This window comes from Cannabis sativa, chromosome 8 (genome assembly GCF_029168945.1).
Source record: "Cannabis sativa cultivar Pink pepper isolate KNU-18-1 chromosome 8, ASM2916894v1, whole genome shotgun sequence".
NCBI lineage: Eukaryota > Viridiplantae > Streptophyta > Magnoliopsida > Rosales > Cannabaceae > Cannabis > Cannabis sativa.
The window spans coordinates 14073365-14126058 of NC_083608.1; the positions used below are offsets into that span (position 1 = coordinate 14073365).

At 31.8% G+C, this 52694-nt stretch overlaps 2 protein-coding genes across 4 annotated transcripts; both read right to left on the reverse strand.

Moving 5' to 3' along the window:
• Window positions 1–9850: 9850 nt before the first annotated feature.
• Window positions 9851–27483, reverse strand: LOC115701242 (MAP3K epsilon protein kinase 1). Its single transcript, XM_030628989.2, has 24 exons — window positions 27127–27483; window positions 26647–26781; window positions 25867–25887; window positions 25504–25577; window positions 25325–25415; window positions 25168–25251; window positions 24934–25035; window positions 20158–20289; window positions 19844–19915; window positions 19317–19423; window positions 18128–18242; window positions 17632–18018; window positions 16594–16923; window positions 16469–16513; window positions 16062–16241; window positions 15864–15947; window positions 15170–15261; window positions 14864–14947; window positions 12946–13745; window positions 12357–12742; window positions 12139–12273; window positions 11056–11462; window positions 10651–10765; window positions 9851–10513 (listed from the first exon to the last, which is right to left on the reverse strand). Exons 1-24 carry the CDS (start codon window positions 27184–27186, stop codon window positions 10337–10339), a joined length of 4215 nt encoding a protein of 1404 aa, XP_030484849.1. The 5' UTR covers window positions 27187–27483; the 3' UTR covers window positions 9851–10336.
• A 1174-nt stretch (window positions 27484–28657) lies between these two features.
• On the reverse strand, window positions 28658–38646 carry LOC115706568 (uncharacterized). Of its 3 annotated transcripts, XM_061102414.1 has the most exons (7): window positions 38485–38646; window positions 37998–38305; window positions 37765–37914; window positions 37506–37636; window positions 37155–37263; window positions 36991–37030; window positions 36482–36709 (listed from the first exon to the last, which is right to left on the reverse strand). In XM_061102414.1, exons 3-7 carry the CDS (start codon window positions 37844–37846, stop codon window positions 36661–36663), a joined length of 411 nt encoding a protein of 136 aa, XP_060958397.1. In that variant the 5' UTR covers window positions 37847–37914; window positions 37998–38305; window positions 38485–38646; the 3' UTR covers window positions 36482–36660. The 3 variants fall into 3 exon arrangements, with proteins under 3 accessions (XP_060958398.1, XP_060958397.1, XP_060958396.1); XM_061102415.1 differs by lacking the exon at window positions 36482–36709 and adding an exon at window positions 28658–28862 and having other exon boundaries at window positions 37765–38305; XM_061102413.1 differs by having other exon boundaries at window positions 37765–38305.
• Between the last annotated feature and the right edge of the window lie 14048 nt (window positions 38647–52694).

Here is a 52694-nt window from a genome sequence, read left to right on the forward strand (position 1 = left end):
ATACCAATTTAAGCACAATTCCTTCAAGTCATACAAGGTAAATAACACATTCCTATGCTATTTACAAATCACACTTTTCCAAGTTGATATTCATGCATCATTCAAGCAATTCCGCTAACCCTATTTTTTCCAAAATCAAGATTAGCTACTACTTACTAATGGTGATCAAGCAAAAGTAAGAAATTGCACAATAAACACTCTTGAATGAACAAAACCAATTTACTAAACATAGCAACAAAATATTAAATCACAATTTTCAGCCAACAAAATAATTCTAGTAAAAAGAAAAATTAGTTCATACTAAATTGTGCAAAAATTACAAAGTTGAAAAAGAGAGAAAGATAGAAATAAAACCCATTTGGAGTTGCCACAAGACTCTAAGTTTCTCCTCCTATTTCCTCTTCTTCTTCCTCTTGATTTTTGCCAATCTCAAAATAAAAATGCTAAATTAAAACCCTAAATAAAACTCTCTCTCTCTCTTTTTCTTTTTTTTCTTTTTCTTTTTTTCTTCATTTTCCTTTTCTTTTTCTTGCTTTGAGTGGCGTCCCTGGAGTAGCACACTGCCGCCCCTCCTTCTTTTTTCAATCACCCACACCTCCTTTCTCATTCACATATATGCATTTATATCATATATCACAATTATCTTCACAACCATTTTCACCTAAGCCCAATTACAAAAGAAAACAAAGAATCATGTTCAGCCTAATTTTCTCTCATATATAATACATGCCTTTATTTCATTTTTTTTTTTTCTTTTTCAATTAAAAAAGCATTTGTCCAATAAAAATGATAATTTTGGGCCTTTATGAATCTACAACCATTATACACACTAGTGGGCTTTAATAAGTACATTGACTTTTATGAAACACCTTTCATAATTTTTTTTAAAATTTTGATAGCTAGCCCAAAATATACAATTAAGCTCTTACAAAAATAAACAATATTGAGAATAATATTTTTAAAATGGGAAACTAAATAAAATTGATAAAATATTACAAAAATTAACCAAAACTAATTTATAAAAACTAAAACTAATATTTATGCAAAACTAAATAAAACCAAATAAAAGTCACTAAAATAAACTAAAAATACTTGAGAACAAAGCTAATTTAATGCTCAAAAAGATATAAATAACTCTATTTTCATAGAGTTATCATTTACACATAGAAAATATTTAAATTATATTCATTTAATAATCTTGAGCCATTGTTAGATTTTTATTGCATAGTTTCTTATCGATGTGATAAGATTATATTATCATGCATTTACAAAATGTGTAAATTTATGTATTTCTTATTATACACGTGTGACTCATTCTTAGAATTGAATTAAGTTCATAAGTATTGAACTTGAACCTGAAGTTTATTGAACCTGAAGTTCAATGTCATATAGTATATATGGGTTTAAATAAATATTGATTCATTGTGATATATTGAAATCCCTACAGGTGTATTAATATTATTAGATATCACAATTTTTAAAAATTCTCTCGATCAGAGGGAGAGAAGCAGTTGGGATCGATGATAATTTTTTAAAAAAATGATCCTTGCACAAAGTATATAAGAACAATATAGTTCAAAATGATATATACCAACTGCAAATCAATATTATTCAAAGTTGAGTTAGAATGAGTTGAAAACGCCTAAAGCGTAAATGAACAATATAGAAATTATTAGTAAATGTTCATTTGATTTGCCCTGAAGTTGTTAAATCTAGAGGTACTCATGGAGATACCTTAATGTTATAAAGTATTAAAATGATAACCGTGATGAAAACGGTACTTGAAGAGACTCCCGAAAGAAGTTAGACATAACACATTTGATCATAATTGAATCTCTGAAGTGATTCTAAATAGGTACCTATAAATGATAAACATATTTGAAAATATGTAATTTAAAGAGATCTCTATAAGTTATGTCAATATGGGAGGAAATTATCATTTATTGAAATTTTTGTCGACAATAAATATTAAATGTGTGCATATGCAATAAACTAACATGAGATAGCAAGGATCATGGTATTAGATTTGTCGAGAATCATCGACATATATTTTGTTTTTGGCCAAAATATTATGACGCAGTCCAGGCAAGTTTACTCACATAAAGTGAAGTAAGACCTGTAGGGTGTGGAAATAAATATTTCTAGAGATTTTTACACTAGATACTAAATTTGGCCCTTTTTTTACATTTTTATTCCAGTTAGCTTTTTTAAACTTTTTTATATTTTATGTTTTTCATTTTTATATTTAAAAAAGTTCTTTAATTACAAATTTACCTTTTTGATGATGTCATTCTTCTTCCTCCTCCATTTTCTTTCTCTGTTACATGTTATTTCTCTCTTTCTCTCACTCTTTTTTTTTTTTTTTCATTTTTTGTTCATTATTATTTCTATGTTCATCATCTACAATTAGATTTTTAAAATCGTCAAACTTCTGTCCTAACCCACTCATTTCCAACTTTATTTTTCAGTCACGAATCCCTCTCTTCCATAAACTCTCTCTTCTTTTTTTTTTCTTCATTTCTCAATTATTTTTATTTTGTTGTGTATAAATGGAACTACTAGGTCAGGTTTGATGTCCTCTGCTCCTAAAAAAATCTCTAAGAAACTTAAGAAAACTCCTTTAAAGTCCACTAATCTGAAGGTTGAAGGTGAACCTAAAATGGGTATGAAATGTATTGCAAATAAAAGAATGTCTAATATCTCTGATGTTCCAGAGGCTTCTGGTTATATTAAAATACCACTTCCATCTAAGGTTGAAGCTTGTAAAGCAAAGACAATGAAGTCTTCGAAATCTGTTAAGGGTATAAGGCTTCGATGGTTTTTTTTTAATTTTTTTTTAGTTTTTTTCTTGTTGTTTCTTTTTTACGTTTTTAGTAGTGTGTTTTAATTTTTTTTTTCTTCCTAATGTTTTAGGTTGTATCTGATTCTGATTTCGAGGATGAAGTTCTTGATTTGGATTTGAAAAAAGATACTAGTTACCAATAGGTTTTTTAACTGTTAACAACTATTTAGCATATCTAACCTTATTCAAATCTGGATTCAACATGTCATCTCTCACTCTCTCATCAAGCTTATCAAACTTTCACACTCGTCTTCGCACAATCACCATATGTAGCCTCTCTTCATCACGCAAAGCCTCTTCTCAAGCCACCATTGTCGTTCAATTGATGCTTGTAAGGTCTTCTTCTTCTTCTTCTTCTTCTTCTTCTTCTTCTTCTTGCTAAAATTATAAAAATAAAGTTTAGATTTAATAGTTTTTATAAGAGTTTGTTGTTTATTTGCTTATTTATTACTGAATTTTCTATTTTTCTTACAGATTTTAGGAATTTTGTTCTTATTATTCTGTAAGTTGAGTTCTCATATATATACATATAAAAGTACACTTGCTAAGTGTTTGGTGAAATGCCTAAGAGAATTCTTCACTAGCTTAAAGGAATAGGGCATATTCAAATGTGATTTTATTTCAACTTTAAGTTAGCATTTTCGTGGTATTGTTTAGATATTACTTTTGTTGATCTATATTTTATCTTTTTTATGAATTAGAAATCGTATCTAAATATTTTAATGGTTACGTTGATTTAACGTTGTTTATAAGTTGTTTTATAGTTGTTTCATCTTTTTATTTTTTTTATTGTTGTTATTTCACCAAGTCATCCATTGAAGAGGTTTTTCAGGAAAAAATGTGAGATAATGATGATGAGGTTACAACTTTAAAGATTAATGTATTAGTTTTTGTTGTCTTTATCTAGTTTCAAATACTTGTTTTATTATGTTTATATTTTTTTGATGTATTTAGTTAGAAGAATTGCTCAACCTTAAATGATCTATGTGTCTCATTTTTTTTTTCTATTTCTAATTAATTATTTTTTAGCTTTAATTTAGTTATTATACGATTCTTATTCTAAGATTATTTAGTTTTTTAAAAAAAAAACTAGATCATTAGGTTAAGTCTTACATTTATCAATTGTATTTGAGTTTTAATTAGAATTGTTTTAGTTGCATATATATTAAATTTTATAAATTATGTTATTTTTTAGTTGTTATATTGTTGTTTTAATGTTGTTCATCAGTACATGATATACTTGCAGTATTGTATAACTAGTAATCGTATTTTATTTGGTTCATTATTTTATTATTTTTGTCATCCTAATATTTTTAGGTGCGTGATAAGACCTCTGACGTTGTTGACAAGTTGAAGCTTCCAAAGAAAAATATTGTCAAGGTTTATAATTTGTTTTTTTGATTTGTCTTGTTTGAAATGTTCTCTGATTGTGGTTCATTCATTTAAAAAAGAAATCATACCAGAAAGTTATTTTATAGTTTGTTTAATGTTGTTTTAACTGCTGCAGGACTTGATTTCTAGTGATGATGAACTTCAAAGTTGATTAGAATAGACTTATTGTTCATTTCTATTCCTTTGGTATAATGAAGTCATGAGTTGCAAACATTGAAAGTATACAAGAAAATGTTTCAAAGTCTTTTAAGAAAGTTGAAGCTACTGTACATGAATTAATAATTGAGCTATTTGGTTTTGGTTGTATGTGCTGAAGAGCAATATTTTTTAAGAAACTTTGTTTTTATAATTTTTTAAATATTTTTCTATTTAATTTCACATGTATCTTGCATAGGATATTGAAAATTATAATTTTTTTTATTTGTTTATATTTTTTAGTACAATGAGAAACAACTATTATTATATTTTTAATTTCTACATCAAGTATTGGTATAATATTTTTTTTTTAAAAAATAATAATAGTTGTTAGTAGCTTTTTAAAATTGTTAGCAACCATTTAACAACGATATAAAAACATAAAAACAACTGTATATATAATTTAAAGAATCTACAAATTTTAATAACTGAAACTCAACGTACAAACAACGTGAAAGCAACATGCTCAAAAAGCAACAAAATCAAACAACGTATTTACAACTTTAAAATAACGGTAAAATAACGAACAATGTTATTACTAAATATAAGTAATTTTTCTTCATATTTACATTCTCTTCCTATCAATCCCCCCACTTTATTGAAAATCAATATAATGTGTGATCTCTTATTATTTTACATGTCTTAATGTAAGAGATAAGATACATTTTTGTTTTGACATGTAAAATTCTATTTTTTTACTTGTTGAACAACTAGTGTAGTGTATAGTAATTCATAACAAATTTTAAAATAACACGAAAATAACTTGATTTTATGTAATATTTTCATGTTGCAAAAACAACAAAAAAAAAACTTCACAATAATATGAAAACAACTTAATTATTCTTTTGTAGATATTGTGTAGTTTTTGTTGCTTTCGACCAAAACAATATCGATTGATGAACAAATAATTATAGCAAACACACAAAACAACTACTAATGTTGTTATTGCATCAGTATGCATAAATTTTGCTACATATTTGCAATATCTTCTTGTCACATTCAGTTATATTTGTGTTATTATTGTATTGCCTGTACATTTAACTTTTAATTTTGGGAAGATGAAAAAACAACGTAAATAAAACTTAAAAACAACGTAAACACAACATATTTTTATATTGAAATTTTAACACACACTCACTGTTCTTTTTATATTTCCCAGAAATTAAATGCAGTAGCAGTTTTCTTCCAGATTTTCGAAAATCATAAAAAATAGTAAAAATATATGTAAATCAACCAAACAACAACAAATAATTATCATAATAATTAAGAAAACACACTAAACAACATCAATTTTTTTATTCAAAAAAAATCAGATTTGTTTTTTTTTTAAAGAAAACCCAAAATGTGTGGGTATATGAAAATCCAAGGAGATCTCCCTCAATCGTTGATATTCAATGATTTCATTAGATCTCCTCCTCGATTGTTGATCCTTTCTCGTCGGCTTCATGGAGATCTCCCTACGGTGATGCGACTACCATGGCAGAATATCGAAGAAAAGCTTATCGCCGGCGTTAATGGAGATCAACCCAAAGTTCCTAGTGGGCATTCATGGAGGAGATCACAAAAAACTTTTACATCTTTGGTGGCTGTTAATTTCAGATCTCCATCACTTGATTGTTTGGGTGGAGTGTTGCCTCCAATGAAGAACAACTCACTTTATTTTGCTCTTTTAAGAAGGAGAAGTTTTTTGGGGAAGAAGACTCCCGTATTTTTGAAAAAAAAAACTTTAGTTTTTCTAATTTGGTTTATTTTTTCTTATAGTAATAAAAATGTAAAATTTGACCCTAATAAGGTTATATATGAAAAAATCCCATATTTCTAATGAAAAATTTGCATATATGTATTTGTACATAATGAATTGTTGTACAAAGTTTGCATAGACATGAGATTGATTGAAGTAAGGCTTAAATATTGAGAAAATATAATCATGATTTGATTATAGCCTGGAATATTTTATGAGGATTTATAAGCGTCACATAAATGTTGCAACAAAAGATTATTTATTTGGAGCTCCTAATATAGTGAGAATTTGAAATAAGCCTTACCTAAAAATTCTAGAAGAATTTAATACATGTCTTAAGTGATATAAATTCTAAGTCGCGCGCACTATATGACAAAGATCTTTGTATGAAATAAAGACATGTAAGTAAATTATTGTTTGAAAAATACGTATGGTTGTCTATGCAGTATAAATACGTAAATTATATGTTGTGATAGACTCTTGAAGAGTTTTTGATTAATTGAAGAACAAACTTTTATTTCTTTTGTATTTCGAGAAATATTAATATATAAAGTTTGTTCATTAGTATTGAAGTCCTGAAGTACTTCATATGTATCAAGAATTATAGATATATGATCATTTGATATGGAAATTAAGATCATACAACAAGATGGAACAAATATATGGTCTTGGAGTACCATCATTGTCACAAATGAAAATTTATAGTAGCATTAATGTGTTATGTTCATATCTACTTGAAATTTTAAATTTTAGTATGAACAAAGTTGTGTACACACATGAATGATACAATTAGTTGGATAAAGATTAATGTTCCACGAACCCCTCATCTATAATTTAGAAGTCCATACATACTTTAGAAGAGTTATAGAAAATATATGATCAAAGATTGTATATGGTGATATTTTAAAAGTGATAACAATAATCTTATGAGATCTATTATCATCAAAAGAATTATGGATCATATGTGCATGAGGGGGAGACATATTCATGTTGCACTCTTTTTCCCTTAGTTCAGGTTTTGTCCCACTGGGTTTTCCTGGCAAGGTTTTTAACGAGGCAACTTGCAAATAATTATGAATATGAAATATACATTGTACTCTTTTTCCTAGCTCAGATTTTGTCCCACTGGGTTTTTCTGGCAAGGTTTTTAACGAGGCAACTATAAATCATGTTAACATACTTGCATTTTATGAAGCAAGTAGAAAATGTGTGTGAGTGAGATCATTGACATAGCATATTCGGGAAACATATGGATTGCACTCTATAAAGAAGTATCAACACAAACAGTTCTCTATGAAGATAATACTGATTGTATCGCTCAACTAAAAGGAGGGTACATTGAAGGAGATAGAGTTAGAACACATTTCACCAAATTCTTCTTTATACGCTTCAAGAAAATGCATATTGGTGTTCAACATATTCAATCAAGTGTCAATCTTACAAACTTATTCACAAAGTTATTACCAACATCAACATTTGAGAAGACGGCAGACAAGATCGAAATTCGTCGATTAGAAGATCTCCACAAATGCCTAAATGAGGGGGAGGGAGTTAGTTTACACTATACTCTTTTTCCTTTGACCAAGTTTTCAGCAAGATTTTTAATAAGGCAACTATTATGGACATCCAAGGGGGAGTGTTATAAATATTAATAATTATGTGGATGTCCAAATCTTTTATTTATTACCATTAATTGTAATTAACATTCCTCTTTTTCTTAGTTTCCTTTTTTCTTAGTTTCTTAATATCTCACTCTTGTATTTGTATAAATAGGGGTTCACCCCATTGGAATAAACAACTCAGAAATTCTCATATTCACTTTCTCTTTCTCTCTTCATCTTCTTCTTCTTTCTTCTCATCTACTTTATATTATTTTATATTATTTTATAACACAATGCAATTATTTATTTTATTTCTTGATGATTAACTTTTTTTTTTATGAGATTAAAAATAAAAAGCTTTTTTGATTAATAAATGTATTAATAAGTGGCAAAATAATAATTAAAAATTGTAGAATTTAAGACTCAATAAATAAACCACTCTGTGAGTTGAGGGATGAATTTATTAAACATTTATTTCTGTCTAGTGATGTGGCGGTACACTTGCGGCGATACTCGCCTTAGGGAATCTACCCTGTGTGTGATACTGGTATTCGTGTTTGGGACTGGGTGAAATTCATTTGGGATCTTAGAAATAGGGGGATTAGAGTTGAGGACATCTTTCTTTATGCTTCGATTGTTGTTGACACTATATGGAGGGTGCACAATGAAAGGGTTCACCATAATTCTCCCCCTGATGTGCTGAAATGTATTGATCATATTTGTATTTCTTTTGCAGAGTTACATGCTTCTCTCTTGCCTAATCCTGCGCCGATCTTGAGGGAGCCTGGACTCCACCTCCTCAGGATTGGATAAAAATGAATTGTGATGTTAGAGTGGGCTTAGAGAGTATGTGCACAGCTGATGTAGCTGGGAATCACCTTGGTAGGGTGATGTGGGTTCACACGTCTCAGATGCATTGTGCGGAGAAGCTGCGGCTTGCTGTTTGGCAGTTTCGTTGGATTTAGATTTAGGTTATAAGTATGTTATTGTGGAGAGTGACTCGAGACTAACTATTAATGCTCTCAATGGGAATGAGTTCCTGCTAAGTAGGATTATAATCCTGCTAACTTAATTTAGCACAAATAATAAAATTTTACTATAAGTGAATAAATAAACGTAATTTATTAATTACGAAAATTTATTTGAAATATATGAATATAATATAAGTTATTTGTGAAATAAAAATATTTTCAAGTTTGGTAATCCTGAAGACTCAATAAATGGATAAATAAACTTAATTTGATAATTACAGAAATTTATTTAAAATATGTGAATTTAATATAAGTTATTTGTGAGATAAAAATATTTTTAGGTAGAACTTGTTGACACATCATAAAGGTGCTAGACAACACCATAATACCTCATAGCAATGCTACAATTTCAAGTTTGATGAAATATTATCAAAGATTGGCAAAAATATAAAATTTGGATCCATACAATCAGGGCTGGCCTTGAGTTGAAATAAGCCATAGGCAAAAAAAAAATTTGGCATTTACGATAAAGATAAATGGTATTTTTAAAAATTATTAAAAATATATATATTTTTTTAAGAGGAAATTAGACTCTATATCCTTTTTATATTGTACTCTTTTTATATTGTACTTTTACTCCTTTTTTTAAACATTGTACCAATTTTGCCCCTTTCACTTCAAGATATTCTCCATGTGACTCCCTTATGTCATGACATTTTGGGTACAATACATATAAAAAGAGGATGTTTCAATTAAAAAATATTAGAGGTAAATTTGGTTAATATATTAATAAAAGAGGCATTTTTCAACTTACCCCTTTTTTAAAAGATATTTTTTTTATTTGAACCCCTAAAATGAGTGAGCCCTAGGCACGGACCTAGCTCACCTATACTTAGGACTGGCCCTAGGCACGAGCCTAACCCGCCTATGCCTAGGGTCGGCCTTACCTACAATACTAGTACCAATCAAATGTTTAATGGAATTCGGAAAGTGCTGCGCATTTAGTGCAGAATGGGTTAGTTTGTACCTAAAATTGAGTCTAAAATAAAAAAATCCACACTACTTAGCGTAAATTAGAAAAATTAGAAACAAAATAGTGCATAATAAATTAGATAAACACCCTAATTTAGCACATTTTCATTAAAAATCATTAAGAAGAAATATATGATAGGACCACCTTCTAGTACATTTGATCCATGCCTACTATAGATACATATACCACACAAAAATCATATATGATGCCACCAATAGGTTTAATTGTCTATCAAAGTTCTTGGCCAATGGGGGAAAATAATAACCAAATAAAACAAAATAAAGAGGGAGGGAGAGAGAGAGAGAGAGAGGAGACAAAACAGTGAACTGAAACAACCAACACAACTCACTCAAGCAAACGACAGAGCAAGACCACCCAGATGTGTTTTTTTCCTTTTCTTTCTTTTCCTTCATTTTAGGGGAAATGGAAAAAACAGACCAAAAACAGAGAAAAACAAATAAACAAAAAGGACTATAAGCTCTATACCCAAAAAAGACACTTATATTTTTAACCTATGCAATCGAATGTACAATAAATCTAAAAGATCATTGTGCCCTGGATTTACAAGACGGTGTTAATATGAAGTGCTTTCAAAAGAGACGTCGCCATTTGCTTCACCAAAACCTGGCCACCAGAGCGTTGTCCATCTCTGCGTTCTTCTATTAAATTCTGAAGCTTTTGGGGCAAATCATTCTCAACGATCAATTGCTTTGGTCGGGGATGATGCTCGTAAACAGCCTACAATCACAAATAAAATGAGCATTGATAATTAGAATCGAAAGCAAAACAATATCCATACTTCATTAGCTTTGTTTGTTTAGAAACTAAATATATAACGCAAAAAAGGCTTTGAGAAAGAAGTTAAAAAAAAATACCTTTATCAGTTTCAGAAGATTCAAACGAGGTATAGCATCCTGATGGTCTAACCTTGCAATGAGCAAGGGTGTCAAGCCATTAACAGCTAATGTGGTATTAATACGAGATGATTTTCTGCAACCAAAAAACACAATGTCGTTACTTAAAAGTTTAAATCATCAGAGGGGTGGTAAAATATGAACGATCTAATCCCTTGTGCAAACAAAAAGCAAAAGGGACCGCTCAATTTTGTGAAGATAAAATAGATGTGCTTTATTCTAAATGCAAAAAAAAAAAAATCTTTCTCCAGAGTCTGTCTTCAAATCCCAAGATATATACTTAACCAGTAATCATAATCAAGTTAAAATTAATAGGCCATGCCATATTCCAACTCTAATAGACAGGAAGGGCATAAAGTCACGTACGTGATAATTTTCAAGAATGGATCCAATATGTGGACGAAATGTTGTTCTGGACAGGACTGGAAAAACTTCACTAGCTTTTGAACTGCATCCTTCTTCAGTAATGCTTGCTCCACTTTTCGATTGTCATTGTCGAGAGCTAAACAAACAGCAATTGAATCCAATGCAGTCACAGACCAGAACTCATCCTCAAGGAGACTTAAATACACATCCAATCCACCATGGGCTCTTAATTGCTCCCTAGAATTACGGGATGCATGAGCCATGTCACATAATAGAGGCAAAGCATATCTTTTCAAGGGAGAATCAGACTCAATAAATTGCATCAAATGTGGAATTATTCCATTTTCAGCTGCCTGCTCCTGTCTCCTCTTGTTTATCTTACACAAGTTGAATAATGCATTGAGGACCTTCATTAAAAAAAGAAAAGAAGAGAGGTTAATTCAGACTATTGAAAGGTGGATCCACTTCCAGAATATACATTAGCAGAGGGTGGGAAAAAGTAAGTGAAATTTAAAATAAACCATACAGAATGGAAACGAGAGGTCAAATGAGAAGTAAAGACTCCAAATTTACAATAAATTTAGAAATATTTATTGTTTAATGTTAGTTTGCTAGTGTGTTTGTCTCTCCTAGATTTACTTTTTTTCTAAATTATCTTATCAGGGGAGATGAAGGAATTTGCCATATGTGACCAGTATGAATTTCTTTATCCAAGTTGGCGTTTTGAATGTAGTGTTTCACGAATGCACATATAAAAAAAATTATGATCATATTTTGCTAGAGGGTAACAATAAAGGAGAGTAAGTCAAAATGTATCAGCACTGTATGCTGTCATCGAACATCTGAGTGCCAAATATATGATCCTATTAGCTCTTCTTGATGGAAAATCACTATTATCAACTAAAAGCAATATAAAGAATGCAAGACACCAACAGCTAAACCATGAAATGTAATAGCATGAATGAAAAAGGTCCACTCAATAAGATCAAGAACACTACTCAATATATTAGATATTAACTACTATGACTGCAGCTTAGAGTAGTAACCATATACTGTAAATGAAACATAGACAAGGATAACCACCTCATAATGTATTTGAGATACAAGAGATCCTTCTTTTAATTCAAGATTTGGAATCAAATACTTAATTGCATCTGCACGCTGAAGATTCTCTAAGCAGTTTGGATCAGTTGACAAATGGTTGATGCACTTTAATATCTGAAAAGTCCGATTTCAGCTTGATTAGAGACAGTTTAAAACATTGCAATAGACAAGATGAGCAAAATCACTTTGGAATGTACCTTCAAAAGAATTGGGGGCTCAACTCTATTGAACATCTGAAAGAGACGACTGAGCAGGCTTTGGCTGCACATGTAAGATTTTACTGTCGTATCTGCTTGTGCAAACTCAAGCAGAAGATCTGCAACCTTTTCTAGATAATCCCTAGCAACATCGGCATTTAATGTTGACACCATGTGGGAAAGTAATCCAGATGACGTTGCACTCCCCGGCCTAGCATTTAGAACACCTGACCCAGACAGTACACCAGATGCAGTCTGAGATGCAGTTCCAGATGTTGATGCACCTTCATCAGATGATATCGGTCCAATCTTTTTATTTACTGTTTTATAAGAAACTCTGGTAGTGGAATCATAATTTCCACTTTCTCTTCCACGTTGAGAGACATCTGTAGAAAGTAAATATCATTTATTATAATGTCATCATTAATATTCCACACAACATACTGACACTTAGATAAGTGTAGACTAAACAGCAGTTAAGATAGATCTGCAACTATGCATGTACACAGGTGCAAAAACAACCCCACAATCAACTGTTTAGTGTAGTTCATTTAAAATTAAATATTTAGCAGCTCAATCAAAAAAATACCTGCAAATTCAGCCATCAAAAAATCCAGTTCACCATTTGCCTTCTTGTCGTGTGCATGTAAGAGAGGTAATATGCTTTCATGCCTTTCCAGTCCTGAGAAGTGGCGTACATAATCAAGCTGACCAGAGAAATGTCTTGAAGGGGGTTCCTTATCCAGTAAGCTTAGCAGAGGCCGAACTTGCTCGGGTTGAGTTGCTCCTACTGTGGGAAACCCATTTACTGCACCTTCTGTCAACTTTGAAGGCCTATCTGCTGCTCTTGATGGATCAATTTTCCACCGCTCTAAATTTTCTCTCTCTTTATTAATCACCAAAGAAGATTCCTTAGTACCTATATTTGATGCTTTTTCTGAAGATGTTTGTTCAGATAATTTTGAAGGAGTTGAAACATCTGCTGCTACATTGCTAGAATGGGGTCTACCAGTATCCATCTGAGGATATCGCATATCAGAGTGATTGCCATCTACCCTTTGAGAAAGTGAAACGGAAGCACGTGAAGCTTCTGATACTACAGTTGAAACATGATGATCAGTTGGAGATGGAGCCTCACTCTGAGAAAAAGCGGGATGGCTAGCATCTAATTGACCAGATCGTGGCCGTTGAACTGGTCCCTCGAGTGGAAAGCCACCCCCAGCAGAAATAGAAGCTAGACGAGTAGCCTCGTTTAAACTATGAAGAGTGTTTATAAGCCTCAAAAGTATTCCATTCTTTGCAGCTATACGACAAAAATCATTTCTAGGTGTAGAGCGCTGAAGCTTAAAGACTTGCCACATGCCATCAATAGCTAGATGAACCATTTCCCTGTATGTGAAGATACTAATGAGCAAATTTCAAACTGAAACTATAAAGTATTGAACAACGTACACAAATGCACATAATAAAGTATTGGATTTATTTATTATTATTACTATGATTATATTTTATTTTTGAATTGTATTGAAAGTAAGTAAAACACAAAAGGGTGGAGAAAAACCACCAGTATCACAAACAGAAACGTGATACAAGAAAAAAAGATTAGTGTTATATCACAATACGGGATGTCATGGCTACTTGTTGGTCACTGAGGCTAGAATTGAACAATAGAGCTTGGGGCATTATATTTGCACCCAAAATTTTGATTAAAGCACCCTAAATCATTAAAGGTTATATGAAATAATCTTTTTTTAAGATTTATACTTACTTTTTTTTTCTTCTAAAAAAATGCATATGAATAAAATATATTTTAAATATTTAACAGAAAAAATAAAATATGTATATAAAAATTCTAATGATAAAGTGAAAATAATTAATATTAACCTTTATCAGTTAAAATAAAGTAAGCATTAAAAATTAATATTAATCATTATTTTTTAAAAAATAATAAAAAAGAAAAAGAAAAATGCTAAAAATTAATAAGAAAAAATTAACTAATAATGTAAGAAAATAAAAATTGAATAAAAGTGTTGAATAAACTTCAAAAATAAATTAGTTTACATATGTAAAGTGTTAATATTTGCATAGTTTTTTTCTCATTCCTTGTCATAATCTAAAAAATACATATGTAAAATAAAATATATTTTAAATATTAAGATAAAAAAACTTAAAAAGAAAATATGAAATATTATACCCATTATTCAAAATAAAAAAAAACAAAATTAAAAAAATATATATTGAAATTAGCATAAAAGACAGTGAAAGACAAAAAAAAAAAAAACAAAACTATTAAGAGTAAATTTTACATTCATTTAAGTTGAATTATTCTTTTAACATTTCAGTGCTTATATAATTTTTTGGGTGTAAATATAATACCCTTTTTTAATATCAATTATTATTCCTCATTAATTAAAAACAAAACAAACACAAATCAGAAACATTCACTTTACACTCTACTAGGTCACTTTCGGGTATTAGTTTAGCAGACAGAGAGAGAATATACAAACCTGTACTTTGCATAATCAGCCTCTAGGAATGCCACCAAAACAGGGATTCCACGACAAGCTATGAACATCTGCAATGTCAAAGAACTGCAATAACAAAACTCTATTAACCTTTAGGTTATATTAACTTCAGCAAAAAATGATAAATGAAAAGCCTTTGTGCTATATATGTTTACCCAAAAACAGAGAATGCACAATAAGCTGTGAACATTTGAAATGTCAAGGAACTGCATCGGAACAGCTCTAATAACCTTGAATGAAAATTTTCTATTAAATATGAATGTGTTTGCGAGTATAATATGTCTCTACCTTGACTGACAAAGCTGCTGCAAAAAATAAGCAGCCTCCATTCGAACTTCCCGGGGTCTATCAGGTACAGCAAAGCCAATTACCATAGGGATCTGTCATGTAACTTGGTAGAAGTTAGCTGCATCTCAAAGTCTATCCCAATCCAAACATATTTTCATACCACACATAGGTACTTTGGTAAAAGTTAAAACCTTTCAGAAAAAGGAAAATGGAGGTAATGAAGTGGAATGGAATCGATTTTCATTCTATTCCTTTGTTTGGTTGAATTCTAAAGTATTAGAATGCAATGATTTTTACTATTTTAGTGAAATGACTGTTCCATTTAAACGAGGGAAAAGACAAATTTTTTCAGCATATTAAATGTAATTCCATTTCATTCCTATTATTGTATTTTCATCCTTTCTAACCAAACATACCCTCAATTAACTCGAAAGCCAGAACAATAAAATAGGAGAAAATGTCTTAGAAAATAATCAGTACAATGATATAACATTCCAAACTAAATGTCCCTAAACAGTTCAAACTACTTTATACTATGCCACAATAGAAGAGAGCTTCAATAAGCCAAAATAAGAAAAACGTTTACTGAAACTAATTTTTAACCAAGTGCATCATTTTGTCAAATCTCCAAAGCCGTGCAGTTATCCTGACAACATTAAAAATAAAATAAAAACAATGCTGACGAAGTACCCACCAGACCAACAAGACAAGCATTTTCCTGGAAGTCAGTATTATCTTTGATGATCTGATTTATGATTTGAAGCACAGAGCAAATAACCTGCCAAACCAAAAGTAGACCACGACATATTAGCTGTTTAAAAGTGAACTGAAAAGTTTGACAAGTTCTATAAAAAAAATTAAAACTTATCAAGAGTAGGAAGAGAAGACATACACGAGTTCTAGGGACCTCAAGCAATTCCATTAAAGGAAGCAAACCATGCTGGGTAACAAAAACCATTTTTTGCTCAGGGCGTTGATGAAAGATGGCAATAAGTTTCTGACAAGCAGACACAATCACTTCTTCTGATTCTTCAGGTTTCAAAGACTGAACTAACCTGCTAAACTCAACAGCCTTCCACAAACAGATAAAGAAGAATTAATATTGAAAGAAAAAGAAAATGCCTGTAATCGAAAATGGAAGAGACAAAAATTGAATAGACATATTTTTTTTATTAAATCTTTTTCTGTAGGCACTGTTTGAAAGCTCAACAACTTATTTTTTGCTAGACATTTTATCACTTGAACAAAAAGAGAAGAACAAATACAAAACAAAACAAAAAATAAGATTACAGAGACTACCTGTAGAGGGAAAAGATTTTCCCCTTGCAACTTTTCATCAAAAACCTGTAATCAAACAAAATTATATCAGAGAAAGGATCAACAGTTTCTTAATAAGACACAAGGAATTGAGACACGTATCATACCAAACCATCAATGTCGATCACATCTGGATAACCCATGAAATATCTTAATAAGTTACCACCACCACCATTTTCCTGCCCCATTTCACTCTCCATTTGTTTTCGATGAATATAAGCATTCAGCTTTGTTGCCAGGTCAACTTTCCCAGAATCATTGACAGGGGAATTCCCTTGGTTTAGATGTGATGCTGATGCAGACATTGAAGCCTCTGTAGTTCGGTCTTCTGGATGTCTATCCAATGGATGAAATAAATCATCCAAGGAAGCATCTCCTGGAGTGTCACTAAATCTACTCAGCTCATTACCTCCAGTGGCGATTGCCTTTTTAGCCACCTTCAAAAATGACCAAACAATTACATTTATAAATAATAGGAACATAGAAACACATATATTATGTGATTTTCGGATAAAATAGAGAATAATCCACATTCTCAGTTCATTTGGAGACTTAATTCAGATGCACCCTACAACCACAATGAGACTTCACTTACCGTTTGGCAAAAGCAAATCAACAAAAAGAGCTCTCAAAGTATTATGCAACTTAAGTTGTTAAGCAAAACTAAGTTGTAGAACATCATTACCGCCTAAAATGCCAAAAACTCAACTGACTACAATAAAGTAATAACTATGGTTTCAGGCCTACAAAATGGAAGTTAGTAGAATATCATTTAAAAATGTGGATAGTAGATGTTGTGAGGCTAATGTGTCTTCATTCAAAGTACCTCGTGAGTATTAATTTATTCCAACACCCTCCCCACTCCATACCCAAGGATTCACGCATTCTTTGAAATGTGATCAGAAAGTGTTTAAAATCAGTTTGTCCCCAAAATATTTGAGGAATAAATATCAAAAATAAAGAGGGGAAAAAAAGAAACTACAAACAAGTAACTGAAGGGAACACGTGACTTTCGAAAGGAAGAAGGATCAAACTTATGTGTTTCTCAACTGTGTACTATAAAAGCTCTACAGGCATTTGAGCATCAGCCAATATAATGTCAGAAATTTCATTAGAAGAAACCAACCAGGATAGTGTAACTCTACCTTTTGAAGACTGCTATCTTGATTTCTTAGTCCAAAACCAGATGGTTTACTTGCAATGGATGAAGAACTTGGTTTCCCATCATTTTCCATCTTCAGAACAGGGGACCCTACATCACCATTGACCAAGACTTCATCACTAGAACTTGGTTGAGGTAACTCAAGAAGCTCAGATTGATCAGTGGTATTCACAACCCTATTAGAAGATACACCGCTAAACCCGTTCTGTAGGGATGGCTTCTCATGGATAGCTAAAGTAGGAACCTGATCTGATAGATCATCTTCCGGGGTCTCTGTCCTTTCATCAACAGAGTTTGAATCTGAAGCAGGAGTCAGGACAGGCTTCGTTATGTCTACAGCCTCGGTTGATGGTAACTCTTTCCTGGAGTCCTGCAACACCAAGGCTTAATGTTAATAGCCATACAATCCAATCAGGCACATACCAAATAAACCGAACCTTGGTTCCAACTTCCAACAATAGAAAAAAATAAGGTCTCACAGCTTTAATTGCAGAAGCAGCCATCTCTACTTTCTCCACAGAAGGGCTTCCACCAAAGCTAAGATTATCCCCGTTTGAGATTTCAGCATTTGCTGGGACATCTTCTTGTATATTTCTGCAAAAAAACTGGGTTGTTTATAGAAAATTACCAACCACCAGACACACCAGAAAAGAAATCCCCGTGCCGCATAAAAAAAACATGTGAGATATCTAATGGCAAGTGCACCATAGTAGCATAGGAGATCCCTGGTGTCACCATAGATAATTTATTTATTTTAATAAGTAACGAAACTAGATTGATTAAGTAATGTCTATAATAATGATACAGAGGAGATTGGCCCCAGCATCACACCCAAACAAAAACTCAGACGACGCAAACATTGTAGTATTATCATAGATGAAACCTAAAATGATATTAATACTAAAATCAAGAAGAATAGCTCAAATGGTCAAGCATGTTGTTTTCAAGTCCCTCCTAGGCACGTAGTTGGCTAGTCTCAATATATTGTAGGGTTACACAGGGGGCCTAGTGTAAATACACACACAGACACACATATACACACATAAGGCATTATCTACAAGAAACAATAAGGCAAAGTCTACATTTAACACAATAAAAAGAGTCAATAACACAATAAGACAGAATTTAAAGAAAAAAATTATACAAGAAAACAATAAAGCATTATCTACATTTAACACAATTACACCAATCTCTACACAAATCTGAAAACAGGAAACCCTTTGAAATCAACATTAAAGGAGTCAAGTCCTCCACCATTTTCTAATCAATGAGACTCCACAACTTCTCTCCCGCTGTCAGATTTGCTACAATCAATACACCTATATCAATCTGAATATATTTACAATCAACTGGCCTAAGCCACCCCTTACTTTTCTTTTCACAAAAACATACATTATTATTTTCAAGTATGAAAAAAAATACTTCAGTTTAAGTGGATTCAATATCCACTATATGCTAGATGAGTAAACATACGAAAGAATTTCATCTTCTTGAAAGATCAGAAAATAATGCTCATAATTTCATAAGTCAGCAACATCATGCAACCAATAGCAATTTTGTAACTATTTGATAAAGACTTATTTTACATACAAACTGTGACAGGTTGCAGGGCTACAAAATGATGAAAAGCGCAAGGGTCCATTCCATAAAACAAACCTCATAGTTTACCTTAGTGAGGCAGTCTGTCGGATTGAAGACTGCAAAACACGCCTATAATTCTGCTGTATCCATGGGTGAGAAAGCAGTGTCTTCGCATCAGGCCTTTGCCTAGCATCCTGAGAAGAGCATCTAAATATCATATATGGTAGAGAAGAAAGGTATACTCAACAAAATGACATTTCTTTTGATTCCAACTAAACCTTAAAAATATACATGTTTTTTAATATCAACTAATTTAGAACTCAGGAGAACTCAGGAGAGATTAGAAATTCATGTCGCAATACAAGTGAATGAAGAAAAAGAAAAAAGGGCGACTTGTCAATACATTGAATTTGCACTATATAATGATTCTTCTCACCATTGAGGATAACTTAACCTCATCTGCCATGTATGTTTTCTATCATGTATACTAGTTTTCTTAGGTGGTTGAACTATCTAATTCCAGAAACCCTGAAGACATCCACATTCCACTGATTCCAGAAACTTATACATCAGAACTTGCTTAGACAGAATAAGTATTGATAGTCCAATCTCACCTTCTTAAAGCACTGGCGCAGAAAATCGGTTATGTCTGGAGACAAGCTATCAGGTATTGGAGGATGCTCATCCTGAAAGAAAAGTAAACGGAAAAATGAAAGATAAAAAGTCTTGAATACACTATGTAACGAGCAAGAAATATCACATTAAAGGTATTTTAATAAAACTAAAAAAAATACAAAACAGGAACATGTTCATGCATATCATATCAGCATTCAACATGGGAAATAAAACGCGATAAAGAGCATTATACACAGCTGCCTTTAGCAAAAACAAATATGGCAATAGTTAAGTAAAAGACTGATTCTCACACCTGAACAATGCGAAATAAAGCTGGCATGGGCTGTAGATCATAGTAAGGAGGCACACAAGTAAGAAGTTCGATCACAGTGCAGCCTACACTCCAAATGTCAGAAGCAGCACAGACCCCTGACATTTCAATGACCTGAAACATTGAAGATCATGTATATAAAAACTAGTTGTGAGGCACATGCAAGGCAATAAAGCATGTGCCACCAATCATATATCCAAATATTTTTTAAAAAATACTCATTTTCAAAATAAATATTTGAAGAAAAAAAAATATAGATGATTGTTAGAATTTATAAATTACTTTACAAATTATAGAAAAATTTTGATGTTGTGTTTTTCCATTGTTAGTGACAAACAACTATTTCTTCCTTTTAAAAAAATTATTTACAATATAATAAAAATACATAAAAGGAAAAAATTATATGACTAAATATTTGATATAATCAAATTATATTAATAATATTCTTTTCAAAAATTATACATCTCCTAAAATATATTAGAATAGATAAAACCAATGAAATGGTTGAGTTATGAGATTTTTTGTTTTGTTAGCCAAGTCTAAAAAAATAGTAGTAATACTAAGGCAACAAATAAAAATACATGGAAGTCATTTTTAAAGATAATTTTCACTAAAAGTCAATATATATAAAGGGATAAGTTTGTAAATATATAGAAAGGACAAATGATTTTTTATATGCTTAAGGGCATATTGCCTCATAGTCTATATAATGATCTGATGATTTTCAAAGATACAAAAAAATAAAAAATATAAAAGTAAAGAACAATATTTGCATTCCATTCATTTAAAAATATCAAAAAAAAAATTATTCTTAACATTTTTTTAAGTTTCCTTTTTTACTTTTTGTAGTAATTTTTTTAAACATTGCACTTTATGTTATTTTGATAATTTTGAATAAAATAATGAATAATTTAATTATTTCTACTTTAAGATGCAAACTTTTATACATCTTTTGTTTTTAGTTTTTTTTTTTTTTTTGGGTCAAATATTCAAAATATATTTATTCATATGTATTTTTTAGAACAACTTAAAGAAAAAATAAGTATATGGTGATTATACAATGTACCCCTATAAAAGGGGTGCATCGATGCACTCCTGTCTGTTTTGGTATCTATGAGAATTTTTTAGTCCAATTTTTTTCAGAATCGGGTACGTTATGTTATTTAAGACATCTTGCAAAATTTTGAAAAAATTTAAAATAATTTACAACATAGAAAGTTATATTCAAATAATCTACTTCACACGCGTATAAAATAAAAGAGTCAAACGTGTAACAAACTGTTTGAACCAGGCGTGTTAAATTTTTTCCGAATTTCTCAAAAAATTTGCAAGATATTTTAAATAACTACAATGTGCACAACCATGAAAAAAAAAATTAGACTATAAAATTCTTCTGAATGCCGAAACTGATAGGCGTGCATCGGTGCACCCCTTTTATAGGATGCATCGTATAATTTTCCAAAAGTATAAGCCTTTAAAAAATATTCCATCAATTTTTAATAATTATGGGGTGCCTTAATCAAATTCCGAGGTGCAAATATAATACCACAAATCCAAACAAAAACTTATACATAATGTTCCAAAGAAAATATTCTTCATGACATTTTGTCAAAGCAATATATTTTTTTCAAAAAAAAAAAGAGACTGAGGTCAAATGTCTTTGACTGACCTCCACCCAAATTTATTAGAAAACATATTGCAAAGAAACACCATGGTTACATAAAACTTGGGACTCCCAAGAAGACACGAAAAAAAGAAAAAGAATAAACAAGAATTTCCTAAGGAAGTGATTTGAGAAACTCAATACCTGACTGACCACTAGAACAAAACATCCAGTACAATAGGTTATCCACTTTCTACACTACACAAATCTAAAAAAGAAAGCTATTCAAATATCTTGATTTAAAAGTCCAAGTTGCTACCCAAAATTTTATCTTTCTCGCAGCCCTCTACTGCATACCTCACCTCAAATATTCTAGTGTTTCTCTCACTGCATGCCGCCCACATAATAGCTAGCACTACTGCCAGCCACAATTTCAGCGTACACCTACCCACTACCAGTTTGCTCTCGATCATATGCAAGCCAGAGGGCAACAAAACCCAAAGAATCCCGAATTCCAAAAGTATTCTTGACCATAGTTCTAAGATAAAGTACACTCCACAAATAAATGATTGATGGTCTCCCACACCAACATGGGATGACACGTGGTGTGGTCTTCTTTGTTGCAATTTGTCGTGGACATTCAATTCTCCTACTAGCGATCCAAACACTTTCACCTTTGCAGGAACACACAACTCTTCCATAAAGCCTTGGCCTAGCCTACTTCAGCCTTCCACTCCACTGGGCTCTGGACTCCGAACACAACTGTCCTCCACCACATTAATCAGAGTAAAGTGCTCTAATTGTTGCACCTTTGCAGACTTAGCACCTCTCTTGTCTATTAGGAACCTTTTAAAATTAAAGTTCATATTTGTGTCGAAACTAACTCCCCCACCCACTTTAACCACCATATCCTTAATGCATACATTTTGAGCCATAGAAATTACTGTTAAGTTAGGGAATGAATTTCAATGTTGAGTCCCCAATCAAAGCACATTCCCAAAACCAAATTCAATCCCCCTCCCAACCTTAAAATAAACCAACATCAAAAAACCATCATATAATGTTGCTATTCCTCTCCAGGGGCCTTTAGATGACAATCTCTCACCTTTTTTGGAGTACCGCAAATTATCAGCTATTCCATATCGACTTTTAATGACTGTCAAAGAAAGTTTCCTTCAAGAAAATCTACACAACCATTTCATCAACAATAATTTGTTTCTCATTTCGAGCCTTCCAATGCACATTCCTCCTTCAACTCATATTGCATTCCAAGTTACAAAATGATCACCCCCCAAAAGATCTCCCCTTCCCATATAAAATCTCGCATCATCTTTTCCATCTAAGTGATAATTGTCTTCAGAGCACAAAAAAGTGAGAGTATAGGTTGGTAGAGATGAAAGAACGGACTCTATGAGTGTTAATCATCCCTTCTAGACAAGAATAAACATTTCCATCCATCAAGTCATTTAGTTTACTTCGCCAAGATTGGCTCCCAGAACTCCACTTTAAACACCAAGTGACTAGTGTCTTTACTTATGTACTCTTCTACAACCTAATTTGACATCAACCTTCTTTCTTGTAAAACCAAAAATTATCTAGTCAAAGTTTGCAATCCCTCCTTTTAGAGAATAAAGCACTTCTTATCTTCCATGAAACTATCTTCATGAGGGATTCACATGCTTCCCAAGGATGAGAAATGATTGAATGGTAATAATGATTGAATAAGGGTTAATCTTTCTCCTTTAAAAAAATATGTTGCTTCATCTTGGAAGTCTTTCAAAAACCATACTTATCCCCGACTCCCAAAACTCACTTTCAAAGGACTATCTCCTACGGCAGCCCTAAATACTTTAAAGGTCGATTTCTCATATCACACCCTCATCTCTCTCTTCCCCTTATCTCTCTCTTCCCACTCTAATGCCACATAACATATTTGCTTCCTTTACTATATCCACCAACCATTCCATAATATCGACAAAGGAAAGTTGACAAAGGATCTCCTCTAGACCCCTTGAACCTCCCCCTAGCCCCCCGTTGGTGAAGATAAAGAAAAAAAAAATCTCGAACACCATGCAATCCACTTCCTCTATTTGTTCCCAATATTCTTCTTTTCCATAGCAAATCCAAAAACTTCCATTCAAATGCAATTATGATTATGAGGTGTGGAACTTCTTGGAGTTTGTATTGGAAAAAAAAAAAGGAAAAGAAAGGCATTGCTTCTTTACAAGGTGTTTATATAGTTTGTAAATTCAAGGTTGGCAACGATGAAAACATTAGATTTTGGGAAGACGTTTGGTCATGGGAAACACCACTTCTAGAGACTAAATCCAATCTAGCAAGGCTAACTGAAAAGATAAATGATTATATTTCTAAAAATTGTGTAGAAGATCATGCCTGTAGCTAGAATTTTTCACATTTTAGATACATGAATGACCGTGAAGTCATGAACCTTGTTGATCTAATCCATACACATGAGATCCACAAGGTTTGATAGGTGTTAGAAAATAGAAAGCTTTAGTTACGAAATTCCTCAAAAGTTTCTCCTATAATTCTACATTAAATGTGTTAGTAGGAGTTAGTTATAGTCATTATCCTCACTAAACAATTTTGTTTTGCAACTTGGGAGTCAAAAGGATTTGAGGGTCTAACTTTTCAACATCAACAAATGGATCCACAGGTCAAACCTAATCATTAATTGTGAAATGATGGGGACGACAAAACCCGTGAGTGCATAAGATTCTATTGAAAATGAATCCTAATGATTCATTGGGTAGGATGGCAGAACGAACCAAGAACTATTTCACTCATAACCAGAGAATGGGGCTTCTATATATATATATATATATCATAAGTTGGTCTTAAAAAAAAAAACTTGCAACTGCTATACCAAACCATTAAAATCATGTTCCTTTACTTAAGTACTGCATACCTGGACTAGGATTTCACTAAAACATCTAGTTGGTTATAAATTTTGCAGTAATATTAGCTAAAGTGACCTAATTTTCATAATATAGGTCATATTGATCCAGTTTTGATCTGATAAACAACAACGGTATTCATATAGGAACAAACACGAAACAAATACAAAAATAAAGTTGAAATATATATATATTACAAATATATATATCTTGTCACTTAAGTATATAGAAAAGTACCTCTGGGGCCATCCAATATGGTGTACCAACAACAGAATGTGTGTTAACATCAGCCTCAGTTAATTTTGTTGCTACACCAAAATCAGCAAGTTTCACAAGACCCTGGGAGGATAGAATACATCATTGAAAATTGTACAAGAATGCACAAAACAAGAATGTAATTTCTAAGACTACATCTTATATATAATTGTGGACCCAGCATTGAAAACATATACAAACACAGTAAAAATTTACCTCTTTAGTTGTTAATATATTAGCACCCTTGATGTCCCGATGAATTACACCCTGTTCATGTAGATATACCAAGCCTTCCAAAACCTATAATCATTATGGTAGAATTATATAAAAGAAGCGGGGTAATATAAAATAAACTGCAAGGACTTTGACAAACCTGTGAAATGTAAACTGCAACCAGTGATTCTGGAAAGGGCCCAAATTTATTTGGCTTGATAATGTTAGCTAGTGAGCCATTTTCCACATATCTACAAATTTAAAATGAGTAAATAATAGGACTTGCCAATATACAAGTTGCACAATTAAATATCATTAACAAGTTTAAAATTCACTTACTCAAGAATTATGTGGAGGTGACTCTTAGTCTTTAAGGATCCAAGATATTTCACAATATTTTTGTGGTTCAAGTTCTGCAAAAGACAATAAGGTTCAAGGTAGACTAACTATTAGTCTCTTACCATATACCTTCCAAGAATGCTAGTTGCGGAATTCAACTCGATTAAAGTGAAAGAATATAAGAATAAAGTTATAGTTATCCATGGTGTTTAACTAATATGGAAGACCTCAGTTCAGAACTCAAAATTTTCATTGCTATGTTACAGCCTACAGATTTTGGCATGCATCAGCCGAACTTTCTAAATTGTGAGTTCAAAACTGCATAAAGAATACATATTCCTTGAGCAATCAGGATGAACATACCTTCAATAAATCTATCTCTTGCTGTAAAGGTACGTGGTAGGAACCGTGGGAAAGCCATCAAAGAAAAAAGACACTCAGTTAGTCATGCATAGATTCTCAAAATAAACAGCTTATAAAATACAAAAAAAATATTAAATTATTAATCATAGATGTATTCGTAAGGACAAAGATAAGGAGCTATGAAAGCAGTTTTTTAAATTGACACCAAACTAGTTCTTCAATTAAGACTTGTTTGGTAGTTAAATATTGGAATAATAACAACTTTTATATTGTATTTTAGATTAATAAATTAACATTAAGGGAATCGCAGTATATATTGGCACTATCAAGATCACAAAAGAGAGCAAATAAAAAAATTGTAGAGACCTACAGTTGTTTACTAATGAATATCTTAACCCTCTTCATGTCAATACTTCTGAATCAAGTGCTCATGCTAACTTTAGTTCTTAATAATATTTCCAGCTTTCTAATTTAGTTACTTTAAACTAATTTTGATAAGAATTTATGGCTGTTCACCACCTACCTAGCCAAGATACAGAGCACTATAATATAATTTAACTCTAGAAAACAAACATGAGGAAAACTTGACTTACAAAAACACTTAACCAGTTAACTCCAGAACTTTAAAGCAACTGCATAGCCTTGATCAATTTTTAGAGATTGGTCATAACGAAACATAATAGACTTCTAAGTTTGAATATCTCTCTTCGAATTAGCGCAATAGATAAGATACAAGTAAGAAAAAAAAATTCAGTAACACACAGGGTGCTCTGATCTAACCATTATAATATTGAGATCCTCCTGGGCAATATTCTCCAAGGAAACTTGTTTAATTGCAACAAAGTCTCCGTTCTCCAAATCCAAACCCTTATAAACTCGACCATATGCTCCTTTGCCAATCTCATCTCCAAGCATCTAACAAAAATTACATGATCCAGTAAGGAAATTCAGTTAAATAAAACAAAAAGCTTTTCGAGCATAAAACAGTAAGCAAACTTTTTGGTTGTTTCGCAAAAAGTAATTCAAAAAAACAAAGTAAGCAATATAGTGATATGATTGAATGATCTGAATTATCATTATTTCACCAATTCAAGTCCACTACTACCCACATTCTCATTTTCACTTCTTCAAACACATTTCAGACAAGAAAGTTCAGTGAATTTTCAAAACTTAACATCAGTATTGGAAGAATTAAGTAATTCAACAACAATAAAAGAACCCTGAAACGCTACAGTAGTGAGAAACATTCTCAATTCTTACGTATTTGTTGTCAAGGGTCTTGTTCTTGGGAAAATGAGCAGACGGCATTTGCCGAGACATCTCGGCTGATTTGGACTCTGTCCTGCTACGTTGTCAAAAAACGAATAATTGGCTCATCTGCAATGATTGCAGAAGACGTAAATGAGTAAATTAGGGTTTCGATCGGAGAAATCCCGACGGGAGAAGCTACGGCTCCGGCTCCGGCACCGAGCACAGAGAAAAAGGAGAACGGAGAAGAGAGAGAGAGAAATGTGATGAGAAGGTATAATTGGAGTGAGGGAAAAGGGGAAATGGGTTAGGCTGTTCTGAGTAATACTGACAAAGACTTAACAAAAAAAATTAAAAATTAAAAATAATCTATCAAGAAAAATATAAAAGAATAGAATATATAAATAAACACGCATGGAGCAGTGGGTTTATGTTTTTTTAATGGAAAATGTTGTAAATATTTAAAATTACAAATAAATTTTGGGAAATTTTTTTAAAATATATATTATTTAAATTTTAAAATTACAAAAATATATTTTTATCTCCAAAAAATTTGAAAATAATTAAAAAACAATAAAAAATTAATCTCACGACAATTATAAATCAACTATAAATAAATTATAAAACAATTAGAAAAATAATCTCATGACAACTATGATTGAACTATAAATAAATTATAAAATAACTAAAAAAAATGATTTATTGTTTTTATTGTAGAGATATTTCAAAGTGTAAAAATTAAAAAAAAAATATATATATATCTATTTATACTAGGTAGGAGTTACGTGCCGAGACACGTAAAGATTAGTTTTAGGTAAAGTTTAGTTATTTTTTTTAATTTCTTCTTATTTAAATTGTATGTAAAGGTATGATCATACGAATAATTTGTTTTATCAAATTAATATTTGTGCTATTATAATTGGTTGGTAAAATATAATTAGGTATATATAAATCATAATAAAATAATACTTATTATTTACTTTTAGAAAATTGGGTATATGAAATACTCGCATACACTACTCCATGTAAATCCATAAATAACAAGTTAAGAGAAAGAAAAACAAGCTCAAAGAAGAAGAAAGTCTCAACACTAAATAAAATAAAAATTACCGTAAAAAAAAAAAAAAAAAAAGGTAACTTCTTCCTAATCTTCCATTGGTTCAACCGCTTGAATGGTGAATCGATCGTACTTTGAAGTCATTGTTCGGTTTGCATCTACGTACAACTGAATTCTCCATTTTTTGGCTGATAATTGCTTCGTAGTTTTTTGGACAAACAACTTATGTTTCTGTAAAAAAAAAATGATTAGTTATAAGTTTTAATGTATTTCTATGTACGAAAATGTATAAATTTTACATATTTATTTTTTTATAGTTACCTCGTCCGAATATGATCTTAATTGAACTGCAGTACATGAGAATATGTTTTCTGCAACATCACCGAACATCACAAAGATCTAAAGAACTCGTACCATCGTCGAGTTGTACATATGTCCTCGTACTAATAATTTATACGTAATATGTAACTGCTAGTATGAATATGCAAGAAGTTCAAATATTAATTTAGTTATAATGTGCTTACCGTGGTGTAGGAAGACATCTTTTTCCGCATTTTGGATTTTCACAATCTGTTTCTTCGTTGTCGTTGTAGAACATAAGTTTCTTATTACAAAAATCACACGACATGTAATAAAAATCTTGGTTGATATTTTTTAATATGATTTCAGCTTCAATCCAATAATATGCTTTCTGCAAACAAAAAAAAAAAAAACTACATATGTAATAGAATTCAATATTATATTAAGTACAAAAAAATCAATGATTTTTAATTAATTTTTTGTGTATATTAATTACAAAAAAAATCAATGATTTTTAATTAATTCAATATTATTGAGCTCTTAAAACAAATAAAACAAATAAATTTATAATAAAATGGGAGCAATGACAATCGAATATATAAATTTATTTTTCTTGTTCTAGGCTGTTAAATATAATAACCACTAACAATTAATGTGAAATATGATCAAAATCTCTGCCAAAGAAACAACGGAATATATATGTCGCAATCATAAATATATTACTAAGTAATAATAGTACATTATTGGTGATGTCTCAAGATAGTAATTAGTAATTACTAAGCAATATATATTATACATTTGAAAGTGTTAAGTATTACTATATATTTTCTTTTTACCTGAGTTGGTTTTAATTGCTTTACCAACCTCGGTAACTTCGTTGTTCTTAACATATTCTCGTTTTGGTACAGATGAATTTGGAGAATACCGATATGTAGGTGCTTGAATAATAATATTATTTATGTCTCCGCTTGTTAATTTCACTTGACATTGTAATTTAAATGTTAGCTTACTTATTAAAGTAATAAACAATCAATATTATTTAATCAAAAAATGATATTTAATAAAGGTAAATCAATTTGTTTAACAGTCGTACCATTGATGAAGAGTAGTTGCTTCATAATTGTCAGGATTGATTTCGATTGTACTTGATTCACGGCTTGACAACGACAGTCCTGTAGGAAAATAATATTTTCAGAATACTTGAGTGTACGAAATTGATAGAAATATATATGGTGGTAGTTAGTATATAAGTACCTCTCTTAGTTTGAACAATCATCTTTGTTTCCATTATTATTGGGTTGTTTCAAAGAATCCTCGTACAATTTTTCACTAATATCTTGTACCAAAGCACCCCACAGAGTTAAACATATCGGGTCGAAGCTACAACTGTAATTGAAAATAGTAATGGTAATTATTAGTTTTGCTATGTATCATAATTTTAAATCCATATGAAATTATTATGAGTGCTCCAATGAAGATTATCATTATGTATTTGTATGTTATATTATATATACCTGTCATCGATTAGATAAATTTCTTTTATGGTTCGCTGTCCATACACTGTGTTCACCACTTTTGTTGGATTTATTTTGACAGCTACTCCTATGATATCTAAAAATTGACTGTGATGTTAGTTAAAACTTCGTAAATCATTTGTCATGTTGGTATATTGTTGGGATCCGAAGTTACCTTGTGGTGTGTTGGAGTATTTGTCAGATGACAAGTTCTTAAACGAAACGAACTCATGGACTGGCTTAGAAATTTGTTTGTCTTCTTCTTGGACTTCAACAACTTGTGTTTTTGAGTTCAGCGTCCAGCTAAAATGGTAAAATGTCTAGACAATTGTATCTACTGTTTGAGCAATCCATGCATTGTTGCTGCGTCACGATATGTTGGCGCCAATACGCCATGTACTGTCCTGATATCTTCGAAAGATAACGGGCCTTTTATGTGATTTAGCAGTATCCGCAAAAAATATCTTTCGCCTTCTAATGGGTTTGCTGTTACAATACGTCCTATTACTGTCTTTTTTTTTCGTGGAGTCCACCTTCTGTTGTGATTGTTCCAAACATAGTATTCAGGAATTTGTCTGTACAGTAACATCCTTGCATTTTCATCTACTTTATTTAATTCAAAGAATTCCGTTAACATAGATTTTTTGTAATGTTCCGAATTAGCAATGTTTGACAGGTTAGAATTTCCTCAGAATGTAACCGTATGCTGATTCTTGATATGTAAATGCAAGCTATATACTGCTGGGGACATCTCATTTACAATAAATCCGTATATTCTCCACATTGCTTCAGGGGCAGTAATCCATCGAGCTGTCTGGAACTAATGTATTTCATCAACTTGTTGGTTGTTTGTTTCGGAGACCAAGTTGAATGCAACACGATCATGGCCTTTGTAAATGTATTTATAGAGATACTTTACCGCCTTCACTATAGAGCAAATTTCTACATTCATGTGGCAGTCAAATGTGGCAAGGAGATATGGGTTGTAGGGAACAACCCAACGATTGTCTAATGTTGCCCCTCTGACCTTTACGGTCACACCATTATTTGAACGCCTATAAATAGGGAAACAAATTATTTCCAACAGACGTAAATGGAGCATACTTTTTTGGAAAATTATTTTTGCAACGTGGATTCTCCCCCTTCATGCAATCATTTGTTTTGTTCAAATCCCCACAAGGTCCATGCATCATGTGTTTTACAACCGCCTTGTGCAAGTGGATGTTAGAGTTTTTATCTGGAATCTCTGCTGACACGATCTCATCGAAGGATTCAGGAGCATGTAATTTCCAATCCCTTTTCAATATAATTAAAAAGTGTGCATGTGGAAGACCTCTTTTTTGGTGCTCAATAACGTAGACATATGCTGCGACCTTGCCGAATATCTCTTTCTTGAATAACTTGTCCTTTAATTCCTCTAGTTTTGCATGGAAAACTCGTGCAACCAGATCAGGTCTATTTTGGCTCTCCTCGTATTGACATAATTCATTTGTGATTTCCTTCCAGTTTGGGTTGCATGTCATCGTTAGAAAAATATCAGGTTTACCAAAGCGTTGTACTAACGCCATAGCCTCCATGTATCTCTTCCTCATGTCTCTTGGTCCTCCTATGAAAGACGAAGGGAGTATGATTCGTTTCCCAACATTAGAAGCGTCTCGTTCTCCCAGCGTAATCGTGTCAACTATACCTTGATATAATTATGTTCGTATGTGCATTTGCTGGCCTCTATAATAATCCAATCTTGAAGACTCCATCTTGACATACATGTCTACTGCATATTGTTGCAGTAGCCGACCGTAGCAAAGAAATTGATCTTTCATCTTCCCGTATTTGTAACTTGAAGCAATAATATTCACGGCACGAAACTTTTGGGACTTTCGTTTCTTGGATTGATACTGCATCAGTTTGAATTGAAGGGAGTAAAATATTGTTAGATGTGAACAAAGAGTGATTTGTACCTATATATTTAAATATATATATATATTTTTACATATTTAAGGATTGTTTGCTTGATTCTTCTGCTGCTAATAATTCTTCTACATTTGATGATCGTCGAGGGTTTGTTGTTAGAGTTTGTCCGACAGATCTTGATTGGGTTTCTCCAATCCTTTCAATCCCTTTATGCCAACCATTATCACCGTACGGAAATAACAATGGATATTGCAGTGAGTCATAACAGTCGTAGTAATATTGAACTTTGAATTGTCTACCAGAATGGTTATATACAAAAATATCACGCCTTCCCATTTGGTTATCATCTTCATTTTCAACCCATATTGCCGCTACTTGTGACGAAGTAGGAGCATTGAATACACGTTGATCTAGGCCAGCGTCACTCCTAACATGTATTATTTGTCGTTCCAAATCTGGCATATCACCAAGTGAACGAAAGAAAATAGAGTACGGATTGATGCGAAGAATATGGATGAGTTGATTTGTGACTGTTGGGAGCATTCTGTATTGTGAATCAAATAGTCGATTCTCTAACTCATGTTCCGTGTCATAAAAATATAATTGGAGATTTGAAGGATGACCATCAGAAGGAAGTAAATCCGTGATGTTCGTGGTAGATTTGTCCCCGTGCTCTAAAAGTTGTATATTCCGTTGTTTCTTTGCGTAGATTTTGATCATATTTAACACCCAACGATGTGAATGCAAATTAGTTGTTATAAGTTCGAATATATGTCCGAAAATGTGCGTAATCACTTGTGTTGGAGGTTAATAATTCATAAAGTTCATTTGGAACTTCATTTGTGGTCGATAAATTTTTCCATCTCGCACAATAATCCATTTGTTTCATGGATAAATCTCTTTGCTTTACAATGTATGCATACGGGGACCGACGGAAGTGAAAATGCTTCGTACTAAGCACATTTTGTAGCAAATCTCGAAATCGAGTGATCCTATTTTGCGATGGGCCTAACATAATGAAAGGTTTAATTAGGTCAAATTAGCAAACTGATATTTTGTTATTATGAACGTATATTAATATAAAACAAATATTGTGATGTTGGAGTAACCCTTACTTCTAGAAGTTGTTGACATAATTGTTTGGCTAACTGAGTTCTCGAGATCAACAGTATGGGATCCGTTTGTGTAATTTTTATTAGGTAGATCGATGAGAAGAAACCGAAGGTAGGATCAATTAGAAAAATGAAGGCAAGATTCGTATATACTCGATCAAATCTCCCATTATTATTGGAAGATGAATTTTGGCAGAGATTATTTTTATCACTATATCCATTTGAAGAATCCAGATCTTGATAAGATCTCTTTGATACTCTGTCACCATGTTTATCTTGTCGAGAATTGTTAATATTATCAGCATGATAATACGAATGTTGCGTACTTGTAGATGCCGCATGATCATCAGTACATGGGGGTAAATTGTTACGATTCAAATAACTTGAATTAGTCGTATCAATTTGATAGTTTTTCAATGCTTTTTGTTTAGCATATCTCTCTCGTTGTTTTCTACGTATTTCTTCCTTCTTCTCTTCTGGCAAATCTCTATATGAGATTCTTTTAGAAGCTCGTGTGTTTTGATCTTCAGAAAATCAAAATGCAATACATAAATGTTTTTAGAAATTTATGGTTTAATCTTATGTAGATTTGAATTTAAATTTTTAAGTATGGTATCTGTACAATCTTACCATCCGTCATTATGCCAATCTGCCAATCAAGAAAATGTAGGTTTCAGACGTCAACCATCACTATACATCAATAAAATATTAAGGTTAGGATAATTATTATGAGGCTCTTTTAACTTTAAAGTATATATCTTTTGGTCTTTTCGTTTTTTCCAAGCTTATTCTATTTTTCTACCTTTCGTTACATATTCATGTAACTATTGTGACCACACACGTATTACCTCCAATTACAATAATGTATTTATATCATATTACCAAAAAAAAAAAAAACCTTAAAGATCAACACACACACGTACCTCAATTTCTTGAAAATAATTAATAATTAAACCTTGTCGTGTAAAACCGCTAGATGGCCCTTAATTGATTAGTGGTATATAATTTCGCCTAATATATATTTATATGTATCTACGTTTAAAAATAAAACTTTAAAAATTTGTAGGATATATATATATTTATATAAATAAAGTCGGAGAGAATTAATGAGAAATGAGGATAAGTACACTACTTTTGGCTATATATATTTCCTAATTAAGCCATCCATGCAAATCTTATTCCTATTATTAAAACTATTATTACGTTTTTTCATAGATTAAAATTATTATTAAGTTATTATATTTTAAATTTTAAAAAAAAATAATATAAGAAACTATTTAAAAATCTAAAACAACTCCCCGCATAATAATATAAGAAATTGGAAGACGTCAAATTATAAATAAAACAAAAAATGATATTTTTTAAATATATATTTTTTTTTTCAGTTTTTCAAATTTTGTTTAAAAATATAATTATACTTGAATTACAACAAATCTTTTAATATAATTATTATGTTCAATTTTTTCACTCCTAATAGAAAAAATTAATATCTATAAATACATGACCATCAAATGTGATGCAATCATGTACATATTTAATATATCTATAGAAAATATAAAGAAAAAATAATGTGTGATTTTTATTATGCATGATATATAATTTTATCCTCAATATATATATCACAATAAATACATTAATAAATATAAATTAATATGTGTAAAAAAATACCTGATATTCAAATGGAGAGTACGGCACGAATAATCTAAACCGACAATAAATGACAGCAACCTACAAGAAGAACGACATTGAATGATAGTACCTGTGGAAAACGACAATGTTGAATATAAACAAACTCACAGAGTATCTCCGGGTATCAAATATATAAACAATAACTTAATAATATTATACTCGACAAGTATATATTTTTAGAATAGCCTATGAATAGCTACATAAGAATCATTTATAAAACTATAAAAATATTATATTACTTTTTCAATTCTTTTGAAATATACGAGTGGGATAAAATTGTATATTTTTTAAAATTAATAAAATATAGAGATACTTAATTAGGTATGTATGATCGATGTATCCTTTTAATTAATTGTATAATAAACTATTATATATGTATACGTGTGTCACTGTGGGTGACTGTGTGATATTCATATTGGTTACATAATTTAAATGCAAAAAAAGGTCAACCTTATCATAGGCTGGTTTTTTTAATAAATCATCTTTTCTTTTTTGTTTTCAATTCATCACAGTAAATACATTAATAAATATAAATTAAAATGAGTAAAAAAATACCTGATATTCAAATGGAGAGTACAACACAAATAATCTAAACCGACAATAAATGGCAGGAACCTACAAGAAAAGCGACATTGTAAATAAAAAATGATAATGACCATACAAACGCTCTACATCCAATTCCATTCAAAATGTATATTTATTTAATACAAAAAATAAATTCCAATTCAAATTGCATAGACTTCTCAAACACCAAAGAAATAAAAAAGCCAATAGGACTTAGGAAATAGTAAAACATCTAAAGAACATCATTGATTGCATTAAGAAAAAATAGAAAATAGTAATGTAGTACACAGTAATAAAATAGAAAATAATAATTTGAAATGTTGGTATAAACACACAAGGATATATATAGTTAATGGCCTAATTAATTAAGAGATTAATTATTAGATATATGTGAATATGAAATAAGAATGCGTAATGACCTTTCTTGAGAAAATTATTAAAAAGAAGATTAATTCAAGATTACGTATGATATGTATAGTTAATGGCCTAATTAATTAAGAGATTAATTATTAGATATATGTGAAATCGGATTCTTTGTTTACCATGAGTGCAAATAATTTTCTTAATAAAATACTACTTAAGAAATACATTTTTGATTATACGTTAGGTACAATCATATCCCATTTTGAAAGTCAAAGATTATCATAGATATTATCGAGGAAAGGGTTCAGTAATTGAAGCCTCATTAATAGATTCACTTTTTGAATGATTTGATGATTTAGTAGTCTCTCTTGAATTGAAATCGGATCCAATTCCAAATGACATATGTGATCCAGTGTTGCTACGCATAAAAATTAAGAGATGGGAAGAGAAGAAAGGGTACCTATGCAGTAAGAACAGCCTTTTGCTCAAAATCTTTAAGTTGGAAGAGACTATAACATCATGATAACCATAGAGTATAGAGTATAGTTATATATGCTCGGCACGTAACCATAGAGTATAGTTTACTGAGCTATATATATAGTGGACATGCATATAAATATCAGGTGATATTTCGTATAAAACTGCTTTCTTAAAATAAATATCAGGTGATATTTTAAATTATATTAAAATAAATTATAAAATACAATATAATTATATTAAAATATCACCTGATATTTCATCTAAATAATATAATTTGTTTTATTTTAAACAAATTTATATTTATTTAATACAAAAAATATATATTTAATTCAAATTCATATTTAAACAAAATAAGAAAATAAAAATAGTAACAAACATAATAAAAATAAAAATAGTAACAAACATAAACATATAAAGGAGTTTATACATACACTAAAAGATAAATAATTTATTTGACTATTTATACGACGTCCTGTCATTTTTTATTAATTTAAACAAATTCATGGGAAAGTAGGTTGAAAGTTTGTTAAATAAAAAAGGCTTTACCACATGATTCTTAAAATAAAACTAATCGTTTTATTACGTGGATTGTCGATTGAGGCCACCTGAGAAATTAGGAAAAAATGAAACAAAGTTAATATCTACATCTAATCACAGTTGTCTCCCATTGTTCCACAGTAAATGTTTGGTATGTTCATTTGAATTTGGGCAATATAGACGTTAGAGCACAGATGATGGATTTTTACTATTTTTACTTCAAAAAGGAATAAAATAGTGAAGAGAAATTTCCTTATGAAGTGTAGTCACCAAATTATCATTGTATGTGCCTATTAGATTTTAGTCAAGAATAAAAAAAAATCACAGAGACATGAAGGCTATGACTCACCATTTCCTGTAAAGTGCTGACTCCCATGAAATACATAAGCCTGCAATGAGAAAAAAGTTCTGATTTGATCAAAATATCTAATTTTCTTTAGTAATCTAACTGATTTGAAGACTCATTATTGTAAAACAAGGCTCAAGTATTTTAATAGTTTCAGCTGATCTTACAAACATCTAAAGGTCCATTTACATAGCCTTCTACAAGTAATGAATGAAAGGGAGAGCCTTGTGGCCCTTCGCGATACATAACACGAAACTCTTCATTGTCCTGCTTTAACTGTAAAAATATGAACAAATTCATTCATTAATTGCCAAAGCATAAACTCAGCAATTCACGAAAGTAAAAATGAGGCAAACTATTAAACTGAACAGCTTATGAACTGAACAATTCAAGCATTATAGTTCTCTCACTTCTCCAAATTATTGAATAGAATAAATGATCAAAAAGGAGTTAAATTATCTGAACTACAAGAGGAATGAATTAACAGCAAGAAACCATAGGCAGAGTAGATATCATACTTTCCATTCTGGATGAGATGCTGTGTCATGAGTTTTTGATCCCTCAATGCCAACCTCAGAGACACTCCTTAACATGTCAAGAAAATTCGACACTTCACCGGTCCTCTTTTCTATTACCGCATCACTACATCCTGTAGAACTCAGAAAGGCTGGTTATGGTGTTTGACAAATTCAACAAGTATGTTTCACTTTCACATTACTGATTAGATCAATAAAACACAGCAAATGGTTATAATGTTATGAACCAAAAAAAACCAACCTTCGGTTTCTTTCCCTGAAGATTGTAGGATTTGATTAAACATATTCTTTTCTAAGAAAAAAAAAAACAAAAATGTTCTCATACGCTGAGAAGAATAAATTTCAAACCATATGGATCTGGCTAAATGTGTGTTGGTGGGGCTTTAGTTTTCTGTAGGAAAAAAAAATTATCAATGAAACTGTGATAATCATCAGTAATACCAACAATTTTACAACAAAAGGGATATCACTTACAGCTACTAAAGTATCCAAGCCTTCCATTACCGGAAGTGGAAGGTCCTCTTTAACGGTTCTAGTATATAACATAGATAATATTTCCTTTACATAATTTGTAAAACTGAAATAGTTGCTGAGATATACAAAATAATAGTATGGTAAATAGCATTACCTGGTTTAGAAGAAGCTGAGGATTTGAGATTTAAACTGGGGTTTAATTGATATATACATATAACTCAAAGGATGTTGGAAGATCATAAGACATCATTCTAAGAACATTTTAGTAATTTTCCAGGACCCCGACTACAAATTCAAGTTTGAAATATCTATAAACAAAATGCACTAATCAGAATCAATTATATGGAAACTTGTACAGAGTCACTCATGAAAAGTTAGTTTGCTCATGACTAATTCCATTATAGTCAATTTTACAAAATACCCTTCATCTCATCCAACCAAATTCAGAAAAACAGAAAGAAAATTCATAGTTTATCGAATTAATTACCACAATTCGGTCTTAGAATGGGAAACATCGGTTTGAATAGAAACATGCGGAATCGGAACCAGTTGACTTTCATCTATACTGTAAATTGCATGACCGCATACACATCCAATTTGCCGACGCTTGGTGACCAGAATCAGGTAATAAGATTCCAGAAATTTTATGCAACCTAGAGAAACAAAAGGAAATAAAATTCGTATTCAACCAAAGATATAAATATGTATATGATATCGAAATTTACCAAAGAACACCGACTCGCGATACCATAAACCTTGGTAACGAAGGTTAAACCACCGTGGCACGATTGCCTTCGCAATCCGTTAACAAGGAGGTTCTTAATCTCCTGCGAGGAGTACACAACTGGGTCTTCACTGAGATTGAGATCGGACGGCTCCGAACGATCAATCTTCAGAACCCGGAAGCAACTCAAAAATATGGAATTGGATGGGTTTTCTCTTTTCTTAAAGAAGGAGATTAGTGTGTATGCTGAAAAATAGACTATAAGAATAGCGTACCGCTCTGGTTTCGTATAGACGAAATTTCTCGAGGGAGTAGGAGGTGAGAATGGTGAGAATGGTGTACTCCAGCTGCGTGAGAGAGAAACCTTTGAGAAAACGATTAATTGAGAGTGAGAAAACGTGGACGATTCTTTTTGGGGTTAAATTTAACAGAATATTCTTTTATTTGTAAAGCATATTCTGTTAAACCAAGAATTGCCGTTACATAGGCACTTTTAATATATAAAGATATGTGCTGACACATTTTTGTAATTTTTTTTTAATTTTTATTTTTTATGAAAATTCTTAATAGTTTATAACAAACTAGAATTTAGTTAAGTGAGCATTTACTCAAAATGTAATTGATAGGTTTAAGGCTTCTTCAATTTCAGATAGAGATGGCAATTTTATACGAAAACTCATTTATCTGTGGGAACTCTACTCAAATGGATAGGATATAACCTGTTGAATGACGATTTAGGGTAGGGTAAGGACAGGGTCGGCCCTAGGCATAGGTAGGCTAGGCCCATGCCTAGGGCCCACACTTTTCGGGGACCTAAAATAAAAAATAAAAAGTTTTCATTAAGCTTTTATTTAAGTAAAATTAAATGTATTATAAACAATAAATATTCATAGCTTAGTTGCTTGGGGTGTATGATATATTACATAATGTCATGGGTTGGAATCCTCTGACACTCATTTTCAATATATATTTTTGAGAGTGAGGGCCCAAAAATCTAATTTGCCTTAGGCTCATATATTCTCAGAGTCAGCCCTAGGTAAGGGTATGAAAACATGTACCTAATGCGGATATTGTTGGTTTTATGCCCTAAATAAAACTCATTTCAATATAATCAGATTTACTTATTAATATAGATCAGAAATAACATTTAATGTTGCATGGTTGACATGATGTATTTCATGATTATATGTACATAATGTATGAATTCATCTGAAACCCTTTTCACATACTTGATCCTGTTTATTGTGCTGTCAACATATTGGAAAGTAAACATGACTATGTGAATAAAGTTTCCTAGATTTATCAGTCACAGGGTTTTCTTATATGATAATCTACAACAAGAGTTTACTTGCATTTGGAGAAGTGCTATGTTCTTTCTAGAGCATTGGTTAAAGTAAAGCTCGGGTTGGATGCATGGAGTATGCATCGGAAGGGACCGATATTGAACTTTGACTTAGATTTATTAAACTTACCGTAATATCTATTCAAGTCAATATCGCCTAGTTGATCCTAGATCAAATGATCTTAATCCTGTTATGATTAGGCTCAATCTCAAGAGGCTATTCGTGTTCTTTGATTTGTTAGTTAAGCCTACTTTTAGGTCAGGGTGATACGTACATTTTGGGAACACGGTAGTGCAATTGAGTGGGAGCGCTAACATGAACATGGAATCTATAGCTTCTATCTGGTGAATAGTAAGTAAAGGATGATCTCCTTCGAGCTTGACCAAACGAAAATAATTGGTGGAGATCTCATTTCACATAAGCTGAAATATCATTTATACGGGGTTAAGTGTTTTAAATGTTGGGTTTTATGCCCTAAATAAAACTCTTTACAATCTGATTAGTTATCAATATAAGAAATTTGAAGTGATTGATGTTTGCATGAATTTTATATGCTAATGGTTTAATATGTTTAATAGGTTTATTACATTCATACACACAAAATCAGTTAAATCCAGATCATATGTTTATTCACAATTATAGTATCGTCAACACAGTGGAATGTGATTGTGATCACATGAATCAAAAGTTTTGGTCCCTGTTTCATCAGTGTTATTGGATTTACTCTAATGTGATAATCAGCGATGATGTGTACTTACACTTGGAGTAAGTGTTATGTTCTTTTCAGGACATTAGTAAAGTATACTAGTTTCGAATGTATGGAGTATACATTGGACTAGACCGATATTGCAACTAAGTTAAGATATTACAAACTTACCGTTATACATATCTTTCCAAGTCAATATCAGTAGTTGATCTTAAGATTAAAAGAATCTAAATCCTGATATGCTTGGGCTCAACTCAGGAGTGTTATTCATGTTCTTTGATTTATTAGTTAAGCCTACTTTTGGGTCAGGGTGATACGTATATTTTGGGAACATGATAGTATGATTGAGTGGGAGTGCTGAACATAAATATGGAATCTATAGCTTCTACTGGTGTATAGAAGTCAAGTGATGATTCCCTTCGAGCTTAGCAAATAGAAGTAAATGGATGAGCTCTTGTTTAACTGACTAATTATTAGATCACTAAACACCATTTACAGGTAGCTAAGTGTTTTAAGGGGAAAAATACATTGAGGGGTGAGAACGGTAAAGAAATCCCATCTCGATGTAGATCATCTCAAAACTCGGTTTTCTAAAACTGAGAAGGCTGCTGAAGTTATGACGAAGTTAAATGAGCTATTCGGTAAGGCATCACTTCAGTCACGCTTTGACGCGACTAAGAAGTACATTAATGCACGGATGGAACCTCATCAAAACGTGCGTGACCATGTTCTCCTCATGTCCAGTTATTTCCAAGAAGCCCAGGATCATGGTGCTGAAATAGACAGTGCTACTCAAGTTAGTCTTATCTTGAATAGCCTGACTCCAGCATTTCTACCATATACATCAAATTATGTCATGAATAAGAAGGAAATTGACTTTCATGAATTAGTCAATGACCTTCAAACTTATGAAAATTTGATTGGAGGACCCAAGAAGAAAGGGAGTAAACCTCACAATCCTGGGAATGGTAATGGGACGATAAAACCTGAAGCAAATGTTGCCTCTGCTTCAAAGCCCAAATCGAAGAGGAAGTGGCACAACACCAAGAAGCGAACAAAAGCCAATAAAAAGGTTGCTCCTTCTGGTGATGCTACACTTAAAGGAAAGTGTTTCTAATGCAATGAGAAAGGTCATTGGAAACCCCAGTGTCCTAAACTTCTTGCAAAGAAACAAGGTATTTCTATTTATAAACTTTAAGAGTTTTAGTGAATTATTATCCAATTGGATTTATGATTCTGGACTAAACTTTGTTTATTTGTTTTCTTCTTCTTATAGGCCAAGCTACTTGAACTCAATTGAGTTGGATCAGAACGCTGGACCAAAGGGTGAAATCGTCCAGATGAAGATGAAGCTCTTCAATTTATTTTTGAATTAATTGTTTTAGTTTAAAGACAATTTGGATTTCAAATTTTAGTTAGGGATATTTATCCCTGTTTTTCTCATATTGTTGCAATACATTTTTTTTAATAAAGTTTATCTTATTTTCGAAATTCAACATTGCAATTTATGAGAATGAGCTTCATTTATCTTCATCAACAATTACCACATTATATTTATATGTTTGTATGTATAAGTGTTTTTATTATTGATGCAAATTCTATAATATTTACAACTCTTCATAGAGTTATATTATATAAACACTAGAAATTATTTCTATGTTTATCAATAATTGTTAACTCTCATACAATTATTAAGAATTTGTTTAATAAAAGGATCTTATGATCTGATAGGGGTGGAGAAAAGTTAAGAAAACTATGCAGTTCAACGATCTTTTATATCTAATGAACTCTGGATAGTATTCAACTCCACATAAACTCAATCACGCTAAGAGAATCATGATCTTTACAACCTTTAGGGGTGGATCATAATCTCTATATATACTTAGGGGTGGGGTTATCCATAGTACCCTATATGTATATTCTTAGAGGTGGAGCATATTCCACAATTCCCTATGTAACACATATCTTCTTTAAACATGGAAGTAATATAATGAGTCAGTTATTGTCAATATAAATTCTTGATCTTGATTGTATGTTCCATTTCGTTTTTACTGTTGTAAGTAAAAGTTTGATACCTTTATAAGTTCTTTGTTAAAGTTTCACACTACCTTAATTGAGTGGGAGAATTTTAAAGTTCTATACCCATCTTCATTAGGTTGATAATTGTGATAGGTACTTAAGAACACTACTGAAAAGCAAATCTAACCATTCACGTGGATAGGTATAGCTTATCAGAATTATGAGAATAAGATAAAGAACTCTAGTTCAGTCCATTCGAATGACTTGAACCAAGAATTCTTAATCTTCATAAAATTTGATGGTATCTTAATTTTGATTACTTTATCTCTGGCATGTATTTTTCACTTCAAAATACTAGTCTGCTATGTTGATGACTTAGTCTTGACTTAAAGTTTCAGACTAATACAAAAGTCACAACTAGGTAACTCTCCAAACAATCAGAGGTTAAAAGTATTATTTAACCAGACATCTGCTATTGAGTGGGAGCTATCTGAGATGTAATCAAATAGAGAACATTAGAAGATATTCAAGAAGGATTTATGAAAGTGATCTATATGTTAGATATTAAGGAACTGTGTATCAGTTGTCTTTGTATCTCACCATCTAATTTCGATTTATATGAGATGGTGCTTACTTTGGGGGTGGAGGAATTATTGAATAATAATTCAAGCTCTACCAGAGAAGAATTGTAACTTGGTCTATTCGAAAATACCAGAAAGTTATATCACTGAAGAAAAGTCTACACTGTATTATCTCAATTACATATTTTAAAATATGAGAGATATGTCTTCTGTTAATTCAGATGTACTTTTAAAACAGTAAAGATTTCAGTATCCCTTGATGAGTAAAGCATATAGTAAAGGATGTTTCATAAGAGTATTTATGAACTAGTTTCCAGAAGTTTGGGTGGATTCAAATGTACTACACTTGATCTGAAGATCAAGACATCAGATTGACCTATTTGCGCAGTTTGTTTTATATTAGTGCAAGTGGGAGTTTGTTGGGTTTTATGCCCTAAATAAAACTCTTAACAATCTGATTAGTTATCAATATAAGAAATTTGAAGTGATTGATGTTTGCATGAATTTTACATGCTAATGGTTTAATATGTTTAATAGGTTTATTACATTCATACACACAAAATCAGTTAAATCCAGATTATATGTTTATTCACAATTACAGTATCGTCAACACAGTGGAATGTGATTGTGATCATATGAATCAAAAGTTTTGGTCCCTTTTTCATCAGTGTTATTGGATTTACACTAATGTGATAATCAGCGATGATGTGTACTTACACTTGGAGTAAGTGTTATGTTCTTTCCAGGACATTAGTAAAGTATACTAGTTTCGAATGTATGGAGTATACATTGGACTGGACCGATATTGCAACTAAGTTAAGATATTACAAACTTACCGTTATACATATCTTTCTAAGTCAATATCAGTAGTTGATCTTAAGATTAAAAGAATCTAAATCCTGATATGCTTGGGCTCAACTCAGGAGTGCTATTCATGTTCTTTGATTTATTAGTTAAGTCTACTTTTGGGTCAGGGTGATACGTATATTTTGAGAACATGATAGTATGATTGAGTGGGAGTGCTGAACATAAATATGGAATCTATAGCTTCTACTGGTGTATAGAAGTCAAGTGATAATTCCCTTCGAGCTTAGCAAATAGAAGTAAATGGATGAGCTCTTATTTAACTGACTAATTATTAGATCACTAAACACCATTTACAGGTAGCTAAGTGTTTTAAGGGGCAAAATACAATGAGGGGTGAGAACGGTAAAGAAATCCCATCTCGATGTAGATCATCTATATAGAGGATCTTTAAATCACAATAAGATTATAACAATGGTTAAATGAGATAGTATATTGATATCGTGGAACATACAATATGCTCTATATAAGTTTGAGAGTGCAATTCTAAGTTCTAAGAGTGGATTCAACGAAGAATTAATAAGTAGGAATTTACTTGGTAAATTTGGTTCACTTATTGGAAGCTCAGCATATAGATCCATGGTCCCCATTCTAGTTGAGAACATTCTGCTTGTAAGACTCATTAATTGATTCGTGATTGATCAATTATAATTCTAAAGTTATACTGTGTCTAATTTTATGAATTTTCACTAAGCAGGGGTGAAATTGTAAAGAAAATAGATTCTAGGTTTATTTATTTATTAATGGACTTTATATGTCTAATTAATAATTAAATTAAATGACAATATTATTTAATAATCTATTTTAGTTATTAAATAATTAGTTTTGGCATTTAAAAGGTTAGAATTGGAAAATTGGCGTTTTTGAGAAAATAGAGATAAAATTTGATAAAACTGCAAAATCAAGTGAGACCCAATACTACACCATGGCCGGACACTTAAGTTGTTTTTTCAAATTAATATTTTCATTATTTTAATGCCAAATAATTCTAAACCTAGACCTAGTAGTTGCCTATAAATAGAAAGTGATGGCTCAGTCAAATTACATGTTTTCAATACTGACAGAAATTTCTCTCTTCAGAAAAACTGAGCCTTCCCCACTTTCTATACCTGGCCGAAACCCTCTCTCTTCTTTTCTCCTTGATCAATTTCGACCCTAGTGAAAGAGTAAGTGCCCACACACAAAGAAGCGCAACTCAATCATAGATTGGAAGACTGTGAAGGATCAAAACTTGAAGAAGAAGGACATTCGGGCTCAGATCTTGATTATACTCTGCTACAGAAAGGATTCGAGGGTTAGAGATCTGAGTGGAAGGAGACATTAATTCTGCTGCATCAATGTAAGGTTTTCTTAACTTTATATGTGTTTAATTTATCGTTTTAGAAAGTTCATATTTAGGATGTTTAAACAACATACTTGTGAGTAGATCTAAGATCCTGGTAAAATAATTTCCAACATTAAAGACTAAATACATTGTAGGGTGTAACGGTAATCTAATTCCTTTACAGTGTAGATCATTCATATAGAGGATCATTGATCAAATTAGGATTATAACAATGGATAAGTAATGATGTGTCTATATGGTGGAACATATAGAGCATTCTATATACTGAGAGTGCAATTCTAAGTTCTATGCGTGGATTCAACGAAGAATTGATAAGTCAGTGAATTTAGGTTATAAATTATTGATCTGCTTATTGGAAGCTCGGTTATATAGACCCATGGTCCCCGCACTAGTTGAGATAATATTGCTTGTAATACTCATATAATTGGTTTTGATTAATCAATTATAATTCTCAAATTAGACTATGTCTATTTGTGAAATTTTTCACTAAGTAAGGGCGAAATTGTAAAGAAAGAGTTTTAGGGGCATATTTGTTAATTATGATACTTTGTATGGTTCAATTAATAAATATGATAAATGACAATATTATTTAATAATTATTTATAGTTATTAAATAGTTAGAATTGGCATTTAAATGGTTGAATTTGAAAATTGACGTTTTTGAGAAAATCAGATGCAGAATTGAGAAAACTGCAAAATCCAAGTAAGGCCCATTACTCTACATGGCCGGCCACTTGGTTTGAATTTTTAAACTGATATTTTTATTATTTTAATGCCAAATAATTCAAACCTAACCATAGTGGAATGCTATAAATAGATAGTGAAGGCTTCAGGAAAATTACACTTAAATTTTCTATTTTTCCTTCAGAGAAAAACCTGAGCCTTCTCTCTCCCTATCTGGCCGACCACTCTCTCTCTCTCTTTCTTCCCTCTTGAATTTCGAAATTATTAGTGTGAGAATAGTGCCCACACACAGCAAGTGATACATCAATCATAGTGAGGAAGATCGTGAAGAAAGACTTTCAGCAAGAAGGAGTTTCAGCACTAAAGAATCAGAGAAAGAGATCCAGGTTCAGATATTGATAATGCTCTGCTACAGAAAGGAATCAAGGGCTAGATATCTGAATGGAAGGAGTCATATTATTCCGCTACACCCAATGTAAGGTTTACTAAACTTTTTATGTGTTTATTTCATCGTTTTAGAAAGTTCATATTTAGGGTGTTAATCAACATACTTGTGAGTAGATCTAAGATCCTGGTAAAATAATTTCCAACAGATATAGGGTAGGGTACGGGTATAGGTGTACCCTACCCGATTACCCTACCCTATAACCCTACCCGATTATATATATATATTTAAAAACTATGCATTTATTTCAAATTTTAAAATATACAAAAAAATTAATTTAATATTTGTAGTGGCCAAAAATCGTTCTGAGCCCAACGATCGAAGTATTACGGAAGCCCACTTATAAGTCAGTAATAATAAGGTTGTAGGTTGATGAGCTTACATGGGTTACACCCAAACCATGTCTTTCGGGTCATACCCATATCTAGCCCCCCAACCTATGATAAAGTTCAATCCTAAACTATAACGATAAGGTTGACACGTGGAAGATGAAGGATATTCAGTTTTCCAACTAACCCACAAAAGGAACGAGCTTCACTGACATAACGGAGGGAGAAGACTAGCTCTCTCAGTGCCACGTTGAGGAGAATACATCTAGTCTTCCTCTAACCTAGAAGATAGCGCCCATCCCTGGAAAAGTAGAGGAAGGTCAATTCTCTAGGGATGGACTACATTTCAGGAACTAATCGTTCTCCTAAGACATAAATATGTCCTTACTCGGACTTAGCGTGGGAAGATTCTTGGAACTATTAAAATGATAAACTAATATTCGATCACTCTCTTTCTCTGACTTTACGACTTGATTTACACTTTCTCTACAACGTACTCTTTCTCACTCTAGCGAGCAAGGTATTGTTGGAAATATTTTACCAGGATCTAGATTTACTACCAAGTATGTTTTATTAACATCCTAATATGAATTCTAAAACAATGAAATAAACACATATAAAGTTTAGTAAACCTTACATTGGGTGCAGCGGAATATAATGACTCCTTCCATTCAGATCTCTAGCCCTTGATTCCTTTTTGTAGCAGAGCATAATCAAGATCTGAATCTGGATCTCTTTCTCTCCTTCCTTTGATGCTGATTCTCCTTCTTGTTGTTTGGATTCTCCTACAGTCTTACACACTATGATTGAGATACCACTTGATGTGTGTGGGCACTACTCTATCACTCAAGGATTTCGAAATTGAAGAGAGGAAAAGAGAGAGAGGTTGGCGCATGGCTTTTCTGAAAGGAACAATATGCAAAAGTCATGAGTTTCCTGAAGCCAATACTTTCTATTTATAGAATGCCATCTAGGTTTGGGTTAGAATTGTATGGCATTAAAATAATAGAAAAATAAATGGTAAACCCTTTGCACAGTGGGCGGCCATATAAGGAAATTGGGCCTCACTTTGCAACTTTCCCATTTTGTTATTTTTCATTCCCATTTTCTCAAAAATATCAATTTTCCAATTTAACCATTTAAATGCCAATTCTAATAATTTAATAACTTAAAAATAATTATTAATTAATATTTTCATTTAATATATTTATTAATTTAGACATATAAAGTATCTTAATTAATAAATAAACTTAGAATCTCTTTTCTTTACAATTTTGCCCCTGCTTAGTGAAAATTCATAAAGTAGACATAGTCTAACTTTAGAATTATAATTGATTAATTAAGATCAATTAACTGAGTCTTACAAGCAGTATGGTCTCAACTAGTATGGGGACCATGGGCCTATATTTCCGAGCTTCCAATAAGTCGAACCGAATTTACCAAGTAAATTCCCTAACTTATTAATTCCTTATTGAATCCACACTTAGAACTTGGAATTGCACTCTCAGTCATATAGAACGCTCTATATGTTCCACGATATAGATACGTCATTAGTTATCCATTGTTATAATCCTAAATTGATCAATGACCCTCTAATAGATGATCTACATTGAATAGGCACTAAGTTACCGTTACACCTTCAATGTATTTTATCCTTAAAACACTTAGCTCCGTATAAATGATATTTCAGCGAAGTGAAATGAGATCTCCACCATTTATCTCTGTTTAGCCAAGCTCGAAGGATATCATCGTTTCACTTCTAAATTCCTATAGAAGTTATAGATTCCATATTTATGTTAGCGTTCCCACTCAATTATACTATCATGTTCCCAAAATGTACGTATCACTTTGACCCAAAAGTAGGCTTAACTAACAAATCAAAGAATATGTATAGTACTCTTGAGATCGAACCTAATCATATCAGGATTAAGATAATTTGATCTAGGATCAACGAGTGATATTGAATTGAATAGATATTACGGTAAATTTTAATATATCTAATCAAAGTTCAATATCGGTCCCTTCCGATGTATACTCCATACATCCGATACTGGTAAACTTTGCCAATGCTCTGGAAAGGACATAACACTTTTCCAAGGTGTAAGAATACCTATTGCTGATTATCATGTCAGTCTAAATCTAGTGAACTGACAAATCACGGAATAAACTTTCGAACATATAATTAAGATTATATTCTACTGTGCTGACAACACTATAATCATTAACAAATTCATATGTTCTGGACTTAAATAGAATTCATACATTATATACATATAATCATGAAATGAATCATGTGAACCATGCAACATAAAATGTTATTTCTGATCTTTATTAATAAGTAAATCTGATTACATTGAAATGAGTTTTATTTAGTGCAGAAAACCCAACAGGTATGACCGTCGATCATCAGACAATTGTTGATTTAAGGAGTACTCATTTATATTTCTTATTTTCTTTTCTACTTTGTGCTATAAGCTTACTAACTTGATTGTCAGAGTGCCTTCAGTCGGTACCACCCTGGTGACGCAAGGTTTCACGACCATCCTTTATCTTTGTCTTGTAGGTTATCGGTGCCCACGAACATTAATTTTGGTCATTGTAGATTTTAGCCTCTACAATTTGGTGCCCACTGTGGGGCCCTGACAAACTGACAGTGAGCAAGGTGATCTATCGTTGACCACACTTCAGATGGTAGAAGAAGGAGAGTTCATTGCCCAAGATCAACCTAATGTCAATGAACAACTTGCCATAATAATGGCCTAAATGCATGAGATGGCTGCGCAAACTAGAGTTTTGGAACGAGCAAATGTAACATTTAAGAAGGAGAACGCATTGTTCATGAGTGAAAATGCTGCAATAAAATCACAAATAGAGTCACTGAAGGCTACCATGACAACTTATGGTGTTGCTCAAACTTAATTTTCAGTTCCACTTACACCAATGGGACCACTCCACTCAACTCTATAGAGGACAATGACCCAAGTCTCTCACCAACAAATACTCGGAGGGACATCGACTGCAACATTCAGTAATAGGAGGTTCTCAACCTCAACAGTTTGAGCGTACTGATATGCATACAGATGGGACAGACTCTAGAGGTCTAATGGACAACTGTATGGCATCCGATTTGCCTACGACCAACCTCAAAATAACTGACCTACCTACGATCAACCTCCTGACGACTAGCAACTTAGGGGTTGACACTAGAACTAATAACATCTTCTCTAGAGGGACTGCCATCATCACATGTAACTACCACACAGGTAATGGTAAATTCAGATATGATTCCATCTTTTGTTGATGCAGGTCAGACCACTACTCCTACTCCAACTCGGGAGAATTTGATTGAACGAGCGATCATTCAGACATTTAAAGGGATGGAAGTAATGATTCAACATATCCTAGGGGTTCCAACACTAATAAAGAAAGCCTGCCTAGCAGTTTCGCTTTCGTTGACGCCATTGTGTTGGTGGAGATGCTAAAGATGTTTATGTTCCCATTGATAAGAATATACGACAGAACAACCGATCCAAATGATCATATAGACAATTATTTTGAGGTTGTCATCCCTTCCAAGTTGCACGAGGCATGCATGTGTAAGGTGTTTGAGTTTATCTTGGTCGGCCCAACCCTCCAATGGTATGAAAGTTTACCAAATAATTTGATTTCATCTTTTGCTCAACTAAAGGATTTTTTGTAGAACAATTTGCAAGTAGCAGGAAATTGGATAAACTCTCAAATGACCTATACCCCATCAAACAAAAGAGAGGTGAATCGCTACAAGACTATGTGGCCATATTAATCCTAAAAAAGTTTCCATCATAACATGCAATGTAGACACAACCATTACCGCCTTCCATAAAGGCGTACAGGTAGAATCTGACATTTACAATGAATTGAAAAAATATCCATGCAGGACAATGGAGGGTGTGCTTGCCAAAGCTTGGACGCATATCAAGTGGGAGGAAGATGAATCCAATATACAATCAACATCTTACTCTTACTCTCGTGATAGTAGAAGGCCAAAGAGGGTAGAACGATGGTCATCCTATCATTACCTGAAACCTTATCCAACAAACAGATCACATTCATACTTGAATAATAAGAAGTACACCCAACCACACAAACTAAGAGATTACACTGCAAAGTCGATACTATTGGTTTTATGATACTAAATCAGGTATGCAACAGAATAGTTTTGTATTATCAGATTATCATCGTACCATAGCCCCTAGGACCTCCATATGTGTGTACATTAAATCAAAATAATAAAAGTAGTTAGTTTAGAGTATACCTCTTGAAGCCTATTAGGGTATTTTTTGGAACTTCTCGTAAGTTATATCCCTTAATCCAGTTGATGAGAAACTAGCAATTTGGACTCACACCAGTGTCTTCCAAATCAATTCACCACACACAAGGAATATTGTGGGTTATTAAGAACAATAGAAAGAAAAAATAGTTTGCCTTTTCTCTTTAGGGTATTCAAAAATAGCAGAGTAAAGTGATGTTCTGATTTCTCAAATCAAGCTCCTATTTATAGTAGTTAAATCCCTTTAATTATATCATTATTTAATTATTTAAATAAATATCTATAACCGAATTCGGTTACTGATATTTATGAGAGAATCTCTCAACTACTTGAGAGAATATCTCAACAACCTTGAAATATCTTTAACCACTTTTTAAATTAGATATTTACATATTGAATTAATTAAATAATTAATGAACCTAAAAAGACAAATCTAATGATACAAGCCTAGGCACCTACCTTGTTGTTTAAGACAATGCTAGTGTCTTTTGTCCTAACAACTTTTGTCTTAACAAATCTTGTCTCGACAAATTCTGTCTTAACAATTTTTGTCTTTTTTCCTATTTAATTAATTTTAAAAAATTATTTATTTTTGTAAATTTTGCCAATTCAAAATAGATTTTCTTCGAACTCTTTATTCAACTCTTTATCCCTACTCTTAACAGTGTTTCAAGGTGGCAATTCGGAGACCATAGACCTATAATTCCAAGCTTCAATAAACTAGATTATTTATTGAGTGTCATCAACCAAATAATATTTTATTTATTAATTCCATGATTACTCCACTATAAATATAAATTTACACTCTTAGTAATTATAGAATTATATTTACTAAGTTTAACTGTAGTGTCCATTGATATAATCAATTCCAATGATTAGCCCTTTATGTGTTGGTTCGTAATTAGTTTTGGTCAAAATATACCTTTTCTAATTGCTTATTTACCTTTAATTCCATTAATTCACTAGTGAAAGTATAATTCAAGATCTTATTTGAATTTGTGCACAACATTTCAGTTCTAGAATTAACATTTAAAGGGAATCAACATTCGATCCATTAAGAAAGTCAGGATTCTATAATTGTACATCATGTTCCCAGCCATCCATGTTTTTGAAAATTTACTTAGGGAAATTTGATTTTATATACTTAAAAAACTAAAAAAATTTATTCTTAAACCAATACATTTTAAACTAACAAAAATATAACACTTTTTTCAAAACCCCAAAAATACCCCTCTCATAATTCAAACCCTTTCTCTCTCCTTCCCTCAAACTCTCTCTGCATCTATCTCTCTCTCTCTATCTCGGCATCCCACAACCGCCCACCAACAAATCGCCCCCAACCCTCACC

Excerpts from the sequence above, each read along its gene's own strand:
- LOC115701242 (XM_030628989.2), bottom strand. The coding sequence starts at position 27,186 with ATGTCTCGGCAAATGCCGTCTGCTCATTTTCCCAAGAACAAGACCCTT. Across the intron at positions 25,578-25,866 it reads AAGAGATAGATTTATTGAAG|AACTTGAACCACAAAAATAT; the intron begins GTATGTTCATCC and ends TGTCTTTTGCAG. Across the intron at positions 25,252-25,324 it reads TTGCAGTTTACATTTCACAG|GTTTTGGAAGGCTTGGTATA; the intron begins GTTTGTCAAAGT and ends TAATGATTATAG.
- LOC115706568 (XM_061102414.1), bottom strand. The coding sequence starts at position 37,846 with ATGAGAACATTTTTGTTTTTTTTTTTCTTAGAAAAGAATATGTTTAAT. Across the intron at positions 37,264-37,505 it reads CATCTCATCCAGAATGGAAA|TTAAAGCAGGACAATGAAGA; the intron begins GTATGATATCTA and ends ATATTTTTACAG. Across the intron at positions 37,031-37,154 it reads AAATGGACCTTTAGATGTTT|GCTTATGTATTTCATGGGAG; the intron begins GTAAGATCAGCT and ends TTCTCATTGCAG.